This window comes from Coffea arabica, chromosome 1e, assembly GCF_036785885.1.
Source record: "Coffea arabica cultivar ET-39 chromosome 1e, Coffea Arabica ET-39 HiFi, whole genome shotgun sequence".
NCBI lineage: Eukaryota > Viridiplantae > Streptophyta > Magnoliopsida > Gentianales > Rubiaceae > Coffea > Coffea arabica.
Window position 1 is genome coordinate 47,194,035 of NC_092311.1, and position 65,942 is coordinate 47,259,976.

The 65,942-nt window shown below is 35.9% G+C and overlaps 5 protein-coding genes across 14 annotated transcripts; 3 read left to right on the plus strand and 2 right to left on the minus strand.

The window, feature by feature from the left end:
* Nucleotides 1-11,235: 11,235 nt before the first annotated feature.
* On the plus strand, nt 11,236-18,215 carry LOC113708251 (auxin response factor 4-like). 3 transcript variants are annotated; one of them, XM_027230719.2, is made up of 12 exons: nt 11,236-11,767; nt 11,931-11,987; nt 12,157-12,342; nt 12,453-12,537; nt 12,624-12,714; nt 13,409-13,573; nt 15,257-15,376; nt 15,465-15,540; nt 15,932-16,187; nt 16,282-17,027; nt 17,151-17,341; nt 17,748-18,215. In XM_027230719.2, the coding sequence occupies exons 1-12, from the start codon at nt 11,387-11,389 to the stop codon at nt 17,899-17,901; spliced, it is 2,508 nt and encodes an 835-aa protein (XP_027086520.1). In that variant the 5' UTR covers nt 11,236-11,386; the 3' UTR covers nt 17,902-18,215. The 3 variants fall into 3 exon arrangements, with proteins under 3 accessions (XP_027086520.1, XP_027086516.1, XP_027086525.1); XM_027230715.2 differs by having other exon boundaries at nt 16,279-17,027; nt 17,748-18,159; XM_027230724.2 differs by having other exon boundaries at nt 16,279-17,027; nt 17,541-17,806.
* A 252-nt stretch (nt 18,216-18,467) lies between these two features.
* On the minus strand, nt 18,468-27,833 carry LOC113708269 (isovaleryl-CoA dehydrogenase, mitochondrial). Of its 2 annotated transcripts, none has more exons than XM_027230733.2 (15): nt 27,369-27,833; nt 26,330-26,413; nt 26,193-26,250; nt 25,299-25,423; nt 25,168-25,212; nt 23,105-23,153; nt 22,907-23,016; nt 21,821-21,897; nt 20,831-20,881; nt 20,669-20,733; nt 19,757-19,911; nt 19,576-19,616; nt 19,450-19,504; nt 19,278-19,334; nt 18,468-18,940 (listed from the first exon to the last, which is right to left on the minus strand). In XM_027230733.2, the coding sequence occupies exons 1-15, from the start codon at nt 27,468-27,470 to the stop codon at nt 18,797-18,799; spliced, it is 1,218 nt and encodes a 405-aa protein (XP_027086534.1). In that variant the 5' UTR covers nt 27,471-27,833; the 3' UTR covers nt 18,468-18,796. The 2 variants fall into 2 exon arrangements, with proteins under 2 accessions (XP_027086534.1, XP_071915298.1); XM_072059197.1 differs by lacking the exon at nt 27,369-27,833 and adding an exon at nt 26,895-27,311.
* Nucleotides 27,834-36,405: 8,572 nt separating this feature from the next.
* LOC113708277 (uncharacterized) lies at nt 36,406-40,966 on the plus strand. Of its 2 annotated transcripts, none has more exons than XM_072059223.1 (7): nt 36,406-36,727; nt 37,191-37,246; nt 37,342-38,249; nt 38,647-38,845; nt 38,955-39,140; nt 39,264-39,634; nt 40,594-40,966. In XM_072059223.1, exons 1-7 carry the CDS (start codon nt 36,552-36,554, stop codon nt 40,738-40,740), a joined length of 2,043 nt encoding a protein of 680 aa, XP_071915324.1. In that variant the 5' UTR covers nt 36,406-36,551; the 3' UTR covers nt 40,741-40,966. The 2 variants fall into 2 exon arrangements, with proteins under 2 accessions (XP_071915324.1, XP_071915325.1); XM_072059224.1 differs by having other exon boundaries at nt 36,413-36,727; nt 37,357-38,249.
* A 1,096-nt stretch (nt 40,967-42,062) lies between these two features.
* Nucleotides 42,063-54,808, minus strand: LOC113708283 (E3 SUMO-protein ligase SIZ1). 6 transcript variants are annotated; one of them, XM_072059216.1, is made up of 19 exons: nt 54,615-54,808; nt 54,345-54,503; nt 53,346-53,426; nt 52,416-52,458; nt 51,654-51,726; nt 51,268-51,427; nt 50,673-50,806; nt 50,026-50,094; nt 49,379-49,466; nt 49,190-49,265; nt 48,674-48,747; nt 48,294-48,401; nt 48,010-48,171; nt 45,423-45,527; nt 45,253-45,333; nt 43,952-45,164; nt 43,137-43,242; nt 42,835-42,960; nt 42,063-42,264 (listed from the first exon to the last, which is right to left on the minus strand). In XM_072059216.1, exons 2-18 carry the CDS (start codon nt 54,366-54,368, stop codon nt 42,927-42,929), a joined length of 2,631 nt encoding a protein of 876 aa, XP_071915317.1. In that variant the 5' UTR covers nt 54,369-54,503; nt 54,615-54,808; the 3' UTR covers nt 42,063-42,264; nt 42,835-42,926. The 6 variants fall into 6 exon arrangements, with proteins under 6 accessions (XP_071915317.1, XP_027086546.1, XP_027086556.1 ...); XM_027230745.2 differs by lacking the exon at nt 42,063-42,264 and adding an exon at nt 42,476-42,743 and having other exon boundaries at nt 54,615-54,802; XM_027230755.2 differs by lacking the exon at nt 42,063-42,264 and adding an exon at nt 42,643-42,740 and having other exon boundaries at nt 54,615-54,802.
* Nucleotides 54,809-64,561: 9,753 nt separating this feature from the next.
* Nucleotides 64,562-65,224, plus strand: LOC140019016 (uncharacterized). The gene has a single exon (XM_072071527.1). It carries the CDS (start codon nt 64,562-64,564, stop codon nt 65,222-65,224), a length of 663 nt encoding a protein of 220 aa, XP_071927628.1.
* Nucleotides 65,225-65,942: the final 718 nt, after the last annotated feature.

Consider the following 65,942-nt stretch of genomic DNA (forward strand, 5'->3'; position numbering starts at 1 on the left):
GGTATGAGTCTGGTTAGATTCCCCTTTCTTTATCGTAGATTGTTGTTGCGTAGGAGTAGTGTAAATTGTTGTAATAGCTGAAAAACAAAAGAAAAAAAAAAGAGTAAATGTACTACTGCAGAATCAAGCTACCAAAGTACAAAAGAGTTGGGCTCCTCATTTTTCCTTTGTTCTTCTTCACCAGAATGAGAAAATTAGACAAAAATGGAGCTGTAACGTGGAGAATCAAGTATTGCTTTATAAGCTCCGATCACAGCTTATCCTCTGTGTTGAACAAAAGACAAAATCATCTGTTCTCGGATTCTGCTTCTCTCCTTGCGAAGTTCCAAGGCCAAAATGAGCTTAATGGAAAAGACATATTCATTGTCCAATTATGATTCGACCAAGGAAAGAAAAATAGGAAATCTTGTCCAGTTATGGTTCGCTAACCAACATTGCACGTACGTGTTCAGCCACGAAGAGACAGAACTCAAAACCGAAAATTTCTTGGATTATGTTTCTGTATTTACAAATTCCAGAATTACGATTATGATTACTATATATATACGAGGTCAAGAAACCAGATACTCCATGAGTGACATACATGTATGGTATGGGGGTGCATCCTTAAAATGAATGAAAGGATGTATATATATATATTTTTCTGCAACTATCATAAATTTGGCTCAAAGGGGAAAGCAAAAATGAGGGTTAGTTTGTCTTCTGTTCAATATCTTTATTGTATATCAAGAAATCCAATCAGTCTGAGGAGATAGTGCAACCACCATTTTGTATTAGCCGAAAGTTCCCGAAACGTATGTTTTTCATGAATTTCATGACTTATTTTCAAGCAGAGGTCAAACACATTAATCTCTTGTAGGGCTAAGAGCTGCCATAAAAGGGAGCAAGAAAAGCCTTGTCAAAAACCATGATGGAGAAAGGTTTTCTCGCAAATGCTGTCATCCAAACCTTATCCCACACTCAGTTTTTGGTTGTTTTGTTAGTGCTTAGTAATCTAAATGGCCCCATTAATCCAACCCCTCCCTTGAACCAACATCCTGCCCCGCCTCATATTCGAGATTCTTGCCGTCCTTGCATTTCATGATCCACAATCAACAACAATTATGCAGTCAAATTTATGTGGTTTGTCGTTAATGAGGAGGGTTTAGTCCATTGGCACGGATTTTATTTATTTCAACGCAGCTTTTTACTTTTTGTTTTAATTTTATTTTAGATAGTACAATTTTTTTTTTCCTTCAATTGGCTTGTAATTTTTGGTTCACAAACGAATCTTGATTGTGGTCCTTCCACAGTCAAAATTCACTCAGAGATTGAGAAATGCTCCAGAAATTCACGTCCTGAATCCTGATTGGAACTTCCCATGTTACGCTGTACAGTAGCATGCAACGCTTTTTGTCATTTCCTTTCGCAATTGAGTGAAAAAAAGGAGAAGAAGAGGACGAAGACGACTTTTTTTTTTTTTTTTTTTGTCAAAAAAAGACGACTTTTCTTTTGAGTGCTTAGGACCCTATTTGCACCGCGAAATTATGAGGATACGTTTTGTCTCCCTCAGATGGACCTACCGGTTTGCTAGACCTTTAATTTTTTTTTTAATTGACTAGACCTTTAATTGAAAGTTGCGGAAACTAATCTAATATATTACGCAACAATCTCGGCGGGATATTTTTTGCAATTTTTGTGACTATTTCAAATTTGTCATTTGGCCCCTAAACAATCATCAATTAGCATTTTGTGGTCTAAATTATCAATTTTAGCAATTGAGTACCAATTTATAGCGCGTGACCTAAATTGTTGAAAATTAATGAATTCTGATAACTATGTCGAAGCGAAAGGCTTTAATTTAGTAGCCCTTCCCTTTATACATAATAATTAAAATCATGTTCCAATGAATGCAAACTGAGCGTGCAATGGTTTTTTTTTTTTTTTTGGATTGAAAGTTTGATCAGAATGAAATTCATTCATTATTTTTGAATTGATTTCAACATTATGTCGTAAACTGACAGTACAAGATAACAAAATGATATACTCCACTAGTTGATATTTGTGACGTAAAGTGAAAATCAACGATCTTTGAAGGGTGTAAGTGCAATTAACTTTATTTGTTATGGCAACAAATATAAGCCTACAGAGACAGAGAGAGGAACACCATCTTCCTTCCGAAGTAGAAAATCTCAAACCTTTTCACCTTACAATTTGCGATGCGCAAATATGTGTATATTAAACCAAACTGGATTTCTAACAAATGTTAAAAATCACCTTTTTAACCTAAGTTAGGAAAGCGCATCTTTTGAATATCCAAAAAGGAAATATGTTAGTAATATATGTGTCACCAATTAATTAAACATATATATATATATATATATATTGTATATTGGACAAGTTGTGTGGGACTACCGACTAGGTCTTTTACTTTCAAGGCGTCCGCCCCACTTGAACATGAGTTCTTGAAAAGGGCACTCGCGATAAATTAACTTAGAAGAAAGATAATCCAAAAGTAATTAATCAACCAGCAGAGCAGAGTATTACTACTGTTTGTTCATTGAAATGAACAGTAATAGTACATGATAAAACTCAGTGGTGAGCTGAGATGGAGCTGTCAATATTATGGCAAAGCTCCAAATAGTCGTCGGGACGGTCATTGTTAGAAGCATTGGGTGTTGGGAGACAGACAAAGACAGATGACAAAGGGTACGATGAACGCGGGCGATAAACAGACATGAGAAGACAAGGCCCACCAGCCACCTTTCCCTTTGATTAAAGCAAAACATATAATTAAGACCTCATAACAGCAACAGTGAATCTTTAGGCTGTGTTGTTTGCAAGCGATGGTGTCTTGTGATTGTCCAACAACAGTGAACGGTTGCTGCAGCAAGAAAGTTGCCGGCACGACTCTTCTTGAGTCCTGCCTGAGGAGAAAGAGGAGGGGGGGGGGGGGCGCTGATGCCTAATGGCTTGTTTTTCTTTCTTTTCTCTTTTCGGGTTTGATGATTAATTTAATTTTTTGTTGCCTTGGCTTTGTCTCTCCTCAGTCTCCATCACCATATAGTTGACAGCATCTTTCTTGTATGCTTTCACGTATATCTCTAGTAGCTATAAAGACAGGTGATCCATGATGTTACATAACCAATTTTGTGACTTTTTAAAAAGTCGAATGCAAGCTTATGAAAAGCTGTTCAATTATCTTTGGCTTAGACAACTGATGATACGATTTCGGAGACAACCCATGTTGGTGGTCTGAACTGGCCTTTGTTGTTGGTTCTCTTCTAAATTTTCAGACACGGAGGAAGAAACGGGAAAAATATATATATATATATATATATATATATATATATATATATATATATATATGTAGGCCTTATATACTGTAGTTTTCTTTAACATAAACTTTTTATTGCAAAATACTAATATTCAGCTATGGGTGATAAGCGCTTTTTATACATGTGACCATTAAAAAGTCATGTAAAATATTCTATTGATTGGATAACTTTATAGAATGTGCTCGCAGAGTTTATCTACGAAAAAAGATTGAAAAGCACGATATGTGAAAATAATATATATATATATATATATATATATATATGTATATAGAAATCCTTAAAATCAAGAAGGTGGACCATCATTTAATTCATGCCTCACTTAGAATAGAGCTTCTTGTACTTGCTAAGGAAAAAGTAATGCATTTTATAATTTTATGGGCAAGTTTCAGTTTGTTGAGGAAATTTGGTTAATAAATAGGACAAAACAAGTGATACAAATCTCTTATTTTAGTCAAAACAAATTTTAGAAAGATATGCGATTCTTCCATATTATCATGTTTCTTTTGTTTCTTCATGAACATCTGGATTTTCGGCCAATAGAATTCCGGACCAAATCCTACTTTTCTATCAAAGTGATTTTAGAGAGGGCGACTTTTGGAAGGAGTAAGCTAATGAGACAGTATTCCTGCCATTCTAGTTGATTCACCATACATACAAAGAGCAATGTTGTTAAATTCAAATCGGATCAAAGGCCAATTAGTCGGATTGTCGGACTGTTCTTAAAAATTTGCTGACATCAGCATGATGTCATAATTATTTTATATTTTTATAAGTTTCAAAAATATTAAAATTAAGTTCTTCATTATATTCAGCCAATCATACAAAATGTTCCAAAATCAAATATAAGCCTAATAATTATATATATAAATGTAAATTGATGGCTAAAATATGTCCATTCTCCAAAACCATTTGAAAAATTAAATTAAAACAAATTAATGCAAGTTGGAATCACTTATGCTAAATTGATAAGATGATAAGAATAATAATATCTTGATTTAAAGATTAATCAAGAAAGCAAGTGATTTTGGTATTTACACTAATTGGATACCATTTTCATATTTCTATTAATAAATAAAAGTGTTACAATTTAGCTAACTCAAATTATGTTTGGAGAAAATAAAAAAGAAGAGCTTGAAAATCAGGTCAACCAGTCGAACCGAATCACTGGTTCAGCTAATTTCTTACGATTTTGACTTATTTTTGACCAAAATGATTTTGTGTTACAAACCAGTTCGAAAAAGAAGGCCAGTTCACGGTCGAACCGGCCAGGCTGGTCCAAGTCTAACAACAGTGTACAAGGGTCTTCATTTAGCTGTCTCAGCAAGTAATATATTACAATTACTGATATGTGTTTTTTGTCCCATGTTTTATCTTATAATCCATCAAAATATTATCCTGTTCTTGCATGTAATCTGTCTCCATACAAATCTGATTTTTAATACTAATCCTACATGCCCTACTTTGTCAGCATTAACTAGTGGGTAAGCATTCGCCTGATACTCTTAAAACCACCTAATTCTTTTTTTTTTCCAACAAACGTTGACAGATTCATATATATAAACACTTGATAGTACAAGGATTAATCAGAAAACCACCCAATTCAATACCCAACATTGGCTGCTTCTATAGTGCCAAATTGACATCAGATTAAATGATACTCAACTTTGACTCAACAAAAAAAGAAATAAATAAAACCTTTACAGGGTTTCTTATAATGCAGTAATTCAATATGGACTGAAATGAGAGATCTTTATTTACAAGAAAAATGAATTGAAAAAGAAAAGAGAGAGAAAGAAAGAAGAGAAGAGCTTGAAATAGTTAAGTACACCATCCCTTTTAGGTCCTTAGTTATATTTTCAACCAGTTTTCAGTAATACGCCAGAGAAACTATGTCAGATGCGTTTGCTGCATGTTTCGTGAAAATGGTCGAGCTAGCTAGCATTTGCACCAAAGAAAAAAAAAAGTTGGAAGAAGGTGGAAAATCGTCAATAATTAATGGAATTCTATGCAGATTCGACGGCTTCCACAAGTTGCTTCCATGGCCATGGGCAAGAATCTGAAAAGACAGAATAAAAATACAGCCAAAACCCCACGTGCATGTGTAGGGAAGATGATCTCCTTTTGTTTCCCTTGCAGATAAACTTGATGTTGGAAAAGCAAAGCATATGAATGTGGCGGCCACAAAAGCTCACCTTAAGTAAGTAAGTTGTAGTGCAAAAGTATCATTAATATTTTCAGTATTTTAAGGAAATGAAAACAAGAGTTTTCTGATTTTTCTTTTTTGGGCATTTGAACAAATTAAGTGCAAAATTACTGGTGAGCAAAAGTTAGATGGCATAGAAGTAATCTAATTTAGTATTGAAAAAAAAATCAGGACGCCTGCTGAAGTTTATTAATTTTATTCTTCTCAATAACAGCCATAAATTCATTCTAGAAAAAAAAAACTAATTTTCGTGAATATTAGGAGTTAACTTCAAAGGTTCTTGAACAATACAAGATAAAATCACGACCATAGTTTAATAGGCGAGGGTAGTGATGAAAGGAATCCAATAGGCCGGCCAAAGTAGACCGCACTTTTGCTAAAAAAAAAAAATTTTGTTTTGGGTGACTTAGCGCTTAAACCCATGCATTTAGGTATTCTCAAGTAATAAATATTTAACCACTGGCGTCGGCCAGTCTTTCCCGCTGTCAAGTTCAAAGTTTGAATACTGTACTTGATTGTTGTGGGAGGTGGGAGAGTAAAAAGAAAAAATTGATAAATACTCTGTAAAATTTAAGAGAATGCCAAATATTGAGCAAGAAAATACATTAACAAATAAGGGTTATGCTTTGAAGTGCTAGTTAATAAAACTAACAAGGTCTCAGTTAACGGTTTTTAACTCGAAGAATTAGCAGAATTTTATCTTCTAATTTCTCTTTTGAATGTTCAAGTTGGCTGTAAATAATTATCAATTACAATTTGTCAGTTCAAGATGGTCCCTATTCCCCTGCTTAAGTACTTCAACGTTCTAATTGTGGCTTACCTGTTCTACAACAAAACAATAGCAAAAAAAAGCAAAGACTCAGCCCAAAGACCAAAAAAAAAAAAAAACTATTTTGTCAACTATCGTCCAAGCTTGAGGCAGCAGTACTACTACTGGCCGAAGAAATGCTGCTGGATTGAGATAATTCGGCATACTTGTTGGTACAGAACTATTCTTGATGACTACAGAATTCTGACTTGAATCTTCCTGCAACAAAACTATAGCACATTTGTTCCATACTTTTTGGCTTCTTCTAAAAATTTGGGATGCTACTGCTTTGAATTGAGGTTTCTTGACAAGTAGAACGCGACAGTTCCTTCCCAGTAGCTCTCTAGAATTCTGCAGCGTGGCTAGTTTGCCATATATTCATGTGAATTAATTCATTGTCCCAAATAGCTTTTGCTAGATCACATTTGTTGTATGTGGAGTTAATTCTTGATTTTGTCTTGCGAGCTCAAAGTGCAAGTTCAGGAACGATGGATGATGTTGCTCAAAAGAGTTAAAAGCAAATATGGAATTAATAGATCTGTGAAGCTTTCCCATGCGCCAACTTTAGTTAAAAATTGCCTGTAATTTTTCCATTTGTCAACTGCTAAATTACTTCAATCCTATTAATATAATAATAGTAATAAGATGCAGGTAGGAAAGGACATATTAATTCGCCTGCACGCAATTCTTGGTGTTGTTAATAATATAATACTACTTAGTACTCTATATTATCTACCAGAAAACATTAACAATTTTGAATGTATTTATAGCCAAAACGACTCATAAAATTACTGAAAATGAAAGCATGCAGCGAATATCTGGCATTAATTTTTGAGAACCATAACTGCTTTATTTGTTCGTTGAGTGGTCATTTGCAATGCACGTGGTGTTAATTATAAAACCTGAGAAACAAGATTATTGACATTTATGAGTATTTATTGAGAGCCTCAGTCAGTTTTCCTATTCTACATACAAATGCAAGAACCCATATTGGTGGATTTTTTTTTTATTGAGAACCTCATCTATTTTTCAATACATTCTACGAATGCAAGAGCCCATCATGGTGAGATCAATACAGATAAATAATCAACTAATTATACTCTAATAAACCACGAATATAATGGAATGAAAACTTTAGTCGCTGAACCAAGATTTTTAGAACTTGTTTGGATTGTTGGAGTTTTTATTCAAAATACATATATGTTATAATTATTTAATATATGTGAGATAAAAAAAATAACTGAAAAATATGTCGAAGGAATTTTCTCCGGATAAACAAAAATTGGATACTAAGCAAAGTAGCAATTACTCAATAGTAAATGTGTTCAATTTGAGAAATAAATATACATACACACACAGCAGTAGGTAGGTCTCCCGGTGGCATCGCTGGAAAGGCTGAGTTAGGGAATCGGGTAACAGTAGCAGTCTTTTGTTTTAATGCTCGTGCGCTGTTAAAGCTTTCGCTGAGTTATGTTCGAGTCAGTGACTGAGACAGCAACGATAAAAGTGGGGGACACTGGACAGTGGCAGTTCCGTAATTAACTGGCCATCCCAGGGGTGAATTGAGTCGGTCATTCCTAGGCCTTGGATAGCCTTTTTGTTTGTGAGTAGATTGATATGGCTGTAGAAAACTACAAATACACACTCTTGTATCGTACTAGTGCAAAAAAAGTAGATAGATACATATACATATATAGATATATATATATATATATATAGAGAGAGAGAGAGAGAGAGAGAGAAAGGAATGTGTAGTAACGTAAGGATGTGGTGGCCGGTGGGGCACTCAGGCAGCGCCAAAGGCGCAGGCCACCCGATACTATCGACTTTTTCTCTGCAGTTTTTGCAGGGCATTTTATTCCACTCTCCCTTTGCATGCGTGGGATAATACTCTTACTTTTTTGTACTTTTATTGGAGTTTTGTTGCTTACACAGCCTTTTAAATTAAAAAAGGAATAATATGACCCCAAAAAAAAAACCCTCTTGAGTTCGACAAAATTAGTTACTGTCGAAAAGACCCATCTATCAAGATTGATGGGGTTATGGATAGAGTTGAGTGGGAAAGACGAATGAATCATTTATAGGTGTAGATTATTGAAAAGTTAAGGAATAATTTGAGGACAGGAATTTTAAACAATGAGAGTTTTTGAAATGGAATATTAACACGGAAGTACTTAGAAATCGCAAAAGTGTTATGTCTTGTATATAAAAAATTGCAAAGTAAGAAAACCAATTAGCTAGAGGACATGTAAGCTAAATGATGATGATAGACAATAAATTTCAAATAATAGTGTTATGTACGATAATCTCTTAAATTTAGAAACCAATATTGCTAATGGTAATAAAATGTATGATAATACGACCTGCTAGAAATGTTACTTTTATGAAGTTTTATTGTATAGGAGATAAAAATGATTTTTATAGTTAATGTATAGAAGATCTAAAACAATAAAAGAATTTATTTAATAAAATATTGGTCTTTCTAAAATCTATAAAAATAAAAAAAAGTTGAAGTATTTCTTCTTTTTTTTTCTTAAAAAATATGCATGCCTCGCCCTACTATGGATGAACAATTGAACTCCCAAATAAAAATTATTGCTAGTTCATAACGTATTTCCATAGTTGAGGAGTACTTTTGATCTGATCCTAATCATTAGGATTTCCTTTTTCTTTTAATCATGGCAAAAAAGGAAAAAAAGTGAATGATTGCAATCTCTCACACTGTTGGTTTTTTCTTTTTTTTGCCATCCAACGGTACAAGCTAAAATGCAGAAGATTGTAAAACGTTATATTAATAATAATATTGTAATAAGGACTTCTGTAATATCCATTCGATAGATATTAATTATGTGTATATATATATCATAATTATATATAATTTACTTTGCGAATGCACACATTCACACCTAATGTATTCTCGTATTTTATCACTTTTTTTGACATTAAATTCACTTTTAAAAGAAAACTAACGCTTGAAATCCCTCATCTTAACAAGTACTCACGCAGCTGCCGAAGTCAAGCTCCCAAGGTAAAAGGCAAAACCAAAATGAGACGAATAACTAGCGTACGGTCTATTTATCATCCTCAAGAATATAGAATATGAAATATGGGAAGAAAGTAGACGCGCAGCGCGGGGGGTAAAAGGATGGAAGGGTGGACATTGACAGTAACAAGACAGAGAGCAGACAGGGTGATGAGACTGGAGAGATAGTCTTGATAGATCATAGTAGATGATAGCAGCAGCTGCAGCAGCAGCAGTAGTACCAAGAGAGCGGACTCACTCACTCACTCACTCACTCAGGATTCTTGACTGCGTCTGCCATGCCGTGCTTGGGCATGCAGCAGCATGGCCTCTCTCAGTCACTGAGTCCTAAACTACAAACACCTTCCCCAACCCCCTCCCCACCCACCCACCATAGCAGTATAGTTGCAGCCAAAGTTTAGGGGGTCCATTTACATTGACAACTCCTCCATCTGTCTCTCTCTCTCTCTCTCTCTCTCTCTCGAGGTCTATAACTAACTGTATTCATATTTATTTCTTATAATATATTTAATGTATCTCTGTACCCTTTGCCTGATTTGATATGATTTCTCATGCCCGTTACTGATTCCATTATAACTGTACATACCCCATATATGTATATATGGTAGTAATAGATAGTCTTCCTGCCAAGGACCAACTATATTGAATCATTGACCACAACTTTTATCAAAAAATGGTTAGCTAAATTTATCCGTTTGGGTAAGGTTGGACGATACAGTAAAAAGAATCATAAGTAAGAGGTTCTACAAAAGAAGACTAACAACAATTGTTGGAGGGAGTGATTAAGATAAACTCACTAAACTTTTCAATCATGAAATTGGATGCTGTAAAATTGTGTATTCCTATTCACATTGAGTGGGAGTGTTTAATGGCTCCAAATGTCAACTTTTTATGTCTCTCATCCCACTGAGTTATAGGTAGCAGTAGACCACTCAGAAATTACTATGCACAAATTAAGATGGTTAAGATTCGCAAAATGAGTTGTAGAACATCTTCTCTCTTCTTGAAAGGGAGGAAAAAAAAAGCCAAAATCTGGTCTAGGCACAGGAATTGCATGAATTAAATTTCCAGAAACAATTGAGCTGTGCTACAATTGCCATGGTAGCTGAATGAAAATGTGCCAACTAACAAATTTTTTTTTTATTTTGGACTGAAAAAAAAAGCTGTATTTTTTGTTTGAATGCAATTGGCAAATGCCCTTTTTGTTCTTTTGGAAGGAAAATGAATTCTTGGTGTTAGTGGATGGATTGCCTCACTCCCACAGTAAAAAATCACCTACTGGCTACTATTTCAAATTTTTACGAAGAAAAATAAAGCTAAGGCAAAGCAAAGGTGAAGGCTTGAGGGGGATGGGCTGCGGGAGGCGAAGCGGGATGAGTGAGTGAGGAGGGAGTGTGTGTGTGTGGGTTCTGTACTGTCTAATGCCTGTCCCCCCCACTCAACACAGTCTCTTTCCCTCTCTGTAGTCGAAAAGGGCACTATCACATTGGCCTTTTTTGCCTTTTGTTTTCTGTGCTTCCTAAGCATTTGTCTATGTCTCCTACTTCTGCTTGCTTCCCCTTCTCAGAACTACTGCAAATGGGGGAGGAATCATACTTTGAATTTCTTGTTATTATTTGATACTACTTGTACCCTTTTTTTCTAATCTATCTTCTCAATCTTTTAGCTACCCTCTTCCACCCAAGACTCCTTCTTCTCCCTCTTTGCCAAAAACATGAATTGAATGAATTTCTTTCCCGTTCTTGCTTTAAAGCCACCTACTTTAAATATTGGGAAATTCTTGCCATGATTTGACTTCATTTCCTTTTTTTTAATAACAAAAAGCTTTTAGCTTTGTGGATACTCTTTCAAGAACAAACTTGATTGCTCTCAAACCCGCAACTTTAATTGTCTTGCTTTTCTTTTTCTTTTTCCTTTTATATTTTCTTTGTTGAGGGTTAGTTTTGGCCCTTTTGGTTTCTTGTCCAGGTGTAATGCGATACTGAGAACAAACAAGGCACCGCTTGAGGCCTTTAATGGAAATTGATCTGAACCATGCAATAGTAGAGAGTAGTGAGGTGGAGAAGAATGCTAATGCATGCAGCTGTAACGGGGAATGTGACAAAGGTGGTTGTGGCTTTGGCTGTGTTTATTGCTCTTTGTCCACTTCCACCTCTTCGTGCTCTTCTAATGCTTCCTCCTCTAATCCTCCTCCTCCGTCAAAAATCTTCATGGAGCTCTGGTATGCCTGTGCTGGCCCTGTCACTAGCTTGCCCAAGAAAGGAAATGTGGTGGTCTACTTCCCTCAAGGTCACTTGGAACAGGCTGCTTCTGTCTCTTCTTTTCCTGCTTTGGAAGTTCCTTCTTTTGATCTCCAACCACAGATCTTTTGCAAGGTTTTAGAGGTCGAGCTACTTGTAAGTAATCGGCTTCTGTCCTTTTTCTTGAATGAATCCCCTGTACTTTCTAATGAAAATCCCCTCAACTTAAGGCCATTTCTGTTACTTTTATCTTATTGTTATCTTTTCATTCCTTTTCTTGTTTGATAGAAAATTTGGTTTTCTAAATCTCCTGATGTAGGCTAATAAGGAGAATGACGAGGTCTACACACAGCTGACTCTGCTCCCTATATCAGAGGTATTACTCGGATTCAGTACATAGCTATATTGGTGTAAAGTTTTAATTATAACTAATCCTAAATGAATAGTGGGACAAAAAAATTTTGGTCTTGAATTTCATTTGCTGCAATGTTTTCTCCTTTTTTTTGTTGGTGATATTTCAGTTACTTCTTTTCATATCCTTTCAGGTGCTAGCCTTGCGTTCAGGGGGAAAAGACCATGAAGAGGCGGGGACCGAAGAAGAGAGGACTGAAGCAGTGCCAATAAAATCAACCTCTCATATGTTCTGCAAAACTCTTACTGCCTCTGATACCAGCACCCATGGTGGATTTTCTGTTCCTCGAAGAGCTGCCGAAGACTGTTTCCCACCTTTGGTCTGACTGAATTTTAGCTTTTATAGCATTTACTCTCTTTCAACGTTTTTAATTTTCATTAGCCGGCTGAATGTTTCTGTTAAATGTTGGAGCCACAATTTCTATGCCAGAATTATGAAGAGCCGCGGCCCTCTCAGGAACTTGTTGCTAGGGACATACATGGTGTGGAATGGAGATTTCGGCATATATATAGAGGTACAATTACTGGTTAAAGTACTCATGTGGCCTGAGAGATTCTTATTTAGTAATATTAGTTTGAAGATGTAATGCTTACTTTACAGGCCAGCCGAGGCGGCATTTGCTTACAACTGGTTGGAGCATTTTTGTAAGCCAAAAGAATCTTGTTTCCGGTGATGCAGTTCTCTTTCTCAGGTACATATTATATTGGTTGATATTGAATAGAGAATGGCTTATAAGTAAAGATAAAAGAAAGAAGAAATTCAATGGAAGTTGGAATCATCTTGGAAGCATGCCAAGAGAAGATGAAAGAAAGCAAGGGAAAAGCACTACTAAGTTCTTTGAAATAGTAAGAATTGCGGAAAGTGCTAAAAAAATAAAGGAATTGTGGAAAACAAGCTTGAAGTAGATTTAGTCGAACCAGGAAAAATATACAGCTGAAAATTGTGAAAAAGTTAAACACATAAAGCAATGGCATAGATTTACGCACTTAATTTGTCAAAAGTCTTGGAATATACATTTCTTTTTCTGATTTCAATTTTTAAGAGATCTAAAGTTATATCGTGGGTGGTAGCCTGGACGTCCTTAATTTTTTTATACACTTCCAAGAGAAGATGACTGGGGGAAAGCACTACTAAGTTCTTTGAAGTTGTAAGCACTGTGTTTTTTCTGGAAAACGAGCATGCAGTAGATTTAGTCAAACCAAAGAAAATATACAGTCTGAAATTCTGCAAAAATAAACATGTTGAGCAATGGCGTATAGGCTATATACTTCCTTTGTCTAATCGTCTTGGAATGTGCATTTCTTCCTCTCATTCGAATCTTTTAGTATCACGAAAGTATATTTTGGCTGGTAACATGGATGTCCTTAACTTTCGTATGTGTTCAGGGGTGAAGGCGGGGACCTGAGGTTAGGAATAAGAAGAGCTGCTGGACTTCGAAATGGCCTCTCTGAGTTAGTTATTAAAAGCCAGAATGCTTATCCCAGAGTTCTTGCGCCAGTTGCAAATGCTGTCTCAAGCAATACTGCTTTCAAGATTTTCTACAGCACAAGGTACTTATAAGCTGATCATTTTAACATTTTTGAAGGATTTGGTTTGGCCTTTTACTTGACTGAAGAACAAGTATTCTTTCAAGCTTTATGGCTCATCATCTTTGTTTCTTATTGCTTTTTCCTTGCAGTCCTGAACTCTCCCATATCTACAATGCCTTTTGAGTTTTGGTGGTTAATGACTTGTCTTCCCTTAAGCAGGGTCTGATTGTTTATGTTGATGGCTTTATGTTATTGCCTTTGCATGTATCATCTACCTATTGTTCTGATTATGGTAAGGGTGATGTTTAAAAGTGTGGTTGAAGCGATTCTTTTATAATGTTTAAATGTCATTAATTTGTGAAATTCAAGAAGATAGGAGCTACCCCAATTTTGACTGATATTGGCATTGGATGAATTGGTAAGTGAAATCTTCCTCCCAATTTCCAAACCCATTGCCATTATCATACTGTCAGATTGACAATAGATGCATGAATAACCTCCACTTTAGCTTCCCTGCTGAGACTACATTGTAATGTCTCAGTCAAACTGATTCTGCGTTCAGAGACTTTTGAGTATGCCAAGTAACATTGCCTTGAGTCAAGATCTTATCTATTAATACTGGAAATTTTATAAAGTAAATTCTTTTTCCATTAGTATCCAAGGAGGTGTTTGGAAATTAAGGATTGCATGTCGTCAAAAGGCCTTTTATGGTCATTTTCCTTGTTTGGTCATGCAGATGATATATGGAATTGAAGCCTTAATCAATTTTTCACCTCATATTAGAGGTTATAAAAGTTTTTAGGCCTTCGTATGTTTAGTTGTTGTTCGCCACTTCTCAATTATGTCTAGATTATCAACACATTCCATGTTTTGTCTGGTCTATTTCTGCAACTTGTATGGTAATCCCGAAACTTGTACCACTAGCCCTATTCTGAGCCAGTCCGTTATCAGATTTGGCTGTGCTTAAGACAGCAAACGAAGGCAGTCTACTGTTGTGACATCTGCTAGACCCATAGACGAGACTCTGTATGATTTTAAGGTCGTTGGAAGGAATATTATGTCCCAATGAGATGCATGATTGTTTTCTTATTTCAGACCATTTTGTTTGGATTCACCCTTCCCTTCTCTATCTTGCACCCGGAAATGATTGGGTCCACTTTCATCTTGTCTCAATCTTCTTGATAAGAAAAGCAATGATATCTAAATATTCATTTTCATCAATCTGCATCTGGAAATTATTGAATGCTGCAAATATTAGGCATGCTAGTTTAATGTGATTCTCTTTGATATATTTCATAGTTACTACCCTCAAATAACAAAATTTCATTGCAATGACTTAGAAACCATGTTCTCATGTCTATCGTTCTTAGAATTTTCTGGTGCATACTTCCTTTCCACTGTGCTCACTGGACCTAGATTCATGTTAACGGCTATTGCATTTTAAGTTTGTACTAGTTGCAATTTTCAAGTTTTCTTTTACCCTTTTAAGAATTTTCGACTTCAAAATAAATCTTCATGTGTGACAACATGTCGAGTTATTTCTTACTTGGCTGCATTGTCCTATAAAAGTTAGTGGTTAAAGAACAAACTTTTCAAATTTGAATACCAATGCTGAATTATGTGTAGAGGTATGGGATTTGTTACAGTTTGTTGCATTAGTCAATGGAAAACCTTCATAAATGTTCCCCAATTATTGCATTGCAGAGCAAGTCATGCTGATTTTATTGTACCATATCAAAAGTACGTGAAAAGCATCAATAACCAGATACCTGTTGGGACAAGATTCAAAATCAGCATTGATTTGGACAATGCTCCTGATAGAAGGTTTTCTATATGTCTAACAATCTATGGTCATATTAATTAGTTTTTACAAAAATAATTCCTCGTGAAACAAATTTACTTATTCTTATAGGTACAGTGGTGTAGTGACTGGAGTTGGTGATGTTGATCCCCACAGATGGCCAAACTCAAAGTGGAGATGCTTAATGGTAAGGAAATTCTGATTTTCTTTATACATGAGCAGGCTCCTGTATCGGATTCGATCTTTTGTTTGTGGTTTCTCAAGTCCTAAATGGCTGGGTGCAATCGACATTCTACGCCGCTTGAATGCATTTACGCCCATTATCTTGTGTATTTTCACTACTCACAGTTTTATTCCGAGAGCCACCATTTGGTAGTTTTACAGACCATGTAATTTATGCGGTGATGCAAGACAATTGGTCATGATTACAATAAAGTCACATTTTCTCAGTCAGTAGTAAGATTTTTTGATGCTGAGAAGAATAAATATATATTAGTGAGATGGAAATTGACTATTAAAAGTTCATTTTGGTCCTTGTCATCTTTCTATAACAGCTGCCTATTCTACACATCTAATAGGTCAGGTGGGAAGAAGATGCTAGCAACCGTCATGAAAGAGTTTCTCCCTGGGAAATTGATTTTTCAGCTTCTTTTGCAAACATGAGCATCCAGACTTCTCCCAGAATGAAGAAACTGCGCACCTGCATGCAAGCAGATGTGCAGAACAGCTCTAGAAATGGTGCTGATCTTCTATCACCGATGCCATATACCAACAACGTTAGCGGGGCTAACAAAGCTGTTATGACACCGCCTGTATGGAATGGTTATATTCCTGGTACAGACTTTCCCTATTTGAACACACTGCATTCTATTGCAATAGTGAAGCTTAGATGTCGAGTCTTTTGATTCTGGTTTCTTGTATTTAGCAGGTCAGGTTCCCCTTTGGGACTTTGCGGAGTCTGCACGATCCGGTAAGGTCTTGCAAGGTCAAGAAAATTTAGGTTTAGCTTCACCTCTTTATGGCGGTGATAAGATAAACCGCCAGTTGGATTTTGAGATGCATCCTGTTGCACATCAACAATTTGTGTCAAATGGGATGGAGAAGGCAAACTACAGTGATTTTAGCAGAAGTCAGCCTTCCATCACCTACTCAGGCTCTATGGAAACAAATAGCTTTCCAAAGGTCTTGCAAGGTCAAGAAATTTGCTCACTTAAATCTCTAACTGGAAAAACTGAACTCAATCCTAGCGGTTGGAGAAAACCTGAGCTGGGCGGCAACATTTTGAACATAAATCAAAGATCCTTTCCCAGTTGTTATCCTTTAGCATCTGAAGGCATTAGAAACGTGGTTTTCCCGTACAATGGGGTCTATAAAGCTGGTCAAGATCCTGTCATGCTTTCCTATATGGCCAATCGTGAGAGAGAAAACCATGTGCTAAACTCAAAGTCCTTCAGGGATGGGCCAACTAAGGAGGATGGAAGACATCTCTCTCTAGCAAATGAGCCAAAGGCATTCGAGAAGAAGTCTATTGTCCCCACTACAGGAACACCCTTGAACAATAAAAAAGACGAGAACAAGGGAGCTGGATCTGTTTGTAAGCTATTTGGGGTTTCCCTGACTGAAGAAGCCCCTGCATCAAGTTCACAGAGTTCTAGCAGGAGAAGTTGTACAAAGGTTAGTTGAATAACTGTGAGTAAACTGTCCAGAAAAAAGAGAGACTGCATACCCAGTATGTATGTATGTGTCTATACACACACATTGATGCAATCATGTTAATATTCATTTTATTGGTCAAAGGTTCACAAACAAGGCAATTTGGTGGGAAGAGCTATTGATCTGTCCAAACTGAAAAGTTATGATGACCTGCTGGTTGAGCTCGAGAAGCTGTTTAGCATGGAGGGAATGTTAAGGGAGCCTGGCAAGGGATGGCGTGTCCTGTATACTGACAGTGAGAAAGACATGATGGTTGTGGGAGATGATCCGTGGCCGTAAGTATCCTTTTCACAGACATCAAATTGTCTATTAAATATCCATGTTTGGCATAAAGTGGAAAGCGGCAAATAAATTACAATCCAATGATAATTGACAGCTTAAGCCGCTTTACTTGGTGATGTATAGTTACTGTTTCTTTCATGTAAGATTGCTGTGATCCAAGTTGTCTAAACTTTATTTTTTGACCATTTTCAGTTGTGGTAGCATTTCTTCATGGCGAAAGTCAACAAGTTTTTGAGCTTTTCTACAGGACTGTTTTACTTTTTGACCATTTTTCAGTTGTGGTAGCATTTCTTCATGGCGAAAGTCAACAAGTTTTTGAGCTTTTCTACCGGACTGTTTTGCATTTTGGGTTTTTCTTTCAGAATCACCGAAATAATCAGTGTCTCTTTTCACTTTCAGTGAGTTTTGTGACGTCGTGTCAAAGATCCACATATTAACCATAGAAGAAGTGCAGAAAATGTCCATTGGAGTGCTCAGTGATGAGACTCGTAGTTGTTTGGAAGAATCACCAGCAGTAATGGATGGCTCCAAGTCTTCAGTTACTGCACCCTGATTCATCTCTAACAGTAGTCAGGACTTCAAATTCAGGGTGTTCGAGGATGATGCTGCTGATGTTTCTGGGCATCTGATTGCCTATTAGCTGTTACCTAAGCTTTTAACACCCTATGTATATATTCCTATTTCTGAAACTTTTCAAGTTGTCGTATGCTGTGCATGTACCCCTTAGAACTTGGTTGCCCATCAGTTCGTGTCTTTGTTGTCTTGTAAGTATACCATTTATCGAAACACCGGTGTGGTGTGTTTATGTCTATGAGTATCTGTTTGTTGAAGAACTTTAATGTCAAACCAGTGAATTGTTGTGTTTAACATGTCTATGGAGTGATATTAATAGTTCTGTAGAGATAACCAAAAGCTTGGTCCAGCACTTCACTGATTAGTCAAAACTAACATACTTTTGATATGAGCATGCATATTACGGTGTCCCTAAACACTACAATATCTTTAGACGAACTGCATCCAGGTTGAAAAGGGGCAGCTGTGTATACTTGCTATGAGCTGGACGAGGCTTTAAACTGAATGGAACCTATCCATCATAGGTTGTTCATCAGTGCCAGTAAAAGCCGAAAAGAAAGAACATGGATTAGGAACTCGTAGTAACTTGGGAGGTTAAGAGTGAGATTAAGAAAGACTAATGAATATCAAGAAAGGTTTCTTATCTTAAATACATCTTCCACAGTTTACAAGTCTCCATTGAGGAAGCTAATTGCATTTTTCCTTCCGTAGCAGCAATCAGCAAGAGGGGTGGGTATTCAAGACTCTCCAGCGAGCCATGTCATGCTGCTCCAACCAAATCCAAGCAGCTGCTGCAACTAGGAGATCAACAAAAGGGAGAGAGGTCGCAAATAGCTCAGGCCAACAATTTCAATTTTGAGCAATTTTCTTCTCAACTACTCTTTAAGGAGCTCGCGACCAATTATCATTCTTCTAATCTCACTGGTGCCTGCCCCAATCTCGTATAGTTTGGCATCCCGAAGAAGGCGTCCAGTCATATACTCATTGATGTATCCATTGCCACCAAGACACTGGATAGCCTGTACCATGAATGCAAAATCAATCATCAGAGTTCGTCTCTAACTTGCATCTGTTTCCACTCGTTCAAAATATAGAAGGGTTATATCTTCCCTTTCGGGCTAGGGACGGGTTATGGGACTTCACGTAACAAGTTTATTCATTCTCAGAAATCTGATACTTAAAACATCCACAAATAGGACGTCTAGAAAGTTAAAAGGGCTTAAAGAGATCAAATTCAATCAAAAAATGGTTGAAAAAATGACGTCACAGTTTAATAGGACTAAATGGCTTCAATTTGCTAGAAACAATATCAGCAACTCTAGATCAAGAGAACTTGCTCTTAGAGATACTTTTTACCTGAAGAGCTACTTGAGTGGCTCTTTCAGCTGCACAGAGTATAACCCCAGCACAATCCTGACAACAAAATGTATGCACACACCAGAGACAGAGAGCCAGAATGTCAGAATTACAAGGTCATACGTACACACCCCAGAGCCAAGTCAAGAATGGGACTTAAATTTTGCATTACCTTGGGATCAATCTTTCCGTTGTCACAGTCTACCGCAACAGAATACACGTACGATCTGCAACATAAGTTCCAGAAGTCACGAATAGAAAGGACATTGAACAATGCAGTAATTAGTTAATATCTTACCTTGAAGACTGCAAGGATGTATACATGTCAGCAAGTTTCCCCTGCCAAATGTGAGATTGCACTATTAGCAATTTTTTTTCCCCTTTACTTACTGGGAAAAAGGTTATCTAACAGGTTGCACAGTATTCCAGTTTGCATGGAAGCCTCCAGATATAATCATGATTAAGAATCAGTTCAGAACCTGTATAAATTGAAATTGGCCAATTGGTCGGCCAAATTGTTCTCTCTGTTGGACATATGGAAGTACAACATCAAGACAAGCCTGCATAAGACCAAGAGGTCCACCTGCCAAAACCAGCCTCTCCAAATCTAGCCCAGACAACATAACATATACTCCTGCAGCAGAAGGAATGGCATTTACTGATCACTTCCTGCCTTCCATAAATTAGACAACAGACTTCAGGATAATCCTCAAATAAATCGCTTCCAATGAGCTGCTAAACTTTTATTCAGAGCCTTTTCCTTTTTACTGTTTTAAATATCAGAAACAGCTCGAACTGGGGTACGACGAAAACCTTGATCTATTTTGATTCCAGGCAGCACTAAATACTGATGGTATCGTAACCCAATAATAGGAGACACTGTAATAATTCCCTAAGTAAATGAAGGTCAGAAAACTACAAAAATCACGGGTCTCTTTTCTGCGTCTTGGGTTAGTAACTGGGCAAGTGACAATGTGGACAATTTTGACCTTTAACATGTGCATCATGTCAGAGTGCTTCAGCATGTATGTCGTATGAGTAAAAATTGGATTTTGGTGAATGCTGCCACATCTTAGTTAAAAAAGTTTTTAGTTGGGTAATTTACCCGAGAACCGTGCTTTTTCCAATATTTATAGTTTCTTACAATTCTTCTATTCATCTTTTATTCTATTGACCACATTTTGTTTCAGTTTCTTACAATTCTTATATTCATCTTTTATTCTATTGACCACATTTTGTTTCAGTTTATATGATTCAAAAGCTCTAAACCCAAGCAGGTGATAACTCCACGGCCTCTAATTTACAGTTGAAATTTGGAAGCAGTAACATGTTGAGATCACAATTGGAAGACGCCCATCATAAACGAACAGTTTAGCAGGCAGTGTTTATACCTTTTCCTTCTTGCCCTAGAACATTTTCTTCTGGAACAAAGCAATTTTCAAAAACGAGCTCACATCTGCAATTTTGTTGAATCTAATCATTAGGCCATCTATTGATCAGAGAAGAAATGAAAATTCACAGGAGGAAAATTATCTTGGCTTAAACAAACGTACGTATCACTCCCTCGCATTCCAAGTTTATCTAATTTTTGGGCTGTGCTGAACCTGCATTAAGGAAGCATAAATCATAAACATATGCTCTGATAGCAGTAAATTCTTTAAAACTAGGATTCTAATAAAGACATCTTATGCTAAGGACTATAGAGTTCAACAGCCCATGTCAAACTCTAAATCCTTTACTGAATCACTAAAAATATTAAAAATAGTTACAAAACTATCCATTTGCACGTCTGATAAACCAAATCATCTTCATTTCATGTTATTTGGTATTATAAAATGTTCATCTGCATTCTACTCCTTTCATAACATAAAGTAGAACAAAAGGATTTACACATCTAAGTCATCATCCAAAAAAGGAAATCTAAAATGTCCTATACGTTCTTTTTTTCATAATCACAAAAATGGCATGTTATGAATGGTAGCAGAGTATCATTTTCCTACTAGTGCTCTATCATCTCAGTTAAAAGCTGAGACTAGGGAATACAACAGTGGCTATATACAAAAATCAGCTCAGGAATCTAAATGAAAGATAGTGTTGATGAGCCATACTTGTCACTTCAGATGACTAAGGAAATTTTCTAAAGCCATACTACAACATGTATGTTGATTCAGAAGAGACAAATTGCTACCTAATAACTTGCAAACTTAATAGTAGAACACATGTTATCTTAATTTGTAGTACCATGCATTATTTTTTTTAACTGAAACCAGGGAATAAAACAGTGGCTATATACAAAAATCAGCTCATCAATCTAAATGAAAGATAGTGTCAGTGAGCCATACTTGTCACTTCAGATGACTAAAGAAATTTTCCTAAAGCCATGGTACTAGATGTATGTTGATTCAGAAGAGACAAATTGCTACCTAATAACTTGCAAACTTCATAGAAGAACATGTCATGTTATCTTAATCTGTCGTGCATGTATTGGGTGCAAATTAGCATTTCTTTCCTCTTATAGAATACCATTAACAATAGATGCTTACCCGGGCATTTCCTTCTCGATGATAAATGCCGTGATTCCTTTTGAATTAGCAGCAATATCTGTTTTTGCATAGACAACCTAATCCAGTCCAATTATCAGTCCATCAGAAAAAAAGGAAAGATACTTTCTTAAAAACAAAAGCAGAAGACATTAGAAGGAGGGGTAAACGAAAAGAATAGGACATGGTCATTTTTCAGAACAAGCCAAGTGTACTTTAGTACCAATCTAGGACATAGGTGAAGTTAAAGCCAACAAATTCAAAATACTGATAGGTGGATCTTTCAGCAACTATTTGTTAAGATGTCTTAAGAATCACGCCAAATTAAAATTTGAAAAGAAAGGTTGAAAAAAGTTTCTTCTTTTCATTGGTACTTGGTTTTTTCGCTCCTGCTAATAATGCAATTATTGATTTTATATACTCATTTACTCATTGAAGCCGAAAAAGGTAAAAGTGGAAGGAAAACATCTCATCCCTAGTCTTGCAGATCAAAAAACAGTGAGAGACCTAATGCCAAACATATTGAGAAGTGGTTTTCTAAACTAAGAGGCAAAAGCTGAGGACCTTTTTCACTCATACATCACAGGCAGTGGGTAACCTAATAACAGAACATAGCTACTTGAAGTATGACCATGCATTTGTTGTTTGCAAAAAGTGAATATTGTTAGATATCGCACAAGGTTAGAGAAAGATCATGGAGGATATTCTTTTTATGCTAGATGGCAATAAAGACACAGTGATTAATAGGCAGGTTGAATAGGAGAACACAAAAGCACGCGCACTTGAATGGAAGATATGTGCAAGTGCATACCATTGAGCAGAAAATAGCACATAATAAAAAATGACTACATGCTACAATTGATGCCTTCAAGGTATAAGCCAAAATCATCTAGCAAGATCTGATACATGATGTCTCTGAGCAGAAGCTTTATGACACTAAAAAGATAGAGTGCTGCAAGAAACTCCTATTTCTCAGCAAACAACAAGTATGCCTCTGATATTATGCCAACTTGGGAATACACCATCCATATAGTATGCACAAAAATTGCAATCTTTCCCATTCATGACGAGAATAATAGTCGAGAATACCAGCGTCTGAGCCACAGGGCCATTGGTGCACCACATCTTATTCCCATTTAGAATGTAACCTCCATCAACTCGATCAGCTCTACACTTCATGCTAATAACATCCGAACCAGCTGAATAAGGCAAGAGAAGGAATTATTCGCTGGACATAGTGATCTGTGATCATAGCTAACAGAAATAAAATGGTTTTACACAAGTTACCATTTGGCTCACTCATTGCAAGAGCTCCCACATGCTCCCCACTGATTAGCTTCAAAAAGTCAAGCCGCAGTTAAATTTAGAAAGTAATTTCTCCAGTCAGTACCAATAATACAAAGCTGTAAACTTGGAACTGATATATGAAAGAAATGAAAAAGAGGACACATAAAAGAAAACCAAATGACACACTATCATGGAAACAAAAGCAAATTTACTCCATCCTTTATCCAAGACAATAATTGGTATACACAAATATCAAGCTGAATCGTCATTGTAAAGCTTAAATCCATCTATTATCAAGTAATCAAAATGGAAGGTGCAGTTCAAGTGACAAGAAAACAATTACGTGTATACAAGAACAATTAACAATAAAAGCTAAATTACTCTCACTAATCTCTTTCTGAAATAGTTACATCCTTTATTTTATGAAAAGAATAGGAATAGTATTTTTTTTTCTTGTTTGGTCAAAAAACAAAAAAAAAGAAGAAGAATAAGGATATCAGAGGATATTTCAAACGCAACCAAGACTCGGGGTGCGTTTGATAAACTGAAGTCTGAAATTTGAAATCTGAAGTCTGAATCCATTAAGTTATTGAATTGTTGAATATTAAATCTAATACATTTGAGTGCATATCACATTCAGTAATAAGTGAATAGCTTATCACTTAATTTTGGAAGCAAGTTTTGCCTAGGAAATTCAGCGCCACTTAATTAATTCAGAGGTTCAATTTTTGTTATCAAACGGTCTGAATGTGTTAAAATCTGAATCTATTAAGTTTAAGTGCTGAATTGAGTTATCAAACAGGGCCTCAATGTAGCAACATTCCACATGAGCTCACTGAACACAGAAATTGACTACAATAAGTAGCAGTGTAAAAACTCTTTGTGTTACCCAACCATGCACGATCTACAATTAATGATAACAAGACCTTGCTAGATCATCAATAGACAGATACCATCAATTTACCAAAACTCATTAATATGGAGTTAATAGCCATTAATACATTTAAGTGACTTCTTTTACTATAATTACTGGAAACAATAAATATATTAAATATGTCATCGTCTTAGACTAAGGTTTACTTTACCATGGCATTTAGTTCTAGCCAACCAATAGTCACCAGTAGATAAGGTCTGTTTCTGCTAACATTTTGCTATGGTGATGCAATGCACATGTATGGTTACAGAATTTGGTGACACTCCAAAACAGGCTGTGGAGGTTATGCAGGAACTTATGGTCTCAAATGCAAGTCCTAAGAACAATTAACAATAAAAGCTAAATTACCCTCACTAATCTCTTTCTGAAATTGTTACACCCTTTATTTTATGAAAAGAAAAGGAATAGTATTTTTTTTCTTGTTTGGTCAAAAAACAAAAAAAAAGGAGAATAAGGATATTAGAAGAGGATACTTCATATGCGACTGAGACTCTGTGTACCTACATTCAATATGAGCTTACTGAACACAGAAATTGACTACAATAAGTAGCCGTGTAAAAACTCCTTGTGTTACGCAACCATGCACGATCTACAATTAATGATAACAAGACCTGTGGCTTTAGCCTAAACTAGCTAGATCATCAATAGACAGATACCATCAATGTACCAAAACTCATTAATATGGAGTTAATAGCCATTAATTCATTTAAGTGAATTCTTTTACCATAATTACTGGAAACAGTAAATACACTAAATATTTCATCCTCCTAGACTAAGGTTTACTTTACCATGGCATTTAGTTCTAGCCAACCAATAGTCACCAGTAGATAAGGTCTGTTTCTACTAACATTTTGCTAGGGTGGTGCAATGTACATGCATGGTAATAGAATTTGGTAACACTCCAAAACAGGCTGTGGAGGTTATGCAGGAACTTATAGTCCCAAATGCAAGTCCTAAGTACTACTTGTCAACTTGATAGTGGAAATACAAATTTCAAAAAAAAAAAGGAAAGAAAGATTAATTAGTTTGACCTCCAAAGGTAATCAAAAACACATATGCTTGACTACAATGATTACAAGAAACTTCATAGGGACAAAAAAGAGGCCCCATGAACTGAAGAAATATTAACCTTTGGCAGGTACTTTTGCTTCTGAGTAGGGGTCCCATTCCTCACCTACAAGCAGTGACCAGCTTCGGTAAGTCATGATCACTAATGAAACATGAGTTGCTTATGATTGATTCGAAAGTAAAAATTTTTACCAACTGATTAATACAAAGGTTGGAGTGGGCGCCATACGAAAGCCCAACAGAACCAGATGCCCGACTAATTTCCTCCATAGCTATGCAGTGTTCCAGATAGCCAAGGCCAAGTCCTCCATATTCCTCTACACAAGAGCAGAAACTGTTAAATCATAAAATAAATCCAATTTGCAGTACAACACAGATTGATATCCAAAAACAACGTAGACACAAAGCTACATCCGTCAACATCTGAATATCCAAATTCCTCCTCGATGCTGGCAATGACATCATATCACAGATGAAACTTTTAAGAAATGCCAAGTACTTGCTTAGCAGTAATGTGTGCATGCGTGCATGAGTGAGAAAGAGAGAGAGAGAGAGCCAACACAATGTTGCCTGCACCATGAAGTAAAACTATTTCAAACCAGTGAGTGGACATGTTGAAGACATTCCTATGATACTGCATAGGCCACTTAAAATCTTGAGGCAACCAATGCTATACGCCATTGGACAAAAGAGATCTTCATACTTCCTTCTACATAACTAATCCCTACACATTCATATCTTATTGGTTTACAGCATGCAAAATGAAACGAATTTAGTTCTTTGTTACCTAATACAGGTGACCCTAGCATATTTATATCTTCTTCCACCTCTCCCCAAAGAAGAGAACATTCAATACCTTACAATCCAAGAAGAGCAATCGACAAATGTTTACTTTTTAATTTTGCTTTTGAGAATCCTAGGAGGAAATTAAAGGAGAACAGGAATAATTGTTGAGGTTGGAGGAATGGCAGCGGTATTCCAGTGTGTCATTTGCACATTGGTGTTGTTACATTTCTTGTCAGCCAAACACAGAAAATTAGGAAGCAAAGCTGAATTAGAGTGTCAAGAGAAAGGTTTACGGTGTACCTGGAACTGTTATTCCATGGAGACCAAAATCTCCCATTAGTTTCCATAAGTTAACCTCCTGTAACAAGAGTTCAGAGTCAAATTTCCATCACTCAGCCAATCACCTATAAAGATCAAGGGAAACCATCTCACACGACCTCTGGAAAATAATTTGTTGTGTCTATTTTTGATGCATAAGGAGCAATATTTTCTTGAGCAAAACGTGCCACACCTTCTTTAAACTGCCAAAAAAAAATCGAACTAAATAGTCAGACAGAACTGTTGTAACGGAAATAGAGGAAGAAACCTCAGGTCTTAACATACAAAAGTGGAAGAAAGACACAATCAACTCTAGTATGTTCTGCTTGCGCCATTGAGTTTGCCAAGACAAGTTGAACTCATTAATTCTATCTACAGATAAGCCTCTACAAATTTTTCTGGCACCAAAGAAAATAGAAGCTATGCATGAACTACAATCAGAACGAGTACAAATAATTACTGGTACAGTAACTTGCAGAACTATGAACACGTGAAGTGCTTACAAACTTCTGAACTTCAGAAAAAAAGGTTAGTGGAGTAGCAACTATAACAAGATAAGGAAACCAATCAATTTGACCGTAATGAGAAAAATTCTATCTACAGGAAAAAAGGAAAAAGCAAAACAAGAAAATGTAATAAATAAAATACAATAACAGAAAAAGTTATCCACAAAAGAGTTATTACATGACATTACATGAAGCACCAAAAGGTTCCCTGCTAAAATCAACAACCACATTAAAAGACTGTATCATATACTATACCAAAACACAATTGGTAATTGCCAAACAACTTAATAACAAGAAAGGAACAGAGAATACCAAAATGAGCAAAAGAAAAAGGAGAAGAAGAACAGAAATACACAACATGGAAATGATTGTATTTGGTCCGAAAAAGATTGGTTTTTATGTTCAAATTCTAAAAATTCTGACTCTCTAAAGTAGCCTGACAGAATTCAATAAATTTGATGTTCTTTAAGATTTTAATCCCAGCAATCAGTCCGAAAGGGATGGTAGGTTTTTTTTTATATGGCCCAAAACTTGTAGGCCCTCCAATATTATGTAAGCCTGCATTTGATCCCTTCTGCAAAATCGAATCTTTACTGCCCATACACTTCAAATCAGACCCAATATCGTATAGAGGGAGTGTTCGGACAAAAACCTGCTTGCGTGAATCATCAAAGAATGAGGAAGTGGAGAAAGCAGCAGCGCTCTGCCTCTGCTTTCTCAGAAAACCTGAGGCCAAGGACCTCACTGCCCACATTTTCTCAATCAGAGCAAACCACTAATAACCCAAAAAAGGAAAAAAAAAAAAGTTTAAGGCTTTTCTGCTGATTCTAAAATCTTGGGTATGGAAGTGAAGTTGGGACTAGATATATTTAGATGAGAAGAGGAAGAAGTGGCTTTTGATTCTTTATGAGAAACGTTTAGCGGCAGAGTGCAGAGATGATGGCACAGTAACGATGGGGAATGGATACACCGTACAATCGCATTAGAAAGGTCCAACAAACTTAGTGTATATCAGTTTAACACGTCAAAATCACTGAAAGCATATATTGTACTAGGCTGCATCCCTTTTTTCTTGAATGTGTAGGCTCCAGCTTGTCGCCTTCATCCTTTCGGCTGTGTGGCTAATGTTTAAAATTATATACTATTATACCATTAGCGTGTATTTATAGAGATAATTTCAGAAACCTCCCCTGAGGTTTCCAATAATTTCACCTGGCTCCCCTAAAGTTTCAAAATTATACTTATCTCCCTTATTCATTTAAAATGATGATACTAACTTTAATATTTTAATAAAACTCTGTTGTTGCCATGCTTATACAAATGATGGATTTTATAATTTTGTTTTCCTTTTTTTTTCTTATTCATTTCTCTTATATTTCATTAAAAGTATAGAAGATTTATCAATGTTGTCCTTAATATCTATCCAAATCAAACATTAAACTAGTTTTTTTTTAATAACTTTTAACATCATCTATTTTTTTGTAACTCTTTTTTGTATTAAAATCAAGAATAAATCAGCAATAATTAAAAACAAATGGCCCAAAATCAGTACCAAACTATGGTAGTTCTATCACTAAACCAGTCCATAAACTTTTATTAAAAAAAAAGTAGTCCACAAACTTTTAAAAAATAATAATAATACTTTATTCTCTATTGTAAAAGAATCTATATCCCCCAATAAAGTTCTATAAAAAATAGCCTATTATAGCAAAAAATTTATTGTTATAGTTGATTATTAAATAACAAATATTCATATGAAGAACTTAACCCTCTTTTTTTAATAATTGCACTAAATTACTTTATAATTGTTTAGAAGAACAAATTAAACTTTATAAGATAAGGGCATTTTAGAATATTCATTAAATTTTTCACTCTATTTTAAGATTTGTTACCAAAATGTCAAATTAAGGGAGGTAAGTATAATTTCTAAACCATCAAGAGTAAATTTAATAAGTAATAAATTTAGTCGTTTTATAACTGGATAATACTATTGAGTGCAAGAGTAACTTCAAATGCTGCTTTAACATTATAGAAATGCAAAAGTTCCAATAGATTGGTTGCAATAAGATAGAAATTAAGAGCAAAGATTTTGTAATAAAGAGACACCAAAATTTTGCCATAAATAGAGAAACTAGAATGAAAATTTTAGGAGATCAGCTGTAGTAAGGACAAATTTTAAATGTACAGATTTTTGGATTGGTTGGTTGTGGCAAAGCAATGATAGAAGCCTTCTTATCTTTCGTTCACAATCCCGAACCTTCCTCTTTGTATTTTATTGTCTGGAGGCCAAGCCCTCAATCGAGATAAGCCCCGAACAAATTTATCGGATGTCCCCGAAGGGACCCGAACAAATTTATCATTTTCGATGCTTACGCCTTTGCCATATGCCACATCATTGACACTTGGGACGTAAATGCTTCTAAATATTTTTTTTTTTGAGTTGTTTTTGTTGTTGGACATACATATTTATGTAGATTTTACCTTTGGTAGGAGTAATGACATTCTTTCAGTTCAAACTCGCAATGAATTTTAGAGTTTTGGTTAGCATGATTCACAAGAAAATTTTTAAAATATTATTTAGATTGCATCATAAATATAATTTTTAAATATTTTTTTATCTCACATATGTCATATATCGCATTACGAAAAATATTACAATATTATTTTAAATAATATTTTACAAGTAATCTCTTATACATCACGATGTTCTTCTCTTTAGCCTCAAATATTAATAAATTGACTTGTGGGAAAGCATAAAAGTTGCACTCTTCTCATCCTATCTCTAAAACTTTTAGGCTTCGTTTGAGAGTTTGGATTTCAAACATTTTAGAAAAGGGAAAGAAGAGTAAGTCAGTGTATTTTTTTTTTTCGTATTAGCTTTCAATGAGAAAGAAAGGAAAAATGAGGGGATTCAGAAGGATGAAGTGCAAAGATATATAAGCCAAAATTTTTCTGTCCAAATGGGCTGGAAATGGAAGGAAACTTTAAGGAAGCTTGTTAATTTTTTTTCAAATGTCTATTTTATCCTTAAAAAGTTCTTGAAAAAAAATTTAATAACTTACGTATTCAAAATCATTTGACTTATTCTTAATACTTGCAAACAATATAATAGTCCCTTCTATTTGTTTCTCTTCTAAGGCCTTGTTTGGAAAGCAATTAATTAAAAAAAATTACATTTTTCGTGAATGTATTTTTCAATCACCTTTTCACTTCATATACATTACGTCATTATAATATGTTTTTTCTTCTTCTTTTTTTTTTTTATTTATGTCATAAACTCCCAAACTAAACCTTAAGGTCCACACCCAAACAATCCAACTTCTACTATGCTTTTGCCTACACCAAATGGTGGGAAATTTTAGCCAACAACTATTTAATCTGTTGATCACCACAAAAACTTTAAATCTTGATTGTGAGTAGGAGATCAAGAGTTTAAACATTACCTCCCACCAACCACTATTTGTTGCTTGTCACTTTCAATGGCTTTCTCCAATGGTGTTTCTCGTCGAATGGTGGGAATTTTTAATTTGTAGAGTCTATCATGCTGCATTGTTGTTAGATGGGAATGTTTAGAAATTGCAAGGTGTTTTTTTTTCCTTACCCTTTTTTTTTATCAAAAGAGGGATGAGATTTAAAAAGTGGGGGAGGAAAGGAGAATTAGAACTCGACATTTTTAAATTCCAAAATTTTAATCTTAACTATTAGACTAAAATATCCTCGACAAATTGTGAGGTGATTTATGATGCTAAGTATGAATATTTGGAAGAATATTGAAATTAGGATTAATTATTCGGACAAGTTTTATGTCTTTGGCTTAGTTTTTTTTTTTTATTGTAAGAGAGAATTAATTTTTTTACGACAATTTGAATACTTGGCATCTATAAATTAGTATCCAAACTCATCATTTTGTATAAATTTACTTTCTTTCTTTTAGCTCAAGTCCTGCTCCTCCCAGCTAAATTGGGTGCATAACCTTTCTGCTCTCTTAGCAAAAACTGCTCTGGCATTAACAATTACTGATCTGGCACCGTTATCAACTTCGAGCTTAATTTAATTAAGGGATAATATCAGAAACCTCTCTTGAGATTTCTTCAAATATCACTTAGCTCCCCTCACATTTTAGAAATCTCTCTTACCACCCCTCAAGTGATAATGGGTCAGCAGTCAACAAGAAATCTAATCAATTGCCAATAATACCCTTTGCTCTACTGTTAACTTATTCAGCTGATAAAATGCAAAAAATGTCTGAGAAAGCAAGCATGGAACTGTATAAAGCCCGGGAAAGCTTTGCCGCCTAGAAACATGGGTTCCGTACGAGTTGCATGGCGTCATTTTGCTGTGATAAGACGTCTAATAGCCTGGAAAATGAAGAGGAATGAAATACTACTTATAACTGTGATTGTTATTTGATAGTATCTTTCTGGAAATCTCTTGCTGGACATTGCAGAGGAGGAGAAATATTGCAAAGTATTGAATTGCATGCATTCGGTTGGAGTGAAAGTGATTTTGTCAAAACTGAGATGCACAACAGGTAAAAATCTTCCATTGCTAGTTGATATGATCAACATGTTGAATGAGAACTTGTCGAGTGTCATGAAGTGTTATGAGTTTAACATTGCCGAAATGATCTCTGTTTTGTTGTGTTTTTCTGTTTTGTTGGACTTGCTGTGGCTGAGTTCCATTGGTAGTTGATATGATGAACATGTAACAGGAGAAAATGCAGGTGTCATGAACTCTTGGTCATGATTTGCCTATAATGTCTTTGTTTTCCTTGTGTTTTTGTGATTTATTGGACTTGATGACCGAGTTTAACATCCAACTAGAGTGAATGCAACAGTGGACCTTATATTAAGTATTGCATATGATGGATGCTGTAAAGATTGTCTGATTTGATGAACTATGCTTGACCTTTATTTTATTAGTTCAAAAAAGTTGATGAATATTGAGTTGAAGCTAAGCTGTAATACATAACAACAACTTAACTTTGTAGCTTAACTTTGTAGCTTAGCTTTGCAACTTGAGTTTGACTTTGATTAAGCATGCGTGTATTATACTATGTCCCTTGTGAGAATATGTGAAATTAGAGCTACTGATTCAAACTTTTCTTGCAAACACACTGATATGTAGGATGGGAAGAATTATTGCACATGATATTCTAGTCCATTACATGGGAAACACTGTCAGAATTCCTAATGTTGATCCAAAGAACTACCAATATATTGACCTTCTTGGTGATGTTACTGATAAAGCAATGAATGATTTGCCTGGAAATTTGAATATGCTTGTGCATATGAAATGTGCGATTCCAAGGACAACAAGTTTTATGGACATCAGTAGTGACAAATCAGTCCTTGATATGTTCAAACTTCATGAAAATGATCTTGTTATAAACCTGTACTTGTTGCACCTGAATATTATTCCTACTACAGAGGAGAATATGGTAGAGGACAGGAATAACCAACTTATTGTGGCACAGAAAGACATAGGAATTGAAAATGCTCCTATTCCTGTAGTTGACAGTGAGGGTGATGATGAGATTTATGCTTCTAGTTCTGATGACTCTTGGCAGGATGACATAGATAGTGATTTGAAAGATGTCATAGCTGAAGATAGGGCTTTAATTTCTAGTAGTGATAAGGACGAAAATGACTTGTCTGATTATGAGGAGATTGAGGATGCACAAGTTGTGCCTGATTCAGAATCTGACCAAGAGACTGATCCTATGAGAGCAATTATGCAGTCAAAAATGTGGACTTACAATCTAAGAGAGGACATTGAGTTTGAGAAAGGGATGCTATTTACCAATGTGGATGCATTTAGAGCAGTATTGAAGGACTATGCTATTCAGAAAGGATTTTCATTGGTGAGGTTGAAAAATGAAAAGAGCAGGTGCACTGCCAAGTATGGTACTGAGGAGTGTAACTAGAGGATTCATGCATCCCCGGTTGGTGATACAACCACATTCATGATTAAGACATATACACCTGAGCATACGTGTGTCATAAATAGGAAAAATTCAGAAGCTACATCAGATTGGATTGTAAAGAAGTTAATTTCTGTTATGAGAGATCACCCAGAATTGACAAGCAAGGGAGTAAAGGCTAAAATGCAGAAGCATGGAGTCTTGCCAAGTAGAATGCAAATTTACAGAGCAAAAAAAAAAAGCCTTAGAACAGATAGAAGGATCACACAGTGAGGCCTATGAAAAATTACCAAAATATGCTGAACTGTTGAGGATGAACAACCCAGGAAGCATCATGAAGATTCACTATGATAGGCCAAACGTTCTGGTAGAGCCTAAATTTCTGAGATTGTTTATCTCTTTTAAGGCACAAAGAGATGGTTTCCTGGCAGGTTGCAGGCCATTTATTGGCTTTGATGGCTGCCATTTGAAAAGTGCATTTGGGGGCATTCTGTTAACTGTTGTTGCTCTTGACGGGAACAATAGTTTGTTTCTATTAGCTTTTGTTGTGGTAGAGTGTGAAAACAAGGAAGCCTGGAGTTAGTTTTTTTACTATTTCCAGGAATTCTTTGGACCATTTCCAGCCAATATTCCACTCACCTTCATGAGTGATAGACAGAAGGTATGTTTCTTCATTTCTGTGATTAAGCATGTTTCAGATTTCCTCCATGACTGTTATAGTGGCTGAATCAAGTGCCTGAAAGAAAGCTACTGAAACTTCTGTATAGGGACTGATGACCTTGTACTTATATTTTTAGGGACTCAACCTTGCTTATGAGGAACAAGTGTCTGAAGCTGCTGCACGATATTGCTGTTGGCACATCTACTGCAACTTCAAAGTCAAATTTCCAGGATTGCTGCTGAGGAGATATTTTTGGCAAGCAGCTAAAAGTTATGATTTGATAGGACACAATGAGGCTATGGAAAGAATAAAAAATATTAATATAGATGCTTGGAGATACTTAGCAAACATTCCTAAGTGTAATTGGGCAAGGCATGCATTTTCTGTTGAAATTAAGTGTGATCATGTCACCAATAATTTCACAGAATCTTTTAATGCATGGGTTGGAGAATTGAAAGGAAAGAATATACTTGCTCTGGCTGAAGGATTGAGGCAAAAATTCATGAAAAAATTGCATAAGAGGTATCAAAAAGGCTGCACATGGACATCTAGTGTTACTCCACATGTGATTGGCAAGTTGAAGGATATTGCAGCTGAATCAAGAAGGTGTTTACTGATAATGACAAGTGACAACACGTTTGAAGTAGCAGACTATGATAAGTCCTATATAGTCAAGTTAACTGAGAGGACATGTGAATGCGGGGCTTTCCAGTTGACAGGCATTCCTTACAAGCATGCTGCACTAGGAGCTCTTTATAGAAGGGAGAAACTGGAAAGCTACTGTGATGCAGCTTTTTCCATTGATCAATACTTGAAAACGTATGCATTCATGATCAATCTAATTCCACATATGAATAGGTGGCCTCCAATGAAAGATGTGACACCAGTAGTAGTTTTGCTATCACTACTTAGAAGAAGAGCTGGTAGACCAAGAAGAAATAGGAGAAGAGCAGCTGATGAAGGAGCTCCTGCACCTCAACACAAGAGATCAATCAGTTTCAGGTGCTCAAAGTGTGGCAGATTTGGACATAATAGGAGAACTTGTCAAGGAGCTCCTGTTGCTGAAAAAAGAGGGAGCAGTACTTATACAAATTAGGCAGCAAGTCGAAGAGGAAAACCAGGAAGAGGCATTGCTAATGCTGGATTAGCAGGATCTGTTCTATGGGTAATTGAAGCAATGTCAAATTATAGTATCTGATTGTGTATTAATTCTGTTCAAATGAGCTTAGCTTTGTGATCTGATTTGTAAGGAACATGCACAAGGAAATGTCCCAGTCATTGTATCAAGTCAAGGCAGTAATGGAAGCACTCAAAATCGTGTTGATGGAGCTCATGTTCAACTTAATCATTCTGCCTGCACTAGTACTAATACCAGAAAGGTATAGTTAATCATTCTGCCTGTTAACTATTCTAACTGTCGACCAGCCATTAGTTTAATAAGATTTGTTGCATGGCTTCAGAGATGAGGGCCAAATGCAGGAACTGAGAGGACTACTGTTGCTAACAACAATAAGAGAGCCAGACCTTCCATTGCTGTTGGCTCAGAACAAACTCCAGCAGTCACTGCATCTTCAATATCCACTTATGTTGGTATGGGATCTCACATTGACAATAGCAGCACCAGTATGAGGTTCTAGTTAGTGCTAGTATTATGAGTTTTGCTTTGGGAAGCTAATCTGGTACATTTGTATACGTAGCAATCCTCATCATCTAGAATGATGTTCTTAGATAATGTTGCAAATGAGATTCTTGTTGATTGCTACATATTTTTGTTTAGTTGTATATGTAACGTATGCCAAGTGGTTAATTGCATTCCCAGTCCTAGTGAACAACTTCAAAGACTGATGTTTTGGTACTTATGTTTGGGAATTGCAATTTACTCTTGCCAAGTATGCTCTGCTGCTTCCCAGTCCCATGCTCTTGCAAAAATGTCATGCTGTGTTTTTTCGTTTAACTTTATGATTCTGATTCCTTAGGATTATGTGTGAAACTAGTACTGTTGTTTTCCAATGAACTTAGCTGGGGAGTATTGTTGTACCTAAGGAACTACACCTGATAGCTTAATGCATTTTCTGTCTAGCTTAACTTTGGTATAACACTGATAGGCAACAAATATGGGGGCATACGTATGAAGTAAAACATTCCTTCAACTCTTTTTCACATAGCTTAACACCATGTCCAAGTTACACATGCCTTCTGGTTCTTTCATGCATGACCAGTAAGGGCCAAACAGCTTGGAACACATCTACTATTACTGGAACAAGAAACTGTGATTGCTTTAACAATTTGAATGAAAAGATAAATTGCTAAGAGTACAAGATTGATGATGAACAAGAAAGTGATGCATGCATTCTGTTGAGGCACAAAGTTACATTCCTGATTTGCTTTCCTCAATGGAAGCACTGCAGAATCAACACCATTTCTTGTACGCTGCACTTCTTCACCTTCATTTCTTTGCCTCTGCAACTCTTCACCTTCATTTCCTTCATACCACTGGAAGTAGTTGCACTTTGAACAACTAAAATATAGCTTATCCGGATTTCTTTCACTCTCTGAGATTCGTAATGTAGCCTTCCGGTTGCATTTGCAATACCGGTTCTTCATGCTTAATGATGAAGGTGAATTGTATGACTGATCTTGGAAGGATGAACTAGCCATTTCTTTGCTTGCTTTCCTCTTTCAATTTTGCAGCTACTTCATGCGGTTCCCTCACCTTTTAATACCACTGGAAGCACTCAAATTAGCCGTTACATGTCCAACGGCCATGCAACAGTGCTCATACCAGCAAATTTATCTCCAATTCACATTCCACCTACTCTAACTTTCTTAATCACAGGATTCAGTCAAATTAAGAGTATGAAGGGAATTAAAATACTCTCCCTCCTCCAAAACCAATATTCTAATGTTACTTTAGACACCAGGGGCTGACATTGTTAAGAAAATGTCAATTCAAAGGGTGGTAAGAGAGATTTCTAAAATGTGAAGGGAGCTAAGTGATATTTGAAGAAACCTCAGGGGAGGTTTCTGATATTATCCCTTTAATTAATTTAATTTTTAGAATCCTAAGCCATCTTCTTAAACCCTCCACCTATGGTCTTCTCAGCAATGGCGGAATAGAGCCTTTTTAAAAAGTAGCAGCAGTAGTAGCTACTACTACTTTGTTAAATGTGAACAAATTTCAGATTTTCACATGTGACGTAGTAGAATATATTGACTGGGAAAGGATAACCGAAGCCTAAAAGTGTTCCCCGATGGATGGAGGACGACGAAGAGAGCCGCCACCGGCGTCGAAGTTTACGGTGTATCAAAATCCAGCCCTTTCAGCTGCCCTAACCTCCAAAAGCCGCCGACCTTCTGTATCCACTTTCTTAGTCATCCTTGCTCTCTCTTCCGCCTCTGCCGTCGCTCTCTTCACCGCCACTTGCCGGTACATTACTCTACATGCTGCAATTTGTCTTATTCATACTGAGATTGACTTTGGATGGCTCCTACTTACTTAGGGTTTCCACTAAATTACTCTTATCTGCATTTGTGGTTTGGACATGAAATTTCTTCACTTTTTTGTTTTCTTTCTTTCTTGGCCAATTTAATGTTCAAAACTGATGAAAGGATTCGCATTTTAGGAGGAAAGGAAAGCACAAATTAGTTTTGCACTAATGCGTTTGAAAATCGAAATGTAACAGGCTGCATAATTTTGGGAGTTTAGTTGTTTTGGCGAAAATGTGGTGCTGTTAGATAATTTTGGTTGCAAAAGTTAAAAAGAACTTGGTCTTTATGATTTTTCAATTTGTTATGAAATAGAACTGTAGTTCAAGAGTCAATTCGTGAACTTAGCTCGTTCGATTCTAATTTGACATGGTTAACTGCACTTGTTATTGAACATTTTGAAGGGAGAAGGGATTGGCTGACATTTTGAGGCTTCGAAATGTTCCACAAGATGTTTCATGTGAGTAGTTTAGCTTGAATATCTTCCTTGAGAATTATATCCATGAGATTAAGCAAACTTATGGTATTTATTTATTTATTTATTTTGATGTTCAGCTGTTTTTGTTAAAGTTATACAAACCATCACAAGCTTACTTCTGTTTGGCACCGTGGTTGCCTTTATCAAAGCCATTTCGATATGGAAAGTGAGGGATGCTGCAGAGGTAACAATTTTGTCGTCTTCCAAGGGAAAAGAGGAGCAGTTGCATCTTACTACTCGGCAACTAGGTCTTATAGGAGTGAAGCCTAAAGTTGAACCAGCTGTAGTGGATTCTTCTAAGAAACCTCCTAAGTCTAAAAATGCATCTGCATCTCCTTCGCAAACTCTTGTCCCACTTCATCAGCCAATTCCTGCTCCAGGTTATTCTTCCAGAGTAAGGGGTGACAAGTCAAGCATGAGTAGTGGCAACAAAATGCATGCTTTCAGCAGCTCATCAAAATCGCCATCTTCCCCATCTTTGTACCTTGTCCCAACAGCCTCTTCCCAGTCACCTGTTCAGAATTCACCGGGTTCAGATAAACTTCTAGCTAATCCTTGGTCTAACAAACGAGCCACTTCTCATAAGGAGATAACAACAGAACAAGAGCTTGAAAAGTTTTTGGCAGATGTTGATGAGAAAATCTCTGAATCAGCGAGTAAATTGGCTACTCCTCCTGCAACCATCAATGGGTTCAGCAGAGCCAGTCCTACTCCAATTGTCAGTTCGGCTAATACTTCTGGAACTACCAGGAGCACGCCTTTGAGGCCTGTTAGAATGTCACCCGGATCCCAGAAATTCTCTACCCCGCCAAAGAAAGGGGAGAGCGATCTACCACCTCCTATGTCTATAGAAGAGTCCATTGAAGCTTTTGAGCATCTGGGCATCTATCCAGAGATTGAGCAGTGGCGTGATCGCCTCAGACAGTGGTTTTCTTCAGTTTTGTTGAATCCTTTACTTACCAAGATTGATTCCAGTCATGTAAGGGTAAGTTATTATAGCGTGGCAAATACTCTGATTTATATTTGTTAAGATAAGGATTTATTTTACCTTAGTGCTTTGAAATTCTTAGGTTGTCTATTGACACTAAATGCTTGTGGAAGGAAAATTAGGTTGCGCATGCCTTTAAGTATATCATTCCCTGTCATGTTTTCTTTTTATATCTTAACAATAACAAGCGCTATTGCGGATGGGTAGATTGATGTACCATGTTGTGATTTGGCCAATTTACATGGTATAAGCTTGTCTCCTTCTGCTACAATCACGTGATTGACCAAGAGATGTGGAGGAGGCAGAATATGTGATATGGCCATACAGATCTTTCCATGCTTGTCGTTTTCCACTTCTATTTTGGAAGCATTCTAAACTTCTCATACTTATCTAGGTTATGCAAGCAGCTGCTAAGCTTGGTGTCACAATTACAATCACTCAAGTTGGAAGTGATACACCAAGTAAAGGAACTATGGCCACCTTGTCTCCAGTTAAGAGAACTAATGAATGGCAGCCAGCAATTGCTGTTGATGAGGATGGTCTTCTTCAGCAGTTACGTACCACTCTTGTCCAAGCACTAGATGCTTGCTTGCGTAAGTTTCTTCGTCCCCTAATTTTCTCTAACAAATCTTGTTAAGGAAGTGCAGTATTCTTGTATGGGCCTCCTCAAAGGATCTCATGTGGACATTTTTGTCCTTGTAGCAAAATTACCTCTTGGCAATATCCAACGGTCACCACAGCAGAACTCATTAGTCCCTATCCTACAAGAGTGCATAGATGCAATCACAGAACATCAAAGACTTCATACGTTGATGAAAGGAGAATGGGGTAAGGGTTTGCTACCACAAAGCAGTGTCCGGGCAGATTATACAGTTCAAAGAATTCGAGGTAATTTTTTCCTTGTGATGATTGTTCACTGTAGGTAAACATCTGTAGATATGACTGCTCTGTTCAAGGAGTAACTGACTTGTTTTGGATATACTTATTTCTGAGTTACTAAGCATGTTGCAGAGCTTGCTGAAGGAACCTGTGTGAAGAACTACGAGTATCTGGGAAATGGAGAAGTCTATGACAAAGTAAACAAGAAGTGGACCCTCGAGCTTCCTACAGATTCTCATTTACTTCTGTATCTATTCTGTGCTTTCCTGGAACATCCAAGTTGGATGCTGCATGTTGATCCCACATCTTATGCTGGATCACAGTCGAGCAAGAACCCTTTGTTTTTAGGTGTTCTGCCTCCAAAAGATAGATTTCCTGAAAAGTACATAGCTGTTGTATCATGTTTTCCTTCCATACTGCATCCAGGAGCTTGTATACTGGCTGTTGGGAAGCAAAGCCCTCCGATATTTGTGTTGTACTGGGATAAAAAGCCTCAGTTCTCTCTCCAGGCAAGTAAATAGAATATAGGATAAACTTTTTTTTTAATGAGTAACTGGCATAGAACAACAAACAAATGGGAAAAATATGCTGGAAATATGATGCATATAATGTCATGCGTGTGTCTTGTTCTCCCCTATTAGTTCCTCGGTCTAGGCATCTTGAATACACTCCAGTGTTCACTATAGTCAGTCATTTTCTGCTCCCAGGACTGAGGGATGTTGAAAAATTGAAAACCATTGAGTTCGAGGTTAAGAGTCTTATTATTTTTGCTTTAGGATATTGGCCTCGAAATAGTGATGTTGATTAAGCAGAAAGCATTAGATTGTGATGTTAAGGTATAGATGATTTCCTGTCAGAGAACTTGTCATTGTCAAATTTAATGTAGTTTAGATCATCAAAATGGCAGTCAATTTTGGCTCGTGAATAGGATTTTGGCATTCTGGTTTTAAAATGTGGAAATAACAAGAAAAAGTGTTATCAGAGACTCCTTTTAACAACATTTCATATTTAGTTTAATCTTCAATTATTGACCAAATTAAATAATGTTTTAAAGATTAAATGCTAGCCTTGCTGGAAAGTTGATGAAATCTTTCCGCTAACACATGTTGCCTACATTCTTTGTGAGTTGGACCTTTGTACTCTAAAACCACTTGTTAAGTCTGCATATTTTTGAGTTTGTTCTTAGGCTGCAGTACCACTTTTGAGGACCAATTAGTCACTGCTTCAAGAGGATTATATCTCCTGTTTAGCTTCCTTGCTCTTTTCTACTGGAATAGAGTAATAAAAGCAAATCTCCTCTTTCTTAAATCCCACCCCTCCCTTGTTTATTTAAAAAAAAAAAAAGAAGGAAATTTTATAAAAGTATTCACACGGGTCTCATATTATTATTTGTGGTTATCAATCGATGTTTCTGGAAGCATGTACAGTATCTTGCTGGACTTTTGACCCTGTTTTTTTCTACCTGCAGGGAAGAACAGCACTATGGGACTCCATCTTACTTTTGTGCTACAAGATTAAGACTAGTTACGGAGACATAGTGCGGGGGATGCATCTTGGTTCATCAGCCTTGCGCATTCTGCCTGTTTTTCATGCTGAAACTGTAAACTGAGAAACTTCATAGTCATTCATGTTTGTTCGGCAGGAGTACAAGGGTGAACTCTGAAGAATGGATCCCATTGATTGTTACCTATGCAGATAGCATTTGGTCAAAGGAACCTAATTTTGACGATCATGACTTTTGTCAGATTAACATGCTAGGAAATTTGATAACATGAGATAGAACAAGTTCCCAGTGCGTTGAAGCTTTGTTGTAAATTTAGATGAGAATTTCTGTAGGTTACTACTTGATAACATTATTCTTTTCCATGTATGCTTTTGGGAACTTCTGTGACTTGACGGCGGAATTTTCTGTTGCATGATTGATGCCCAGTCAATTTCCCGGTCGCTGGCTCGTCATTTATTCAAAAACTATTGGATATAAGATTACTGTTCATGAGTCTCCAGGAACACCGAGAATCAGGTGTAAGATAATAAGATGCCAGCACATTCTACTACTGAGATGGCCTAACGGTTTTCCTGAAAGGGTTTTGTTACCACCATGTTTAGTAAATTTTACCGACGACGTTCCCCATACATATCAAAACCACCATGTTCATCTTGTGAATTTCAAAGATGATCTGCCTTGATTATTGGAAGATTTGGCAATTTCAAAGACTCTTTCTTCCACGCGTCTTTTAAGGAGAGTTTGTAAGATTGGCTATTTGAAGATAATTACAAATAGTTTTGCATATTTTCCTCCTGTATGCAAATAATATGACCAACGAAAGCATAACTAAATATTGTTTGAAAGCACATAATCAAAAGTTAGGCACACACGGTTGTTAGCACTCATAAATCAAAACAGCACAAAACCTTGATTATATTTTTGGCGTAAATCAGCTTCAAATTTTGATATCCGTAAGATAAAGAAAATATCATTCGCAAAGACAGGACTGGTAATCTTAGAGATGCGTTGAGATATTATTGACTCTTCTTGGAACATCCCCCTCTAACAGCATCAAATTTTTTTTTTTTTTTTTTAAAAAAAAAGGCCAAACGTTAGGCTTGTCACTTTTTATTACGTTATTATATTCGCAACCTTTTCTGGCCGACTCTTAGAACTCGCACATGCTTATGCTATAAGCATCTTTAGGCAGACATGCCACTGCTACTAGTACTAGCTCCCGTGCTGAGAGATTCATGACTCATGTTACCTCCATCGTTAACATCCTCAATTTCCTTCATTTGGTTTGAATTTTTACTTCAACTTCATCAGTTCTTGTTTCTTATCATATACTTCATACCTTGTACCCGTAACTTTTGGAAATTAAACGCTCTTTTTTTTTCATATTATTATTATTGTTAAAGAAACTTAACATTCATGAAAAGTCATAAAAAAATCATAAGAAACATAAATAGACATGTAAGAACAACAAACCTCAAAAAAGGTCTACACATTTCGTTCTAATTGAAAACAAAAATTTTGAAAAATGTACAACCTGATTTCGTCCCCCCAAGTATTAAAGCGGAGATGTTCCGCAAGAAGTTTTGCGCTCTGTCTACAACCATGTCAGAAGCTTCCTGATGTGTGAAACTGCAACCACAACGTACAGATATAGCTGATCATAGCAACAAGGATGAGGATCAAATTCACCCAATATACTGGAAACTCCCTTGATTTTGCCAGAACAAGGCATCCAAATTCAGAGTTGAAACACTACAGAGGTTAGGTGCTGGGACACCGTAAACGAGAAGAAGAGCACTCGTAACAAGTACTTGGACATTAAATACAAGAAAGACCAAAATTTGATGAACTCCAACTATACTATTTCTATTAATTACTAATGTTTAGGTGAGGTCAGGCATTTACAAGGTATTTTTTCAATAAAAGAGAGAAAAAGAGGATAATCTTGTTGCTAAAAATTGCTCCCCACTACGTCCATGGTAATTTACCCGTCGGATTCTTCCTCCATTTTGGCACCCTAATGTCCCACATAGGCATTTACATTATAAGCGAGAAACCTAGTAACTAATCATCAGCATAAAAAAGAGAAGGAATGTTTACTGGACCTGCTGGAAGAAGAATGACCTGATCAGAAACACTTGATGCATCAAAAAACTGTAAAACTGGACAAGAATGGAAAATGAGCAGCAAACTACTAACCAATTCAAAAGAGAACTCCCTCTCGAGCAGCAAAACTTTTAAAGCAGGGGGATGTTTCAACTAAATTCTTCCACTGTGTGTCTACAAATATCTCAGATGACTTTCTGACAGGAGAAATTGCAGCCTCTACATTGTACAAATACAGGTGAACTTAGGAACAAGAATGAAGACCGATTTTCCCCTTATATGTCTTCCACAAGCAAAAGGATGTCTCGAAGCATTCTTGATATTTTTGCAAGAAAAAAAATCCCAACTAAATACAACTCCTTTATTCAGAGTCTGAATCAATAGATAGTAATAACCTCGGCCTCACAGAACGCCGCTGTCGAGGAAATGTAAAAGGGCTATCTGATCTTTCCCTACTCGCCTTTGAAGATCTGCCATCAGACATGCCAAGAAGCAAAGAAGCTACAGAAAAAGGTAGAAACGAAGTCCTAGTGTTAAGCAAATAAGTAAAAGATTAGAAAGCATGAAGCTACTAAAAACATCAAGCAAAAGGAAGATAACTTAACAGTGTTATCCCAGAGGGCACATGTTGACATTAAAGTTTTTCTCAAGTCCTCTAATTGCAAATAAGGTGGAAAGGAAAAGTTGCTTGTGTGCAACCAAGGGAACAGGTCAAAAGCTCATGTAATCCCTCAATCACACTTTTTTGATATGGGATATGATAGCTTTACTGCTTTGATGGTTAACATTTGACAAATGTAGCATCAAAAAGGAAAACCCGGCATTTGCTTTTTCTTTTCTCAAGGATGCATTTCCTTCAGATTCCAACCATCCCAAAGTCATGCTCCTTGAAAATAGATGCTTTAATGTAAAATTAAAATTAAAGAAAAGGGAATTTGTTCAAAAGAGGCAAGATTATAGCATTTAGGATGATGGCTTTGTCTTCTGGATAATATACCAATGTACACAAAGAGTTTGCTTCTTGGTCTCTGCCCAAATCTCACCACATACGCTACACAAACTACTAGTCCACATGAATCCTCGTCTTGCTAGCGAACCAGGATTTATTAGAGATCTTCTAAAAGTAAACAGAGTTAAGAGTAGGCAGGTGTCATGTAAGTAGATTCATAGAAGATATAAGAAGGTAGTGATTGAAAGAACGGATATAAACCTTCAGCCAGTGAGTCCAAAGCACCTTCCTTCGACTGTAGTGGCTGCCCAGAATTTAACCCATTTGCAGCAGCAGATTCGCCAGTGCTCCCTCCACCACCATCCCCAAGCCTGAGAGAAATCCAATCCTCAGTATGAATACCATTTGACACATCTGGTTGATCTCTCAATTCAGCCTGCACTGATGCATCTGTTGGCCTCGTAGGAAGAAATATTTGAAGTGAAGGGTCATTACCACCAAATACCAAGGGATTATCCACCAAACCATCGTTGATATTACCATGAACAGGTTCAATGAAGGACTCCGGAACAAGAGCAGCAGATCCCATGGCAGTCTCTGCACCCAGCGTGTAGCCATTAATTGATGAGGTACAGTTAATGGAACCCTGCTGCATATCAACAAAAGCATCAGAGACATCTCCATCCGAACCAAATAACTGAAAACCAGGGCCCGCCTGACTGCCAGAAGGCAACGAAGACCACATATGCATCAAATCATCATCATGGCCATTCAGAAAACTGGGGCATGAACCTGCACCTACGTTAAGCGTAGGATCTTCAGGATAGGAATCAGGAATTCCTTGTGCAGCAACTGAATATGAAACTTCACCACCATCAGTATGGTGGTTCTTATAGATATGTCCAGATGAAATTAGTGGTTCATTTTCTTCCTCTGAATCACTTAGGACAATGACCTCAGTGTCCCCCAATGGTGCAATTGGATTTCGATCGCTATATCCATAAGTTGGTTCAATGTTCAGAGAGATTGATTCAAGTTCAATTCCATTGTTAGTTGAATAGTCAAGGTTCCCGCCACCATCCTGGTTAACACTAGGATCTTCACCATCTTTGTCACTGCTAGCGGCGCTACTGCTCATGGGAATAATATTCTGTCTATGACAAAAATCTTCATTCAAATTATTTCCGGATGAAAATGTCTGCAAATCTTCCGGTTTGCTAATTTCCCAAATACCATTTCTGTTTTTCTTCATTCCAAGCTTCAAACCAGCATGGCCATCAGAACCACCTTCCTGTTTAATCTGCTTCAGCATCACAGGTTTTGGCTTAGATTCTACATCCGCGGAAAGAGAACCATCAGGAGCATGCCACAGCCCAAGATCCCCAAGACCCCTACGGTCACCTTCTACCTTTGCACGCCAAGAACCGTCGGGCTTCACTTCAATCTCATTCACTTCTTCTCCATAACTCCGCAACTATTCCCAATGCAGAAAAATGCACATGGCTTAAGAGTAAAGATGACATAACTAATGTTATAAAAAAAAATATGACAGATGGCAATACCTTAGATGTGATGCGATTGAAATATGGGTCTATGATGATATTCTCCAGGCAATAGTTCTTGAGACAAATGGGGCATTGCCACTGCAGCCATGTAGAAGATTTTATTGGTCAACTAGGGAAAAGGATGGTCCTAAAAAGACCAACAAGATACACAAGTATTTCATGCTTACCTTCCTAGACCGCATGTTCATTTCCACAAAAACCTCAAGATCAAAACAGCCCATGTGAACACACGGTTTAAATCTTCCAGCAACCTTCATTCGTGAACCACTCATCTGCAGACACAAAATTCACAAAATGCATTACTGCAAGGAAAAATAATGAACAAACAAGGAGATCAAATGAGACTCGTGAAACTTATGACCTTATTTTGGAGAAGTAAGATAGCATATCAAGATGTGCAGAAATTTGTTTGGAACAGATGATGCTTATGTAATATTACATAACGACATTGACAAGTATAAACACAACATGAATATTGGTAGGCTTATAGGTACATATTTATGTAAGAATGCACGTGTCTAAGTATGCCTACAAAATTAGAGATGAAAAAGTTGGATGTAGAGATAGGCAGAATCATATGCTTCAGGAATGGTGATGGTTTGCACCTTCAACTAGAAATGGTAAAATGTATTACTTAACCTAGTTCACTGCATTTAAATTACCAAAAGTCTACTGTGAAGTCAACGCTTGTATATTATGTGGATACCAACATGAAGAATCTTTTTTCTTTTTCTGGCAACAAAGTCACAAAAGGTTTTTTTAATGGATAAAATACCCAAAAACTCCTTGTGGTTTGTTAAATGTTCAATTTAACTCCCTCTAGTTTGAAAATCTACACTATAACTCCCTGTGATTTCAACTAAATTGAAATTGGACAGAAAGCATCTAATCTAACGGTTATACATGAAATGTCAATATTGCCCTTATATAAATGAACTCTCTATGGTTTGTTGAATGTTCAATTAAACTCCCTTTGGTTTGAAAAATTACACTATGACCCCCTACGATTTCGACTAAATTGAAAATTGAATGAAAAGCATCTCACGTATAGTAGGGGCAATATTGACATTTCACGCACAACTGTTAGATTTGATGCTCTCTGTCCAATTTTCAATTTAGTCAAAACCACGGGGAGTTATAGTGTAGGTTTTCAAACCAGAGGGAGTTAAATTTGAATATTTGTCAAACCACAAGGAATTTTTTGGTATTTTACCCTTTTTTAATCTTTATCAGGGACTAAAGTTACCAGAAATACATCATGTCTAACATGCACAAACTCCAAAAAGTTAGAAATTAACAAGCATTCTTTCCATTAATATCCAAAACCAAGGGATACGGAAACAATGCAAATGATGCAGGAAGCATCAGAGTTTATGCCTCGACCCAAAATTTGTGAAATCAATATCTTGGTTCTAAATTTAATTACTAAGATGCATCAAGGAATGCATGTTAAGTGCCATTTGTGATTATAAGAACATTAAGCACACATGTACACACAAATATAAATACACTTGCATGCCTATAGTAACCCCCATGTCATGCGCAACTTATTATATAGAGTGGTCTATAATTTCTTCTTAACCTGAGTGTTCAAGTAACAATGAGGCAGCAAATCTATCTTGATCACTATTAACCAAGAGAACATTGACTAAGAAGGCTATAAAGTACTCAGCATGTACTACAGTACATGACTTGTGCCTTTAGGACATAAACTATTAATTTTGAGGCAATTAACCTTGGTAGATTTGGGGAAACTACAACTTCTAGGTATTTTGCCCTACAAAGGAAAAGAACAGGAGAATTGGACCCTTTGTTTCATTAATCTTCTTGGACATGCAAAAACAAGATCACAGGTAGAAAAAAGAATGCTTGAAGCCAAATTACCAATAGAGAACGAATTTAAAGTTCAAAAATCAGTGTCCTTACAAGTAACAAGAGCCAACGGATACAAATCACCAAGAATGTTCATAGCACCAAGTTGAAGCCAAATCTAAACTCAAGATATTTGTTTTTATGGGATATGTTACTTTTCGGGGAAGATTGAAATACATCTCGTCTAAAATGCCTACATCGGAACATACAAGACCAAAACATAGTACATCAAGTCAGAAAAGGATAATTTTATAAAGCACCGATCAAACTTGACAGGTTACTTGGATAAATATACGCTTTCATCCTAATACTTCATGTATACCTTTTTTCCTTTTATGCGTTTCTTTTTATTTTTTGTTTTTGGCAGGGGTGAAGGGTAATATGTGGTGGTTAAAGTATCCAGTACACAAAAAAATTGAAAACTATCAGAAGACTTTCAGATTTTAACACTCCCAGATTCCATCATAGGCCAAAGCAAGAACTAGGACTGCAAGCCATTCCTCTTTTCTGTGCATGAACCAGTGCTCTTTAGGTGAAAGTCTAATTTAAGAAGACTACGAGCCATTAATTCAAAAGCAAATGCGGCAAAAAAAAAAAAGGAAATGCATAAAAACCATTGACAAAGATTCTGAAGTTGAGTGGCATGTCATTATAACATCATTATAACATAAGAAGCAGGTTGCAATGGTGTAGTAGATTAGAAACCAAATGATATCGCTGGGCAACATCATAATTGAGGATGATTAACCCTTATAGACACTAAACAAAATTGTGGGGAAAAAAAATGCCACAAAAAGCTATATAATTCAAATCAGACGTCGACGTGAAATCAAATATCATCCTATCTTTAACAACCAAACACACAAACATTAACATCCTTACAGGACAACGAAGATTGACAGGAATAAAATCAGCAACAACTTCCAAATCGCTGTCACTGTCAGCATTTTCTGTTTCTGTCCCACCACCAACACAACGTTTCACACGAGCAAGCGCATCTTCAAATAGCTCCCCTTCAGATTCCTTGGGAATCAAGTTGAGAATCTATAGAGGCAAATAGGAAGGAAAAGAAGAAACAAAAAATAAGCAACGCAACCTAGAGAGCAAAATTTCCCACATAATGCCAAACAGGAACAAATATTCAGGAAGTAACTTGTTTAACCCACATGTTGAACAGTCCGACGCTTAACAATTCTGACACCCAGACAGAAGACACGAGCATCGCATCCTGTTAAGGAAATCCTATTAATTCCATCTCTGGTGCACGGGGTGATCTGGGAAAACAAAACAAAATGAACTAAAAAAATCACAAGGGAATCATGGCAAGAATATATTCGCATAAACGAAGTGACAGCTAATTGACACCTAAGTTCATCATCAAAAGCAGAAGCATACACAAAAGATTACCAAATAGAGCACACATAGGCTGCTGGACTTTAAAAAGCAAACACAAAGTAAATGCAGTGAAGCATATGAGTAGTAGTTTTTCAATTTGAAAACTGAACAGAGAAGAAATTATTTTCTCTGACAATAATAAAACACTCACAACAGGCCCATCATCTCGACCATTTGCACCTAGCAACTGTGATCCTGGCCTATTTATCGCCCGAACTGGTACACCTATTGCAACATATAGAAGTATAATTACAAAGTAATCCGTTCCAGCTTAAAGTGAAGCCCAAAAAAAAACAAATTAAAGCATCATAACAGTGAAAAATCTAAGTACTGGCTAGCATAATTCAACTTCATTACAATAATATCCATATACCCAGATAACTCTATGAATGCTCAAAATGTAGCTTCAATCAGTTGTTGTTTATGCTTTTCTAGCTTGGAAGCGATCCACAAGATTTGCAACAGCAGAAAGAGATTAAGAAACCATAGTTTATATGAAAAAGAGACTTTCTTTTTTTTTTCATTTTTTGTTTTGTTTCATAAATGAAAAAGAGACTTAATCTCATATGGAAAGACGTTTTAACAGTGTCGAGGTCCCATTTACATTTTAAGGTTGTAATCCATAACCATAATGTGGTTCCAAAGTAAAGCAAGCAATAAAGCATACCATTGACTTGTAGGTCAGCATACTGTGGCCACTGCATCCTAAAAGGAACCTTGTCATTAAGAAGCATACACCATGCCTGATCACGATAACACAAGATTAAAAACAAGGCGAAATATATCCACAGACAAGTATCTAATCCGGAAAATAATTAATATGCACTCTTGTTATTTATCGAAGTGCATGACCAACCTGAACATCATACTCTTGTTTTGACAACAAGTCCTTGTCCGCTCTAGTGAGCTGAAATGTTTTCTCAATGCTCTGTACAGGGTTAGAGCTGGAATATGCACAAACATAACATAAGCTACGGCACATATGTGTCAGCACTTGCACGCACATGCCCAAATATCAATGAATGATAATATAAACATAATAGTTGCTTAAATCCAGCTAAACTCAATCGTATGACAAATATCCTGTCTCACATGACATGCACAAACCCACACCCCAAAATAAAAACCACAGAATCTCTCATTCTATCTGCCGAAAAGTTAATGAACAAACTAGAAAATGTTTTTGATGGTTTTCTAACTATTTGAATAAACATTCTTGGCCAGAATGCAGCCAAACTTCTATCGCTATGATTAATTTTGAGGTAAGAGAGATTTTTCAAAGATGCTGAGTGCCAGAACAACAATCATAGTTACTAACACACCTATATCATGCCACACCTTTTCTATACAAAATTGACCCTTAAAACAAAATAATTGAAGATGAACACTATCTCATACCAATTTGAAACACAATTGTGAAAATCAAATTCTGGTCATAGGACCAAAAGCATTATATCTGTTCAACTAAAAGAACAAAAAAAATAAGAAATCTACAGTACTCACCCATCAGCAGGAACACTTGTAATCAGTAACTTCACTGGATATAGAGGATGTGCCATTGTCACCCAGAAGCTGCACACAGCAAAAGCAATCAAATTTAATAATTCCCAAAAAACAATGCTAATAGTACACACTGTGATGCCAAATTTCTCATCATCAAATGATCATAGTGGAAAATGATTCATTTCTTAAAGACTTATGTACTAGCCCAATCAGAGTAAAAAACACAGGAAAAACAACTTCAAACAATCAAGTTTCGTACAACCTTCTTCAGGGTGAAAAGATCCATTCAGGCAGTAAAATCACTAAAATCAGAATTTACACTTATGGGTGGTATACATAACCTTAACATGAAAACATATTCAGGCTGAAACACACGACATTCAACTAGTAAGCATGCTGGAAGGAGGGGGGAACTAGAATCAGCACCCAAAGGACTGACAAGCTCTTTTTGTTAACTCTTATATGTAAAGCTAACAAACTATAATAGGGAAAAATCAGAGATAACTCCAATAATGCAATCTGCTAAAAAACCAATGATGAATCATAGAAAAACAAAAGCAGACAACACATAGCACCAATAGAGAAGAGCATCAATATTAAATGTTCAATAATTCACAGAAACACAAAATATCTGAAGTGAAACTTACGGGTCTGCACGAGTCAATCTACACAATTCACAGTAGAAAGTCTCTGGAGGGACAGGTAAAGCACCCTCATTAGGCTTCTCAGAAATGATAACACAACCTATGTGTTGCCACACACCGCATTTTGGATCTTCACACTGTAGCCAGAAGTCAACCATTAACTACTAGTAAAGATGAAGATTCAATGTCTGACAGCTGGTTACAATCATATAACCAATTACATATCCATGTAACACTAAGTCTGGTACAAAAAGAACCAGTATGATCCAAAAGAAGGTTAGAAGACATCATAAAACACATTCCTGCATCAGAACACGCATGCAGCACAGCGTAATACCATATGAACACAGCATGCAGCACTCAACTAAAGTTGGGCTAAGGGATAATGCACCAGAAACAAGATAGCAAGGGAAGTAACATACAAATAAGAAACTACAAAAAACCAAGTAAAAACGCACTAGAATGCATGAACATTGACCAGCAATATGCTCGTTACTTAAACCTTTATTTATCATGCAATAACATCTATGCACTTGCAACATAATCATGGATGTGTGTCTGTGAAGGAGAGAGATGCAATAGGTATAATACGTCTTACCTTAATCATGGTCTCATTTGGCAATGAGCTCCCACAAGGGCAGCGAATCTTCTCCGTTTGATAAGAGTCCTCAATTTCCTCCTTCAGCTTTACATTACTGCATTCAGAACCACCTTGTGATTTGGATGCCAAATCAGTCGCTCCAGAAACCTGCATTTTCCTGGAAGCACCAAGACAAGGTTTACGTGCATTGATAAATTCAGGAAAGTTCAGAAAGCTTGACCAAACAACTTTCAAACATCTGAAGCAAATACTATTATGAAACAAGTATCTGTAGTTGTGAGGAAGCACAACCCTACTAACGCAACCAAATTAAATTAACATAACTAAACTTTGCCTGTAATATCAACATAGAAGTAATTCAGCAAAGAGTACAAAAGACAGACCTGTGAGTATCATCGACTAGTTTTGCTACGTCATCCTTCCCTACAGCATTTTTCTTTGCCCACATTCCTGAAACTGTGAATAACTCACAAGTGAACTTATTATACATAAAACAAGTAAATAATTATCAAAATTCCATCTCACTTTTCCAAAGCTCAAAACCACATTCATGATCTGCCATGGCCCATAATTTAGATGGAACTGGTCCAAAAATGACAAATAAAAGAGTTGATCTCAGCAGTAACAAAGCATATGAACGCTCAAAATTCATAACAATTCATAACAATGCCATCTGCACACGTATGATAGTAGCTTGTCGAGATATTCCCACCAAATGTTCCCCCAACCCCCCCCCCCCCCCCAAAAGCCAAAAAAAACTGGGGGAAAAAAGGAAAAAGAAACTCTCAAAAACCACCAAAATCTCTCCATTTTACAAGAGAAAGGGAAGTAAGAATATTCATTAATTTTTGTACTAGTTCAAGTACAAGATTGCACATACAAGGCAACAACTAATACCTGAGATCAAAAGCTGCATGCATAAAATACGCATCGCAAATTGTTCATTGGCATCATGACAGCATAAGTAGCGTACAGTCATGTTAGTCCACACTATCAATGAGAATAGAAGTGCCAAGCAGACATATATATTTCATGAAGGAAAACGTAACACCAACTTAAATAAACATGCCAATGTGGAGCTATAGTATCATGAGTACAAATACTTCCCGAAAAAGGAACAGCAAAAGGTAAATGCAGTTATGCACCTTGATCATCAGAGAGCACGTTCAATATCCGATCAACAAGGTCCTGAATCGACACAAAAAAAAGAGAAGATTGCACAAGAGTTCTTACAAAAAATAATAAAATACATAAACAAATGATCAACTACTGATAAAATTGATGGAGAAGCAACACCATGGAGAGGAAACCCATCATAGCGAGAACAGAAATTTATAAAATTGATGGAGAAGAGCAGCTATTCACCTTGGAACTCGATGCTTTTAGTGGACCTAAGTGAGTCAAGTCAATTTCTAAATTCACGAAAACAGACTTGCTCAATTATTTCTCAGCACCAAGACACGTAACCCTCGGTTTCACATCCACTAAATAACTATGCCACATGTTGACAAGAAATCATAAGTTGAACATATAATTTTGTTAAAAACTTCTTCACTAACTTCCGCAATGAAAAATTACAAGCTTAAATTAATACAAAATCACATTCCTAAATCCTAAAGGGAAAAAAATCAAAAAGGAGGGCGCACTGAAAAAGCACCAAATGGTTGTATAAACACTTTTTTAATAGCAAGAGATTATCAGTAAAGCTTGGCTTAAGAAAGTGATGAAAACTTCTAAAATCTCACAGAACAACCCCAAACAGTATAGTAAAATAATAGATGGCCCGAACATGATCAACTAATCCAGAAACTCCTTAGAGGATCCAACCACAAGTTCTGATCAATTTCAAGAGCTGGTAAAAGATAAAAGATGATGCTAAGACACAAAAATCCTGAGTACGAATAGCAAACAACAGTTGAAGTAACCAAATAATCCTTACAGCTTTCCCAACAAAGCAAACACAACTAGGTTTAAAGAAGTAATAGAGATCATAGAATGGAAAAGGAAACAAAAGGGGGCAAAAGACAAACTTAGTGTGCAACAGTAAAAACAACAGAACAGTTCTCGTATCAAACCTGCTTCTTTCCTTGTTTTGACATTCCTAATTGCGTAAGAACATCCTTAAGCTCTTTTATTCGGAAATAAGCCAACTTGTCCTACAAAACAGAACCACAACAACCAGTTTAGTTGAAATTGAATGTAAATGATCTTAAAAATCCATTAAGAAGAAAGAAACGAAAAAACAGGAACAGAAGGAATAGAAGTGAAGACCCCATAACAGCAGAAAGAAAGGACAGATTGGTCAATACGTAAAACATTGAAATCCCCTTATCAGTAACTCAAATGTGATAAAAAGATTAAAAAGCTAGGCCAAGAGCGAAAAAATTTAGAGCATGGAATTTAAAAAAAAAATCATAATATTGAAAGATGAAGTTGCAGTTCTGCAATAAGTGAGGATCTAGTTAATGATAAGAGCCATAAAACACAGCTTAAGGAAAATAAAGAGAACCTTAAGGCACAAAAAGCTTATGCCGAGTGCGTTTCTTCATACCATATCGCTTGAGCTTAAGCCTAAAACTGGGGTACATGAACAACCATTTTTTGCCATATTCAAAGTCCATTATGTACATCTCAAATTTCAAATATTTATGTAGACTCATAAATGAGTTGTCAAACTAAGATAATTACGTGACAAGTTGATGAAATTACCTAAAAACGGTTGATGAGGAGGGAGTCTTAATAAAAGGTATAAATTAACATCCCCACATGTAGGTACAAGAAATGAACATCTTTTCCTCATGTCTCTACAATAAAATCTACCTTCGCACAACTAACCCATGATCAAGTAAAAAGGACTTCTATTCCATCACCCATTTCAGAGATGAGTTTGCCTAACTAGACAGGATTCCAATTTCGTGCAAATCACAAAACACGGCAAAACAACTTATCAATCACGAAACTCATAACTGAAGCAAAACATTTCTTTCAGCTGAAAAAACAATTAAACATAACAATGCACATTCCACCCAAAAGAAAATGGACGAATTCCACGTAACACCTATACAGCCACAAACCTTGCAACTCGCCACCAAATCCATGTTTAATTCCTGTTGCTGCCACTGCAGCCTCCACCGCCACCGCCGCAGATTTTTAACAGTTCAATCAGCACGGATATCAATCAGCACGGATATCAATCAGCAAAAACCGTGCCCTACCCACACACTACAATCGATCTAATTACATTAAAAAAAAGAAAAAAAATTAAAAAATGAACGAATTCCAATCCAATCAGCACGAAAAAAAATACAAAATAAGATAGTACAAAAATTAGTCAGGCAACTTACGGCGGTGAAGAGAGCTAGGAGCCTGTTTGGAGACAAGGACTGATGAACTCCGTTTGACAAAAGGTTTACGGCAGTGAGTTAAAGTCTCCCAACTCGCCTCCTCAAGCCGACTCAGCCGTTTCGTTTTTTTTTTTTTTTCCTCTTCACAATTTCTTTTGAGTTTTGCTTTGCGTTCCCTTTTTTGACTGAAGAAGAAGAAGAAGCCGGAAGAGGACTAAGAGGTCTAATCCTGCAATTACCCACGGACGTATCATGGATTCATCAAATCCGGTTTATTCACCCCCGACACGTCCGGGTTCAGATTCTGTGTTCTCGGGTGCATACGGCGTCGTGTTGCATTTTTTGTTTGTTTTTAAATTTACTTTTCTTTCTCCTTTTGATTTTTTTTTTTTTTTTGGAAATTTCCCCCTCTGACGCTGGCACTAGCTTGCAGAGCCGCTATAAAAAATTTGGGGACCCCAAAAAAAAACGGAAAAAAGGGGGTGGGACCCAGAATTATGTGGGTCCGACGTTTGGAGGCTTTGCAACTTGTAATGTGAAGCTTCGGTGTCGTTCGAGGGCAGAGGAGCCGTGTCGGTGTTGGATTGCTCGGATCACCTTATTGTTGACTTTGGAGCTACGATTCTACTAGCATTCTGAGTTCTGCAGTTTTGTGAATAATAATGTGGATTTCCTCAATAATAACAATATGAATAGCTATTATTTTAACAAAAATTAATTATTAAAATTTGTTCAAAATATCTCTCACATTTTATAAAATAATTTTTTTCATCCCTCACTTTTAAAAGTATAATTTTACGTCTCTTATAAATTCACATTGATCAAATTTGGCTCCTCCCTAAATTTTCGATTAGTTTTTTGCCGGAATCTACCACATGTCCTGCACGTAATCATTTTTTAAGGGTAAAATTATCAAATTAAATTTTACATAATTCGATTTCTAGTCTCTCACATTTTATAAAATAAATTTTTTCGGCATCACATTTAACAAAATGAATTTTTTTATCCTTCACATTTTTCAAAATAGATTTTTTCATCCCTTATTGATCATGTGTGTGAATAATTTTTTTTAACCCATGTATATATCTATTTGATTTTACTTGAATAGTACGAATAGTATGTAATGTGTCACTATTTGATTTCAACTGATGAAATCAAATAAAGATATATTATATGTTATTTTGTACTACTCAGGTAAATTCAAATAGGTATATATATTAGTTTAAAAAATTATTAGTTTTTCACTTATATTCATTTCCTTTACTTAAAAATTGAAAATAAAGATGACATTTAATTCTAAACATTATTGAGTGTTTATATCGAATTAAATTTGGACAGAAAAAATAAATAAAGGAAAAGTATGATAAAAAGAACTAAGTGATTAGCACTTTCAAATTTTAAAACAATCACAATGCAAATAATTCAACTATTGATTTTAAAAGTAGCGAGTAGAAATTTCAGATTTAAACTGCAATTTGTTAACACGATTATAAAATTTGAATTATGACTAATTAATTAGATGGTCTTATTAGACAACTCAATAAATAAATTATTATCAAAAGAGCAAAGTTACAAATATTGAATAGATTCGCATGGTGAAATCATATAGATATATATATATGGGTTTAAAATAAAATTGTTAATTTTAAACCTTTGTATATATATATTGAATAGAATGTGTACAACTACGATTAATCTGTTTAGGTGAAATCAAATAGAGATATATTACATATTATTCGTATTATTCAGGTGAAATTACATAGATGTATACATGGATTTAAAAAAAAAACTATTCGTACACATAATCAATGAATAATGAAAAAATCCATTTTAAAAAATGTAAGGGATGAAAAAATTTATTTTGTAAAATATGAGGGACAAAATAATTCATTTTGTTAAATGTTAAGGACGAAAAAATTCATTTTGTGAAATGTGAGAAACTATAAATCGAATTATGTAAAATTTAATTTAATAATTTTATCTTTACAAAATGATCACGTGCAAGACACGTGGTGAATTCCGATAAAAAAATTAGTCAAAAACCTAAGTAAGGATTAAATTTGATCAATGTGAATTTATAAAGGATATAAAATTACACTTTTAAAAGAAATGACAAAAAAAAGTCATTTTACAAAATGTAAAAGACGTCTTGAACAATTTCCCCTTAATTATTTATTTACATCCCAAACACATTTTTTAGCCTACATTTTATCCTTCTAACAATATTTTTATCTCATAAATATTACATCACGAAAAGTGATACAGTAATTATTTTAAATAAACTCATATCTAAGTAATGAAAATCCACTTCTAATTCTCAGTAGTGACAACAATGAAAGGTAAAAATTATTGTATGTTCTAATTAGTCATTTTGTTAATGCTCAAACTAAATTGTGCCAATAGATAAACAAATCCAATCGGGCACCAGCCTTTTGGTCTTGTAGTCGGAAGTCAAGAGTTCAATCTTTATCTTCCACCATATTGCTACTATATGTGGTTGTATTCAGTGGCTTTCTCCAATGAAATTTCTACTCATATCGGTTCCCCTTCTTCCTAAATTATGATAGATCATGTTTAGAAATGTTACCATTGCGAAAAAAAAACAAATCCGATCAACTTGGTCCTTTGGATCAATTATTTGTTAGCACATATCAACACTAACAAAAAGCCTTTTTTTCTTTTGTTAGATAGTTTTTAATGACAATTCACTAAGTTTTTATAATGTTATTCTCACTATTCTCGTTTTTTATATTGGTTTGCTATGAAAAATAATATAGTACAAGTGATGTCATAAGAAATTACATGATTAATTGTTTACTAAAAAAAGGAAAAGAAAAGGTGATACTTTCATTTACGAAATTAAAATGATACTTTAATTTATCAATGTCACTTTAAATTTTATCAATGTGATACTTTAATTAAAGTGACATCATAAGAAATTAAAGTTTATCAATCTCATTTTAAGTGATACTTTCATTTACGAAAAAGAAGAGATAACAAAAGGTGACCCTCTCATCAAGTGGTAGGTAAAATTTGTTATTTATATGACCAATAGAAAATTGACTTGTAGAGTTTCAACTCACAATGAAATAATCAAACAAAATAACATTCTGTGAGAACCCGTAAATTGCATTTTCTAGGTTTTCGCATTTTTCATGACTTGTTTTCTGCACTTTCTGTATCCGGAACATTTTCTAGATAATTTTTATGAGTAAATATAGTTTTTAGATGATTTTTCTAGTATCGAATAGATTTTGAGAAATTAAGAGCGTATACCGGACGTGGGACCCACTAGTGTGAGAAGTTCGAAAAAATTCTGCCAATTAGGTTAAGTTTCGGATATTGGTTGAAATTTATCGGGTGTTAAGAGATAAGTAGAGGTTGAGATGTGATTGATGTGAGAGGGACTTAAAGAATAGAGATGTTTTAAAGGAAGTGACAAGTGTCACCTTAAGAGTGGTTGTAACTTATGACAACTATTCACCTTTTTGACTTATTTGACCAATTGATTAAATATCTCAAAAAATTATCACAAAAATCACCATTTCTTACCTCCATTGTGGCCGGCCACCTTGAGCAAGGAAGAAAGAAAAACTCTTCAAAGTTTGGCATCCATCTAGTGCAAATCATCCAAAGCAATCACTTAGACTTGTTTCTACTCCATAAAATCTCTTCTTTAGGTGTTAGTAAGTGGTTTGGTGAAGTGTTTTGGGAAGCTAAGGTGACAAACAACTCTTCCTCTCTTGTTTACTAGGTGAGTGGTGATTGAACTTTCTCCTTCACTTAATGAAGCTTAATTAGTGCCTAGTGGTAGTTAAAGTGATGAATTTTGTGGTTTACTTCTTGGTTTTGGATTATTTGATGAAGTTTCAATTTATTGATGAATTTTCTGGTTTAATATGAATGTGATGTTGTGGCTATCCTTGATGATGGGAATTGATGTTTAATGACTCTAGGAGGTGGAAAAAGTGGAAGATTGCAATTAATTTCTGTTTTGGAAGAAATCTGGAAAATTAGGGTTCTTGGTTCTTCATTCTGTCCGAAATTTTTGGTCCTAGATAGAGGCCGAATTGGCCTTACCTCAAAACATGAAAGTTGTAGGGAATGATATTTTAGAGGTTCCTACAAAATTTCAGGTCAATCGGAGTAGTGTAGAGTGAGAAAAGTCGAAATTACTATTGCTATTCTGGTTTACCCGAAATTGGGATTTGCGACTGTAATTGGTTGTTTTGGTTGGAATTGCTTCCGAATTGGTTGTTGAGGCCTTCTGATGAAATTTAGCCCTGTTTCTTAGCTTTCAACTGGTTTTGGAATTTCTGGATTTGGACTTGTAGAGCCTGAGTTATGATGTTTCCGCTAGAATGCGTTTTGGTGAATCTGTTTTACGTTGTTGATGAAGTATCTTGCATTTTTGACCTGTTTGCACTCAAAACTGGGTTGAGTGACCTTCTGTGATGTTGTAGCCCTGTCTTTTAGCTTCGAAATGGTGGGTCTTTCACCCTCATCCGATAATCGTGGTGCATTTGGTGCTATTACCGCAAAGTAAAGTCAAAACCTGTTTTTTTCAGGGCCAAAGTTAATTGCATGTCCGAAATTTCTGATTTTCTTTAATGTTTGTATATGTTTATGGAACCCTATTGGGGTCATACTTGGCATTGGTTTATGACTCGTTATCGAGTCTCCTTGTACTTGTTTGCATGTTTTAGGGCTTGCTTTCATTCCGGTCATTTCCTAGCTAACTTTTGTACTTGTACTACTTTGAGCCTCGTGAACGGCTTTTGGGAAATGAGATGACTTTTGTGTGAGATGTTGGGACTGATTTGAGGAAATAATGAAACCTTAATGGCTGGAAAAGTAAGAAATTTAGGGGAAGTGCTGCCCGATTTTCTAGGCCGTTTGGTTCTTTTAAGTTGGATTTGCCTTTTGGTAGAAATGAAAGGGCTTTTGGGTTGTTGAACCTAGGTCTTCATGTTATCTTTTTATTCCCAAAAATCATGTTTTGTACCCTTGCATTTGTAATTATTTGGCGAGGCATACGACTAGTAGTCGAGCCTCATGTGCATTTTGTTTACTCGATTATGGATGTGAAACCTTCAATTGGTTTATTTTGATTATTTTAGGGTTTCTTGGCGATTAAGGCCAATCTGAAGTAAAAACTTTTGAAGTTGAATCGGTGAGTGTATCACTCCCCTCCATTGTTGTTTAACTTGATTTCTGCTCTGCAATCTGTTTATTTGTTCGAGACGAGAGTGTACTTTATCACACTCGTTCTCTTGTCTGTTCATATGCCAATTTACTATGCAAAATTTGAATCTGTTATCTGTGTCTGCATCTGTTCGGATTTCTATGACCTATGAGCTCAATCCTGTGGCTAAGTTATTCGAGTCGGGCCGGCAAGGGTCTGGACGATTAGATAACGAACCACAGTAGTCTGTTCGGGGATTTTGGGTATTGAGACCCTTGATTCCGGGTATACTCGAGTATTACCATTTATGTTCGAATACGGTGAGCGGGCCCGGTAAAGGGGTGTTTGGTGGACGGAATTCGGTGCGAAGTGAGGTCTACGGACGCGTTGGTTCTATATACGTTGACGGAGAGTCAACCGGTTTGGATCAAGTATTGCGCTGGAAATTTGGCTCTTGAGAGCCACCTGTATCCTTCTGATTTGAATCATTAGTTACTTTACTTTACATCTGGCATGTGTATCTGATTTGTTAAATGTGAAATGCCATGATTTTCTGCTATATGTTTGGTACCTCATTGAGCGCAAGCTGACCCCTTTCTGTTCCTTTTTGTTTTCCTTACAGGAAAATAAATACTTTTGGACTGGATTTGACAAATGGTTGCCGAATTGAGCTAGTTAGACATATCTTTTGTATAGCTCATTGATTTAAACCCTAAATATACTTTTGGGTCCGTTTCTCTTTTGAATTTGGCAAACCGTACATGTATCCACTTTTGAATCACTTTGGTATGCCTTTGGGTTGTATATGCTAACTTTTGAGATGTAAATATTTGCTTGACGTTTGGTTGGGTTTTGCCATGTCGGTTCCTATTCATGGCCGACTCCGATTTCGTTTTGTTTTATTCTGGGATTTTGACTTGTCTATGCGCGTTGTACGGTCCGGAACGTATTCGATCGCTCTAATCTGAACCGTTAGTCCTGGCGAGAATTGGGCAGGCGGTCCACCGAACCCTTTGGTTCGCCTTAGGGTGAGGTGGGGCTGTCACACATTCCTTGAGATTTTTCACCAAAAGAATGCAATTTAGCCCTGGTAATTTGGATACATGACGTTTAAATGCGTTGGTTAGAATTTTATTAAGTATTCAGTGAGTTACTTAAAATATTTACTCACATAACTCATTTATGTGAATTGCAAGAGATTTACAGTATTAACTATAACAATTAGTAAGTATTTGATATTGATGATATAGACAGTTGTTTATGTTTTACAATTCTAAAATAGATATTTAACTAACATGAAAATGTAATTATAGGCTATTAGATGAATTTATTAGCATGTGTATGTCTATTATTACTTACAAGACCAGTATTCCTACTTACATGAACTAGTGTTAACAACACACTTAATGCGTGTGCAATTTAAAAATATTTTTTCTTTCCTATAAATATACTTATTTTGTTTATACACATAATATTTTCATTAAAGAACTTTGACATATTAGTAACATTTTCTTCAATAGGGTTATAATTAATTTAGTAGTTATAATACGCACGGTTATGAGCGATTACACTGACAAATATGAGTAAGTAGTTAGAATAACAATTAGTATTTCTAATAATGTAATCAAAAGTTCAAGAAATAGCAAAAAAATATTTAAACCAACTACCACTATCCTCCCTTTATATATTGTACAATTAAACACCTCACAATTCATAATCAAGGTTGTATTCGTGTTACCACGTATAAATATACAAATGCACTTAAAAGTTATCTTTACATCAATACTATACGAAAGATAAAATGTTTCTTTTATGAGTCAAAAAATTAACAAGCGTTTTTAAAACATACAAGCACATGTAAAATGTATATAAATAGTAAAAAATAAAAGAAGATCAAATTTGATTTTCGGTTAAAATCAAAGCTAAAAATCCAAAATCAATTTTGAACCAATTATTGCTTTCTTAGAGTTCAACTTTAACCAAAACCAAATCGAAATTGATTTCACCAAATCTTTTATTTATTTTAATTAAATTCAGTCAAAAAATAAATTGACCGAATTCATGCTCACCCCTAATTCCAACTCCAATCTTTAGTTTTAACCAAACTAATTAATATCCATCAATTTCTATCACTAGGAGGCAATGTGCATGTCGCACGTGCCAATATTGTAGACATCCTATAACATTTGGTAGAACACGCTGTAAACTTAGCTTGCGTATCGTGTCATTCTAACATAATTATGTAAAACACACAACACACCTAGCAGGTGTAAAACAAAACAATAATGGTTGCTAATAAACAATAATCTACTTAGGTTCCGTTTGATAAAACTGAATCTGAATTCTGAAATCTGAATTTTGAAATCTGAATACTGAAATAATTAATTTGCTGAATTTTAAGCACTGAAAAAAATATATGAATGTCTGAATTTTAATGCTAAACCTATTTATGCTGTTTGATAAATATTTATAGCTGAATGCTAATATTACCGCTAAATTGTTTCATTGTTTTTTCTTTCACATACACTTTTTTTTTCTTCTCCAAATACACAAATAAAAGCAATTTTTTAAAGATAGAAACACAATGTTTGTGTGATATTTCAATTCATTACTATAATCTTGTTAGTTATTAAACAACTATAACTTAACACTTTCAACACTTAATTTTCAAATTTCAGATTTCGGATTTCAAACTTTAATTTTATCAAATGGATTCCAAATTACTTTAAACTTACTATAATTTATAGTTGTAATATTCAGAAATAGCATGTTAGACACGATTCTCCCTAGAGTCATGTTCTGAACACACATTGTTGAATGAAAACAATTTTTAGGACTAAAATAAAAAGTTTTAATGCCATTTGTATTTTTAAACATAAACATGATACTTGGCATTTTTGTGTACTACTTTCTAAAGTATAAATTGTCAAAAAATGGTCTAAGCAAAAGAATGCGTCACCATGCAAGTATATTCCAGGTGGGATTCTTAAAGGTAGGCGTGGGCATGGATTGGATATTTGGTCTCGTGCACATTTGACTGACCCAATGATGCAGACCTAAAAAGGGACTCAATGCTATTCAAGTATTCAACTATTATTTAATTAATCATTGTCTGGGGCCGAATGTTTAGCTAGTTTAGTCATTAGGTTAGTCCATAGCTAGTCAGTATTTGGGCTCGAATTGGTAGCTAATAAACGGTCCAACTCTTAAAGCTTGGAGCCGTCCTTTAAGTTGGATTATGGGCCGAGTTTCAAGGTTGGTTGTATCTTTTACATTACGCTGTATGAACAACAAAAATACATCATTTTTCCTGTTTCAATAACAGATTATAACATTCTACAGAAATCGTTTCTTGAGACTTTGCTCTCTTGGCTCTATGAGCTACTATTGAACGCCAAGAATAGTTTTCGTGTTCGTCGGTTTATCAATCAAGTTCATCATTCTTGATTGCCACGCCTTCTATCGTTCTTAGGATTCACTAATTCGTATGAATATGGGTCGAGAATGTATCGAAATTTCAATCACGGGAATTAGAGGGGTTCAAATAGAAAATTCCGCCAATTCCAAATTTGTGTTAATCACCATCGATTCGAGGTTCGTTGTTGCAAATTTCGTTATCAACGGGATTTGTATCACCCAACCTGCACATTGTAGATTAGCTATTTTTTGACTTTTATCTATCTCGCGAATGAACGGGCACTTGATATTCAGTCATTGGGTACCTGTTCAAAAAAAGTCAGATCAACAGATATTTGTCCCATCCTTCTTAACATTTAATTTTTTTCTTAAAAAATAGTTTCTACACAAACGTCCAAAGAGAATACCATTTATTTGGTAAGGGTGTGCTGGGGGGGATGGGGCTTCCTTCCCACATTGGTTGGATATAGGCTCTTCAACTTGGGTTTAAGGTTCATAGGGTCATCGTTCAGTTACCTATTGGTTGGATGTGGGTTTCTTGTGGGTCCCCCTTAGATTACTCTTAATTGTGTCCTCTAACCGTTAACCTCCTGAGTGTTTCTAATATAATTGAGTGTGTGTGTTTCTATCTTTTGATAGAAAAAAAAAGAATAAAAAGAAAGAGAAAATATTAATAAGAATCCAAAATTAATGAAAAATGTAATCAGCATTAATTGCCTACGTTAATTAAACTTTTTTTCTAAGAAAATAAGATCATAACATTTACAAATACAAATGAATATTGTAAACAAATTATAGACTCTCATATTTCAGTTGCAATTTATTCAATAAAGTTACTTACTTAGCTCTAAAGATAATACTTTGAATATGTATGTAAAAAATAAAAAATTTAAACCTCTGGCTTTTCCAGCCCTACATACAAGGTGTACCTGACCTTCTTTGGATCCGATGAAAAATTGTGAATCTTTTAGTACCTTAAATTTCAGAGTAAATTGAAGCGGGTACCGTGGGTCACTAGATCAATGGCTTCTTCCGGCCACCCCTGAAAGGGTCAAAATGGAATCAGTCATAGGATCCGGACGACAAAAGCCGGGGAGTTGGTGGAATTAGTGGAGTTAGTGGAATAATTAGTGGAGCAACTAGTGGAATTAGTGCAATAGCTAGTGGAGTTGGTTTCAACTCTATAAATAGATTAATTTCATGTTATGAGAAATGTCAGTTTTACAAAGAAATAAACATTTTGTCCTTTGCTTCTCTTATTATTTGCCTCAATATATGTATCAGTGGTACCAGAGCTAGGCTAGTGAGCGAAAACAAAAGTGAGTTGTGAGAATTATTAATTACGATGGCCACCGACAATTTTGTGCAGCCAGCAATTCCTCGCTTTGTTGGTCACTATGATCATTGGAGTATGATAATGGAGAACTTCTTGAGATCCAAGGAGTATTGGCAGGTTGTCAAATCTGGAGTAGCAGAGCCAACAGCCGGAGAAATATTGTCAGAGGTGCAAAAAATGGAGTTGGAAGCATTGAAACTGAAAGATCTTAAAGTTAAAAATTATCTTTTTCAAGCTATTGATCGAGCCATTTTGGAGACAATTCTTAGCAAAGATACCTCCAAACAAATTTGGGACTCCATGAATAAAAAGTATCAAGGAAATGCAAAGGCGAAGCGGGTGCAGCTTCAAGCTCTTCGGACCGAATTTGAGACTTTACGCATGAAGTCAAGCGAATCAGTCACTGATTATTTCGCAAGAACGATGGCAATCGCTAACAAGATGAGAATCCATGAAGAAAATTTGAAGGATGCCACAATTGTCGAGAAGATTCTTCGATCAATGACAACAAAATTTAATTTTGTTTTATGCTGTATAGAGGAATCGAAAGATATTGATGCAATTTCAATTGATGAGTTGCAGAGTTCTTTGTTGGATCATGAGCAAAAAATTAACCAGCAAGAGAAAGAGGAGCAAGCACGGGTGGCTTCAGCAGAAAGTCACTCAACATGAAGAAGAGACAGAGGCAGAGGCAGAGGTAGAGAAAATAATGATCGTCGCAACCAACAACAACAATACCAACACCAAGAAAATCAATTTCAAGGAAGAAGAAGAGGATGAGGAGGCTATCCATCAACAAATCAAAGGCCAAAGTCAGCAGACAAGTCCAATGTTGAATGCTACAAATGTCATAGGTACGGCCATTATCAGTCCGAATGTCGAACTAATTTGAATAGACAAAATGGAGAAAGGACTAATTTTACAGAAAAAGAAAAAGAAGTGTCTCTTTTGATGGTGTGTCACATGAGTGAAGAAACTCAACAAAACATGTGGTATTTAGACACTGGTTGCAGCAATCATATGTGTGGAGATAAGAAGGCATTATCTGAATTGGACGAGTCATTTCGTAGCACTGTCAAGTTTGGTGACAACTTTACAATTTCTGTTATGGGAAAAGGAAGGGTAATTATCCAAGCTAAAGAAAATTCTTCTACCCACACTATTACTGATGTTCTCTTTGTTCCAAACTTAAAGACAAATTTGCTTAGCGTGGGTCAGTTGCTCGAAAAAGGGTACGAGATTTCAATCAAAAATGGTGTATGTCAGATTCGAGATGCCAAGTTGGGCTTAATTGCTCAAGTTAAGATGACGGCGAATCGTATGTTCCCACTCTATTTGCAGAACTTGACTCATTCATGTTTCTCGACAAAATCGAAAGATGTGGCATGGT

What these genes read in the sequence shown, in the direction of transcription:
- LOC113708251 (XM_027230715.2), top strand. Translation starts at nt 11,387, where the DNA reads ATGGAAATTGATCTGAACCATGCAATAGTAGAGAGTAGTGAGGTGGAG. An exon ending in ATTTCGGCATATATATAGAG is followed by an intron (nt 12,538 to 12,623) that starts GTACAATTACTG and finishes CTTACTTTACAG; the next exon opens with GCCAGCCGAGGCGGCATTTG. An exon ending in ATGGAATGGTTATATTCCTG is followed by an intron (nt 16,188 to 16,278) that starts GTACAGACTTTC and finishes TCTTGTATTTAG; the next exon opens with CAGGTCAGGTTCCCCTTTGG.
- LOC113708269 (XM_027230733.2), bottom strand. Translation starts at nt 27,470, where the DNA reads ATGTGGGCAGTGAGGTCCTTGGCCTCAGGTTTTCTGAGAAAGCAGAGG. An exon ending in TCTAGGGCAAGAAGGAAAAG is followed by an intron (nt 19,912 to 20,668) that starts GTATAAACACTG and finishes CTTCTGCTGCAG; the next exon opens with GAGTATATGTTATGTTGTCT. An exon ending in CCACTCAAGTAGCTCTTCAG is followed by an intron (nt 18,941 to 19,277) that starts GTAAAAAGTATC and finishes TTCATGGTACAG; the next exon opens with GCTATCCAGTGTCTTGGTGG.
- LOC113708277 (XM_072059223.1), top strand. Translation starts at nt 36,552, where the DNA reads ATGGATGGAGGACGACGAAGAGAGCCGCCACCGGCGTCGAAGTTTACG. An exon ending in TACAGTTCAAAGAATTCGAG is followed by an intron (nt 39,141 to 39,263) that starts GTAATTTTTTCC and finishes AGCATGTTGCAG; the next exon opens with AGCTTGCTGAAGGAACCTGT. An exon ending in ATAAAAAGCCTCAGTTCTCT is followed by an intron (nt 39,635 to 40,593) that starts CTCCAGGCAAGT and finishes GTTTTTTTCTAC; the next exon opens with CTGCAGGGAAGAACAGCACT.
- LOC113708283 (XM_072059216.1), bottom strand. Translation starts at nt 54,368, where the DNA reads ATGGATTTGGTGGCGAGTTGCAAG. An exon ending in AGCGTCGGACTGTTCAACAT is followed by an intron (nt 48,172 to 48,293) that starts GTGGGTTAAACA and finishes TTGCCTCTATAG; the next exon opens with ATTCTCAACTTGATTCCCAA. An exon ending in TCAATCGCATCACATCTAAG is followed by an intron (nt 45,165 to 45,252) that starts GTATTGCCATCT and finishes CATTGGGAATAG; the next exon opens with TTGCGGAGTTATGGAGAAGA.
- LOC140019016 (XM_072071527.1), top strand. Translation starts at nt 64,562, where the DNA reads ATGGCCACCGACAATTTTGTGCAGCCAGCAATTCCTCGCTTTGTTGGT.